Genomic DNA, 61,560 nt, shown 5'->3' with positions numbered 1-61,560 from the left:
TTTACTACATAAATTAATACATATTACAGTAATTTTATTTCCCTAAACATTCGAGCGCTATTAATGTGTGAGAGAAGTGCATTTATAGAAGTAAAATTCATGAAATATGCATGTAAATATTTATGCTTTTGATTCAATAAATATTGAAATATGATGAAAATGTAACAAATGTAAACGTTTTTATGAATAAATTATACTCTTTTGAACTTTCATTTATTAGTTCAAATATTGAGTTGTTTAAATAAGGAAAAACATGTCACATATTTGTATATTAGAGTGAAAGATGAAAACTATTAGTATTTACATTTAGGCATAATAAAATCAAAAAATATTATAGGATTTTTTATAAACGTTATAAACTTATAGAATATATTGAACATTATTCGTTTTTAAACAAAAAATATTTATCAAAAAATTTAAGTATAATATATATTATATATGAGTTGTAAAATTTGTAACTTTGTACTTGAATTGTAAAAATAATTTTAGAGTAAACATTACAGACAATTAATCATACCAATTAGTAAAAACTGAAAATCATCAAATTGACGCGTAAAACGAAGTCAGTCGTAATTCTATTTAATTAAATTATCAACTCAAAATTAAATAATATATTTATTTTAACTTATAAGATCAAATCAACATATTCGGTTAAAACATACTCTTTTTAATTATCATGGCAATCAAAAAAGTGTTGTATTATATATATATCTAAACACGTTACACTTAAATTATTAAATTATTAAATTATTTTGCATATTTTCGAAGATTTAATCATCCCATGAATAAAAATTTTAATTATTAACAAGTCATAAGTAATATTTTTCACGTGTATAATATACAAAATATTATAGGTACATTTTGTTTAAATCTTATGTATCACGAATGTGTTTCGACGAGTTCTTAGAAATGAACATTTTAATAATAAAACTATAATAATGTAATCAGTGCTCGACTTGTGGGGGGGACGCACGGGGACGGAGTACCCCAACAAATTTTCAGAAATTTTAGCTTACCCCTACTATTATTATGTTATAATTATAACGCTTAACATTTTTCGGGGACGCTCTTTTTTTTTTAAAGTAAATAGAGTCCCCCTTCTTTAATTTTTCCAAGCCGAGCACTGAATGTCATACATAAACAGCGTTAAGATTAAAAATACTTAATTTTGTACATAATTTTCATCTAGTATAATAAATATATTTTATTATTTTATAATACCCAACTAAAGATGGCTTTCGAGATTAACAATTATATTATAACGCATTTACATTCACAAATGAAATACGCCAACACAGAAATCACCTTCGGATCATTTGGTAAATTGCATTGCGGCAAACAATAAAATATAATCGAACACTGTATACACACGGATACACGAGTACATTAATTTTGAATTATAAGATAACTCATCAGCAAATGTAGTTTCGCTCGGAGGTGAGATAGTTGATGATAAGTATAAAGACTGACACGGAATAACAACTTGATTATAGTGTAAATCGGTCTTAAAATATTGGTCGGTTAAAAAAAAAACACATAATAATAAGACAAGCGATATACAGTGAAAAACTCTCGGCAGAATAAATCATGTTTTTCACGAAACCGCATCAGTCGCCGTCGTGAGCATCGTACGGTGTAAAATATTTTTAAAATCCTATTTGCCAAAACGAATCGTATACTATTAACGCACACACACACGATTTGTGCATGCATGCATAATATACGATGAATAGTTTACATGATGAGACGCCTACGCAGAATTATAAATCTGAGTAATAAATTCATATTTCACGTGCCGGGCGAGTGAAGAACGTGTAACATACCGCGGTGACACACATATTGATGAGTCAATTTTTTCTCCTATTCCCGTCAAGTTCAAAAACTCCTCGGTGAATTTTTCAAATCGGTAAGCGCGCGACTATACGTAATTCCATAAAACATCTAGTATGTAAGGATAGGCACTCGTTATCTAAAAGATAAATAGTGTATAACTTTTAATCGTGAGGCAGACGGCCGGCAGAGTGGATTTATGTGTTGGGGTATTATTACGCGTACGACTTCGGTTCGGTCCGTCGGTGAATTTCAACTGGTTTCACCGGGTTACTAATCACCCTGGTTGACTAATTAGCGACTTGACAAGTTACTCAGCGTATAGAGGTATATTGCACGACAGAAATAACCGGTTGCGGACCGGCAGCAGCAACGGCGTTCGTATATTTTTATTTTATTTTATTGACTTGTAAAATGAGAAAGTGCAGCGACGGCGAGTATAACCAAGCGACTATCCAAACTCCAGTAGAGTGTTTATATTTTATTTATTCGTTTAGTTTTACGATTCTCCCCCCCCCCCCCCCCCGGAGCGTGTGTGTCGTCAGCACCAGTAACAGTACGCGCTGGTTATGGAGGATTACAAGTGTTTAGGAAATCGCCGTGACCGTATCCAACGGATATTTAGTGCACAATCAAGTAATAATGTCTTCCTCGTTCGGACGTTTTATTCCATCGCAGACCGCTGTGGGCAGACCACCGCGCGAACCGCATACCGCCACACGGTGTTGCAATTTGTCCGTGTTCTCCTTGTCTCGTTAACGCCGCAACGACGCACTTTTCCTAACACTGCAATGCGGTCTCGCCGCGGCATTATATCGTGCATGTACCGCGCGCGGTGGCACTGAACGTGTTCACTTATTTATTTCTTAAAGCCAAAATATCGTTCGAGATCTCGGCGTTTTCGAAAGCGGCTAACTCGCAGACCAAATCGCATATGTATATGTATGAATGAATACTTTCGGACGTACAATCGACACGCAAAAATATAGTTTATTTCGGTGAACACGATGTCTACCGGTTTAACGTTATTTATTATTACCTAATTATTATTAAACGAGAAGCACATGATTACGTACTATAAATACCTATACACATATACATATATTATTTATGTGTTTTATAGTATTATAAAATAAAATGTCTATTTCATTAAACATTTTTTTTCACGTGAGCGTGCAATCGTGATCATATTATTATTATTATTATTATTATTAGTATTGGTATTCTGCCAATCTAACGTATTATTATATAAATTTAATATTTCATATTTATACCTACTACACGCGGGAATTGTCGACGTCAATGATGGCGAACGTATTTTATCTCTCCGATGGACTTAAACGTACCACCTCTTCAAAGAGTATACATATGTTTATTTAATTATAATATCAGTCAGTGATACCGGCCGTCAACTATCAAAATAAATTAAAAATTAAATTTATTTGTTGACACCCGTCAGTTGAAGGCTACGGAATAGTCAGTGACCGTTTCATGTTTACGATGACCGAGTACCGCCGTCAAAACCAACGGTTGGTAAACATACCGGGAATGTCTTCAACAAAGTTCATCAACCGCGGCTGATACAATACAGCTCAGACAGAAATATGTACTTATACTACTTCACGTTTATTACATTTGTTTTATTAATATTTTAATTAAAATTATATTCTTTAAATATTACGGAAATACATTTTTTCCGGTTTCATCACTATAATATGATTACAGCTAGGTTATATTCGTGTATTTACGCAACGCCGATTTGCCAACTTGAAATCCATTGTTTTTATAATTTAATTAAAATACGGCGTGCAATCGTTATTGACTAGTTAACTAAGAGAATATGTTTATAGTACTTTAAATAATACGTAGTGATTAAAATTAAATTAAACATTTCTGAGATGGATTTACGACCCTGATGTGAATTAAAAACTTTATCTCGTAACTTTATCGGCTTCAACAACAAAATTGAATTACGTTTCTGTTATCCTCATAAACTTGTAGTTTTCTGCTTTAAGATATTATCTTACGAAATTAAAAATAAACAAATAATTTCAAAATGGCAGTTTCATAATTGATTAAGTATTATTCAACTGAATGATAAATGTTAATACATATTAATTACTTTTGCACAATTAATAACAAATGAAAAAAAGATTAAACTTTATAATTAAAGTATCCAATGCAACATGTTTCAAAAAAAAAGTATTTCTATTTACAATTATTCATAATATAAAATAATATAATAATATACTAATATTATTGATCGTTTATATCTATACTACAAATGACATCGTGACGCTATTTCTCGTTATGTACACAAACCGATAAGCTTACCCCATAGTGATATAAACAGTTATGCAAATATTTAAATTCTAAGTTGTATACTAAATGTTTACAATTATTCGGACCCTGTGATTTATGAATTTACATATTTGATTAGAATAATCGAAAACCGTAAGTATGTCTAGGTAAATTTTTAACTGCACATTTTTCATTTTAATAATACAAATTATCTTAAAATTTGTTTATAATATTAATGAATTAATGATTAATATTAGAATACATGCACACGTTTTATAAGCAGTATACTAAGAAAATTTATTAAAATAAAAATGTGTATATTTAAATGAAAAATCAAATTTCTATGTAATTAACATCGGGTATTTGAAGACTTGACGAACTATTGTTAAAACAATTAACTTTGCTGAGTATCTCGTGAGTTATAATTTGGTGCAGAACAGTATTGTAATTGTCAAATTCGAGCTATATTTCTAGGACTTGGATTAATAGAATTTTTTACAAGTTGATATTTTTTCTTTCTATAAATTAAATTTCAGTATTTAATTTCAGGTGTCTAATACATATTATGTATACATCCAAACATAAAATATGTTATATGTTCCCGTGCGTAAAAAAAGACAAACAATTTGATTCGATTTAGTGTAGATAATGTAAAAATAATGGCTTTATATCAATTGCGCCGAAAATCGCAGGTAAAGAAAGAAAAATTATGGGATGGAAAACAGATATACATCTATTGTGCCGGTATAAAAAGGGTATAATTTATAAGTACACATCTATTGAGCCGATCGATATTCGAGTTAATACATTTTGCGATTACCTCATTGATACATATATTGATGAAAATGTAACTTTTCCCGTATCTTTGATCATCGTGTAACATATCAGGTGAATGAACAACAAATGCCTGCGAAGCATTTCACTTAGCGTTTGGGAAATATTTTTATTAACCCCATCCAAATATTTTTGTTTTTTATAAAGTTTTAAAAATAATGTAACGCAACAATCATAATACTTGTTCTCTTAGTTATTACAAATAGACCAAACTCTAAATTTATGACAAAAAAATAATTAGTTAAATATATATAACTAATTTTAATATAAGACCTAAGAACTTTTCAACATTTGTTGGATTAGTGTAAATATATATATATATTATATATACTATTAGTGTAAATACCAAATATGTAGAATGATAAGTTTGATTTTAATTTAAATTTTTGTTTTCGGCCATTATAATTTTTACTTGTAATGTATAGTTCAGTGTTTCCCAAACTTTTTATCTTTACCACCCACTTCCAAAAAAAAAAAATCCGATAGACGCCCCCTTTAAAAAAATATTGTTACAAAAGTATTCAATGAAAAATGAAATTTAATATTTATAAATATATATATAATGTATAGGTATAAATGAAAAAAAATATCTTAATGAGATGGATATGGTTGGTGTTTTGCTAGAAATTCGTTGATATTAGGTTTGATTTTCGTAAACAGCATTCTTAAGTACCCATGATTAGTTGTTAGTAACGGTTATCTTTTTTTAGTTAGTAGATTGGTTACTGCACTAAATCCACGTTCAACCAAGTAGAATGATGAAAATGCGATCAAAAATGTTTGTACAGCAGCCCACAATCCAGGATAAAGTATAGGTACTTATCTGCTTTTGTAGCCAGAATACTTGGTAACCTTTCTTGAACTTCAATTTTAACTCCTCATTTGTAATTACTTCTATAAATTGTTCTTATTTTGCAGAATCTATGGTTTCTATATTTGAAAATGGATCTAAAACCCATTTGGGGTAACATTTGGGTATGCTCATTTTAAGAATACCACCTTCTTTTTGTAATGAAATGTCCCCCAATTAAGTTTGTAACTTCCATTGCCCCCCTGGAAAACTCTAACGCTCACTTTGAGAAACACTGGTATAGTTGTTATATCGGCGCGATAGATGTATACATTTTAAATATACCTTTTTTAAACCAACGCAATAGATGTATACTATACAGGTAGTGTCCTAAATTCGGCGCAATTGACGAATACCGAAAATAATGACGAAAAATTAAACATGAATTGACATTTGTGTATATATGAGTTATATGCGTGTTATGTTTTCCTGATATGGTTATTTTATAGTAATCGGTACTTATATTTTATGCATACATAATTCCTAAGATACATCAATGAGGCCACAAGTTACGGGGAAATGTTTTGAATTTGTTGACAATGTATGAGTATATTCGATGACCTTTTGTGTATGCGGTATAGCCGGGTGTGCGTGTATGTTTTTTATTTGTTTTCCTAACATTGTTCAAGTTGTTTTTTCGGTAGAAGACTCGAAGACCATACATTTTAATATTTCCGAAGCCGGTTTTTCATCGCCACTGTCTTCGTTGTATGATCTAACGAGCTCTCCCCATGGATTCGAATTTTATACACAGAGAGACTTGTTTCCACTCATTTTACTTACTTTTTTTTTCCTATATGCGGCTTCAATGAACTGATAAACTAATACACATGAGATTTTGGAGAGCCGGGTATGTCTTGTTTGTACAGTTGAAAAGGTTTCGGAGCGTAAATATATGTAAATATTGGCGGTAAACACAACAAATTCAGCTGTATACATCAGGTGAGTTTCGAATTACCGTCATTTTTCGTCAACTATGAAGAATAATGAGATCGACAAGAAATCATTCACCGATAAAAGAAAAAACCACCGACGGTCGTAGATTTATTTTTTCATCGCGTTATACAAAATCTTTCTTGAATAATTAATTTGATATCAACTGTAGAATACCGACGGTGTTCGGTGTCTTATTATTCCTTCGGAAAAGAATTTTGTTTCATGCGGTCATGTTATATTATTGTGTCCGCTGAACAACTATAAAAATAAAAATAAACTTTTATGTGAATATGGTTATTTCTCCGAATAAACATTACTGTTAATGCTGACAGTGCTATTATGACGATTTCCAACGGATTTTTAAAATTTGACAGCGGACTAATCAAAATCGATCAAACATCATCAATAGACACAATAATAATATAATAATGTAATGTTCACGAGTGAAAAAAATGACATCTATTTTTCGTGTCTTTGTTCCCGGGCGATTCAGTCTGAACAAAACAACAGTTCCCGCGCCCATATAACGCGGCAATACCGCCACACCACCACGCACAACTGCCAGCGGCTATAGTAGTACTTCTCTCTGTATGACTAACTCTGATATATTTTAATTAAATGTCATGGATCCACACACACAAACCCGTCTCTGTCGACTAGCCATAATTATACCTGTCAAAGATATTGTATCAACTGATAGCTAAATTAAAAAACCGTTCGTCGGATTTTTTTTTTTTTACCTTTCCTCTCTGTACAGACATCCATATAATGAACTTGACATGGAGATGTGTATTGGGTGTACATAAATTCGACGCCGCCATTGCACTGAGAGGAACGTGATATTTTCGCCCATGATGATAAGAACCCATTCATTATAATGATTTCCGAACCGTCATTATCCAATCCAGGAGCGGGTCCGGTTTTGAACATGATGGAAAAAAAACTAAGGATGTATCCTGCGTAAACTACGCGGTTACACCTCTTTCCGGCGGCGGCTCTGATTATAACAACTCATTTTGTCGTCGGTGTTAAACGTCTACGGTAATACACAAATCATAAGCTCCTTTGGGCTGTGTCGGCATAACACCATTCTGGTTTTCGGCAAACAAAAAAATTACACCGACGTTATTATATATACGGGACGTGTTAAAAGTGACGTGATTAATGTTTTCCTTTCCCGTTTACCTCTCATGTCCCCTTTCGCTCTACGCGTGGTCTGTGTCAGCGGTTTGTACACGAGTACGCGCTTACACGCGACGAGCGCCCCGCAGTAATCGGGACCCCAAGATATAGTGGTCTGGTTTTCATGCCAAAATCCAGGTTTTCTGCGAAGCTTCACCCGCTGTTGTCTATAATAACACAGTTGATTCCCAAACGTCCGGATCATATGCGTTACACGAGCATAGTGCGTTTGAATTTATGACCCCTACGTCGGCTAACATGCAATTTCCAGAAACAAAAACCAGCGAGCCAAACTGTCTCGAACACGTAGGCTAAGCGTACGGTTCGCGTGTATAAACGTCTGCACGGTACACCGACCTATTAATAATGCACACTAAGAAGCAAAAATTCAAATTATATTGTAACTATATGTATATATATTTTTTTTTAGGTACACGACGTTGTACGTACAGTATATAATAATAATACCTTGGCAGCCATATCAACATCCCATATTTTATTTAATGCTAATGAAAACGAAAATTTATTAAAATATTCTTCCAAATTGAGACTTAAAACGAAAATCAAGTTGTTAATACTTCAAGTAGAATAAGCAGGTTAAATTTGAATATAAAATTAAATATATATATGAAATGATATATACTACATCTGACGAGGTGTTTCCGTCGATATTAATGAACGGTCCAAGATTGAGGTACTCGTATATATATAAGCGGATAATAAATTACTCATTATCACACGAGTAAAGCTAATTTATAATACGGTGTGTTACGTAGCATGAATTTTATTCATTCCAAAGTTTGTAAACGTGTGCCACCTTTAGCTGCTGTAATATAACACCTATATAGGTATAATATTATAAATATATAAATAAAATATGTAGTTATACCATAATATCACGTTATAATCTATTCAGTAATCAGTTATACGTGTTTACAACGCATCTGCAGTTGAAATAATATATAAGAACAAGTGCATGGTATAATATGGTAGGTAGGTAGTTGAATACAAATTACTCGGACGCAACTCCTGGTAGTCCAATACAGTCGATTATAGGAGTCATCAAATGTGAAATGATTTCATTTCGGAAATTTTACGAGTGGGTTCGATTACAAGTATATAATATGTATGTGTTTTTTCAACACGGAAATTAAATTATTTCGATTTTTTTTCTTAATTCTATCCGTGTTGCCGCGGCCCACGCAACATGTACGCGTGTGCGACGAGAAACAATACGTAAAACGTATGCGATGTATGCGTAGGGGAAAACAAACATTTTCCGCGGACAATCTCAACGACTGAGCACGTGCTACCAAGACGATTTTTTCGTCGATTTCTGGACAAATGTTGGTGAGACAAATTAGAATTGGGCGTGTAAACAATCTTCAAGCGCGCGTGTATCGGCAGACGGCGAACAGTGTTATTCAAAAATGAAATCGAACGAATCGAAAACAATTGTTTCCGTGCAGATAATCGGTTCGTACTTGATCTGCCCCGACGAGACGTGCACAAACGTTCAAATCGCGTTTGGACAACCGTTGTAACGTTTTACCGACGACATCATGTTTGTTTTTCACGCATAACGCGCGGTGGCCGCGAGGACCGTGCGAAATGTTGTAACGTAACGTGTACGGGTAAAATCGCTGGCGGTGTACCGCCCGTGGTGCCGGTGACGAATCGTGTCGGTTGCCGATCAGCGGCGGCGGCAGTGCGTCGGGGTACGTGTACAACACGCATGCAACGTTATACCGGTACGCGAACCGAAGTCGACTGGAAAGTCATTAGGCCGGTGATTTGTTGCCATTTTAATGGCACGTGTCGATGGAATGCGAAATCGACCGGGTTTGCACGTAGGTAACTACACGCGCGCGCGCCCGAACAAAAGCACCGTTCAATGAAGCCATTAGCGCGGGCACGGCCGCCGCCTGATTGCGGCCAGTGTTGTTGATCGCACGCCGCCGCCGCCGCCGGGTCACTGGAAATCGTATGCAACCGCGTATATTTATGAATGTATATTAACGTTCATTTCGACGGCAGCCAGTGTCGTCAACGTTGCGCTCCGGTTTGCTTGTAATCCAAAACTCGGTTTTAGTTAACCACCCGTCATCGTACGCGTCGTGTTCACGTTCTCGGGGCAGAGACGCGATGTCGTACGATGTTTATTTCGTTCCCATGCACTTGCAGGTTTGTAAAGCTGTGAAATGTTAACATTGAAATTCGAGTTTTTTTCCCAGTTCATAATTATCTTGTTCGTGGGCATATATATATATATATATATGTACATCAACAATATACATTTGATAATTAAACGTAATATTCATGTAAGGAATTTTTGGTTAAAACAATCTACCGGAATGCAATGCAAGATATAACTCGTACGGAAACGTGTTTAAATCTAATATATAACTAGATTTACAACGTGTAACCAAACTTTACAATTAATTCGTGATACACTAACTCTGAACAATATTGTGAATCCCGAAGTGTTGGAGTATAATAGCTCGATCGTTTATTAAACATACATGCTAATAGCTATGTTTAATCAATGGCTCGATTGAAACAGTAGAAAATACAAATCGCTAGCCGATACCAGTAGTGCGAGGTATCCAAAGCAAACCCATGTATGATCGATTCACATCCAATTAGCTATTTAATGGCTGTCGTTGACTGTGGCGTGGAAATGTTATTATTGTCGTCTAAAAATATCCAATAGCGGTTTCACTTAAGATTGCACCGAGAGGGAAAACATAATGAAAACTTTGGTGAGACGAGCCAATTGTCATCGTTTAATTTATCGGAATTGGATCGCGGCCAACGAGCAATTTCCTGTTGGGCGTATATCCCTTAAACGTATATTTCTGTACGGCTAGGCCCAGCTGAATACTATTTCAGATGCGCTCGACGAGATACAGACGAAGACGGAGAGAGAAGGAAAGACCGCTGGAGACGGAGACAAATAAATAAATAAATAAATAAATAAAACGTTCGTGATTTGGACGTCGTCGTCGTTAAAGAGGTGTTCGCGCCCGCTCTAGTAGTTACCAGTGCGGCGGCCGAATACACGCGTACGTATTATAATTCCTTTACTCGTTCACGTGATGTACGTGTACTGACCCCGTCATGTAATGTCCTCGCGCACGTTGCGTAACGTTGAACGCGAGGCGAAATCTCTATTATTTCGATCGCAATCAAACGCGTGAAAACGAAAATCATTACCGAGCTGTGCACTCGAACGGTTTACGAAATGAACGCCGGGTAACGGGTCGGGGACGGGCAGTTGTCGGCTATACCGACGGCCGAATAGGTGGAGCGGGGCGGAGACACACGAGTGTAGACGCGTATGCCCGGTTAAAACAAAACAAAAGAACGTTAAATAACAATGAGCGGCACAATAGCCGTTTAAACACTCACCGTTGTCAGTGCCGTCTAGAGGTTGTAGGGCCCATGTGCACAGGTCGCAAGTGGTCAGGCCGTCCGGATAAGGGGGCTCCAGGAACGGTGGACGGGGAGGCGGCGGGGGAAACTTCCACAGGTCCTCCTCGGTCCACCACTGATAATCGTCTTCTTCCTACACACGCACAAAATACCAAAACAAAAGGTCAATTTATCATGATTTAAAATAAAAAAATACAAACAAAAAAAAATTAAACGCGCAATGTCCCATTGTTTGCGTTTAACACATTGCGGTTTTGTTTTTGATTTTTTTTTTTTTAGCCTACGCACTTATGTTAAGTCGGCGGATCCTGCGGACTTACAAATAGATATAATGCACTCCGAGTGAGACACCGGAGGGCACATATAAATCGTCGAAATGTCTATTTAGAAAATAAGCAACGCATTTCTTAAATAATAAATTGCATTTAAAACTGTCGTTACTTTACTATGTGTGAGTGCGAAACGCGTCTTCCACCACCTCTACACGGTATACCGCACACACACAAAAATTTATTTATAAGTAAAAGTATAGTAACTTATAGTATTGTACAAATATAAATGAAAAAATATATTACATCGTTACGAGACATTTTTCGTAAACTCGATTCGATGTGTCCATGCAGTATGTATTAAATAGTTTTTTTTTTGTGTCCTTCAAATAACTTACAAATCATACTAGACTCACTGAAGTCGAAGTCACTGTTTTTAATAGAATTTTCTACAACGTTAATTTAAACAATGAAAACTATACAGATAATACCTTCTTTGATATCGAATATTTTAAATACATAATATTATATTATATAAATATTATATTTCGCACGATAATTATAACTCCAGGAAACTCATCTATATTTATATATAGATAATAGATCTATATTTTAATATTCGACGTATTATTTGTAAAAACTTAAATAACTATTATAGTATAATATATTATCAAATATGCTATGTAACATGTGAGCATTGTATGGTATACCTATATATATATAATCGTAATAACTAAGTTTCTAAGAAACTAAGTAAGTTTCTTAGAAGATATTTCCGAGCTTGTTTTCAAATAAAATAAATACTGTAAAATTATAATAAATACAAGTACTTTGTAATTAGAGGGTAAGGAATAATATAATATAGACCTACAACCTAAATAAAAGTAACATATTATACGGGCTTTGTAACTTTATAATTTACGGACACAATTAAAAACATCATTAAAATAAACACTACGAGATTTTTAATCAATTTTGACGTTTTTGTTAATTTATTACCATACATTAAAATTCATTATGTTTTAAACGTGTATTTGCTTAATTATACAGTTAAATTATGCATTCGTATTATTTTTGCGTTTTAAATATCCAAATATCGCGTCCAACAACACTTCAATGGTGCACACGCGTTGGGTTAAGATTCGACCTTAATTTAATACGCTTCGGATTGCGGCGCGTCAAGACGTAGGTAAAAAAAAACAAAATGGCGGTAATCGTAAACACGAACAAACGATTTGATATTATAACATTATGTACGACGAGGAGCCTCGGGCGTCCGGGCCACATAACGCGGCCATTCGCACGTGTTCACGGCGATAATTGAGATTTACAAGCGCATTCAAGATTTCCGTTGGAAAGTTTTCGGAAAAGGGAATCCGAACGAGCGTTTTCACGTACATATACGCAAGCAGTCCGTATGGTTTTCCGATAAAATCATCAAACACGGCCGGAATAGAGCGTTGATTACGGACTGTGTGATTGGTGCGAGCGGGTGCAGGTTATAAGTTACGGGTACGCGATCGAAATACCATTACATATACGGTTTACTCGTGCTACGTATATATGTGTATGATATTTATGGTGCGGAAAGAAATTATCCGGCGAAGATCGAACGATACATAATAACGAAAATAATAACAACAATATTATGATCGCAGCGAGTACTACTATACGTTTGTATATAATCGTAGTGTATAGTATAACGGCTGAATTAACCGACGGTGAAGTTGTCCCGGAAAATACATTTCCGAGAGAACCTTTTTGTAAGACGTAACATCGTGCTCGGAGGATATAATGCCTTTAATTGAGGGTAAAAAACGAAACGAAGAATACGACGAGGCATGGTGCACCGCCGAAACCGCAGCGGGGAACGGACAGCTGCACAGATTGAGCGCGGCTATTCACGCATGGGAAACGCCGCGACGACGACGACGACTTTGCGGTCCATGTCACGTGTAATACACAGAACGCGTATGTTTCGAGTGGACTAACCTTATACGTTATATTATAATATAAGCTGGAACTGCTCTAGAAATGCCGGTAGCATTTTACGTCGACGTTTACCTGTGGGCTGCGGCGGCTATTATGATAAAGACCCCAAACAACAAATACACGGTTAATACTCCATTCGGGGTTACGCTTCCGTAAACACTTCTCGGCGGGTATCAACATGTATCTCTTATAATTCGGCATTCACAGTGTAAATTGTGTATTATATTATTATATTATATATTATTGTGCAGCGCTGCGTAGAGAGAGGAAGAGAGAGAGAGAGAGGATGATGGTGAGCGAGGGAGCGCGCGCGGGGTATAAACACTGCGCACCAAACAAGTAATTATGCCGCCGCCGCAGCCGCAGTTCCTCACAATTTATATTGTGTTTGTGTAATCAACCCGATAAAAACGGATTTTCGGTGCGCGCTTCGCGGTCTGATGGATTTTTAATGTCTTCATCGTTTCTCGGTGCTCCCGCTACGCCACAAGCCGAAGGCGGCCTTTTGTTTGGAGGTACCTCACCTACCACGTACTTACACGCGTAAAAAAAAAAAAATAAAAAAAAAAATGTATACATACAAGCACGCACCCCCCCCCCCCCCCACCACCGCTCATCAACTCTCGCGCCGTCGGTCATGGAGGAGTAGGAAGGTGTATTATAAAATGTGTAGACACACACGCGCGCGCGCGCGCGCACACGAACACACACACATGGACGCACGTACACACGCGTACACGTACGCACACACCGCACGGGGGAGATGAAGAGATCATGAGCGCGCGGTTATATTAAACGAGAAAATTGGTGTTACAACGTTGAAAGAAACACGTATATAGCAATCCGAACGGGCCGGCGGTGGCGGCGGGGCCATTCCGCCACGAATTGTTGCAGCTGCAGAGCACCGGAGGAGAAGAAGAAGACGAAGAAGAAGAATACAGAGTATCGGTTCGGCCCCAAACCGCCTCCTCTACACACACACACACACACACACATATACATATATATATAATTCACGGTACGCCCGAGATACGATATTATTATATTATATTATTCTCGTACAGTCACGATTCGGCGCGCGGTAATGTCATCATTAACTCCGTCGGTCCAGTGGTTCTCATCGCCCCGTCATCGCCGTCCGTACGTCCGCTGCCCGCCGGACAATACTGTACCGCATCGCCGTACCGTGTACGCGCGGTACTGTTATAATGTATGCACGCGCGCGCCGAAGACATGAGATAGTCTTGTGACGCGTACACGTCACCGCGGTTCTCATGCACATAAACGCGCGCGCACGCAGTCATACGAACGCGGACCAATTAACCGTCGTCGAATTACGTTACATAACGTATACGCGCGCGCGCTCGTCACGCCGCCAGAGTCACGGGATGAGAGATCCGCCAATTAAAGAAGGTTTTTTTTTTTTTTTCCCTCAAACAATAATAAATTAAACGAGAGATAATGAAACGCGATTGCGCGAGCAACGACTATCGTACGCGCACTAATATAATGCGTGTGTTATCCGTGCCTGTACATTCGAGGAGTAAAATATCTATGAGGCGTGTACGACGCGGTCGAGGAGTAAATTTCGTGAGATATATATACCTTTCGTGTTACTATTATTTCGTTCAATAAATCACTTGTAATAGAGCTCGCAATCGAACTACACGTACAATACAAACACACGCGCACGCACACACACATATACCTACGTACATAAGACGTAATCAGTGGGCTCCAAAGCACAAGTATAGTGATTTATTCGACCGGTCGTTCTTCTTACGGTGGTAAAAAAAAAAAAATTAAATATAGATAAAAAATAAAACAAAATACAAGCCGTGTAGACAATATTTTCCTGTGAACATTATTATATATACGTGCACTGTCACGCGACCTTGTTTCGCGGTCCTAACCGATTCTTTCCCGTTCTTCAGCAAACAACGTAATGACGTGTGTGTGTGTGTGTGTGTGTGTGTGTGTGTAACTCGGACGGTTTCATATGAAAAGAAAAAAACAAGTTCGATAATTTATATCGCTTGTAACCGGTGCGCACACAGTGGGTCGAAAGAAAAAATAAAATATTTGTATTTTTTATCAATTTTTTTATTATATTACTAACCAAAACAGTTTCTATATTAATAATGTAATATATATACACACACGAATACCTTTAAATTAGGTTTCAATAAAATATTCAACAGGTAAATTATAGTGCATGACAGATTTATAGTTAAAACTTTATCACTCTATTAGTTCGTTCGGTAAAATTAAATGTGTTTAACGACTCCGAGCAAACCTAAATCCGATAGTAAATAGTAAATCCATCGATTTCCTATCCAAATGTGGGAAGTTTAATGGATTTGTTTGGGTCGAGTAAATAATTAGATCGGGGCTTAGTAAGAAAAGAAAATACCGAACAATTTGTTTTAAATTAAAACGCCAAGTAGTAAATTAGAATAATGTAAATGACAACCAGATCGAAAGCTACGCGAATGATATAAAAAACGATCCCAATATAGTATATGTGTGCGTGTTCATGTATATAGGTAATAATATAAACACGCGACCAGTTTAAGAGCGTACCAAAAACGTTTCCACTTACCATAAATATGAGCGTCCATGTGTCGCGTAATAAATTGGATTGCAAACCCGAAAATATATTCAAAACCGATAGAAACAACTGCGGCATCGACGGGGCGACGGATGTTATTAATTTGAATAGGACAAAAAAAAAAAAAAAAATGACCGGCAAGTTGATCCTCCGAACGACGGGGCTACACGCTGCGGCGCAGTCGTTCGTGCAACGACGTGTTATGAGAGTATCGGCAATAAAGTGTTCAGTACGCGACATGGACGTCGTGCACGTATCGGTAACGCGTTGCGAATCCGATCGGAAAAGCGTGGCACGACATTGCCACGGGAACCGAACAGCGATGTGTCGGTTGGACTTAGGCGTGTGACACTCGCGCCGATCGGCCACTGAATGCGCGACCGATCGTCACGCGAAGCTGCTGCAGGTCTCGCGTCGTCCGTGGAGGTGTCGAAGAATAGACGGACGGGACGAGACGAAAGGTACGCACACAAAACGCCCGTGGAACCGCGGGGTACAAGTATTGTACTTATGTGGGGGGTGAGGGGGGTGCAGGGTCATTGTGCGGTTCTTCATCAAGAATCTATCGTCGTGGAATAAATCGGTTGACGGCGGTATGGTATGGCGAGTCGAGCGCGGAAAAATAAAGGCGAAAACCGCCGCGGCTAGTGATTTCGGTCAATAAAACTGCGCGAGCGGGTACGGTCGACGACAATGCGTAATCCGATTTACGATGTGGTACGCTATTATTCACAGGGCGGGCCCAGCAAGAAATCGTGTCCCACAGGCTTTGTGCTGCGGACGGGCAACAGCAGCAGCAGCAGCAGCACCGTGTACCTATGGCCGTGTACCGTCGAAAGACGCCCTGTCGTGACAATCGGCGGCGGCGGCGACAACCGTCGCACACAATGAACCCCTCTCGACGAACGTGGCGGAGACGCGAGCGCGGGGACGTCGCGTACATATTAATACGTGAAAAGGAACACGGCGCAGTGCGTGTGTGTGCCATGTCGTTAAACGTGTACACGCCAAGATCACGCGCACATCCTCTTCACGCGCGCATTGTGTCCCGTCGCACCGCGTCTGTCGCACATGCGTCGTACACGTATAATACGCACCCGCGCGCAGGAAACGTATATAATAATAAAAAATATACGTTATGTAAGGACGCGTGTGTGTACTGCGATATACGTCCCGCGCGAAGGAGCACATTGTCATCCTCCCCGAACATCGCCCCTGCCGACCACCACCGGTTCGAATGATACTCACGGTTGCGTGATTTCTCATAATCGTTCGCAAACGACGTGTCCGCTACACCTATACGGTATATGTACGTGAAAAATTTGTACGTGCATATACGTGTAGGCATGATGTTTCATGCGGAGGCAGAGGGTTGTTGGGACGGGTCGAAAACAATTTCTAATTCGTTACCAAACGTACGTATGACTACGTACTCGAGTAGATATATTATTTAATTCATGAGATTGTAATTTTTTTTTTTTTGTACCTCCTAGTGCATAGTAATAAGCGCGTCGTAAAATACAAGATAATATATCTTGTGGAAATAGACTGCAGCATGCCGAACAACTCAATTATAATAAACACACTCTCGGTTGTGAAAAAAAAAATGTATCCATATAATGGTTAACAACATATTTTATTTTCTTCGCGTATCCAACACCTGCTGTTCACCCCCGTAGTTAGTTATATAGTCAGCAGCAATCGGTATACATTACGTTTCTTATTTGATTCGTTGTCTGCAGCTATATATAGCTGCCGCGACGAACGGTAACATTCGAATCGAATAATATCTTAATAACTTATATACTTCTGTTATCTGTTAGTAATGAAAAAATACACTCAAACTTCACAGTTTCACACGTAAATTCGTGTGCCAAAAACTCGCGAAGCCAAAAGCGAAATGAATGTGTTGAACGTCAAATAACTATAAAAAAATTTTTTTAATCAACTCCGACATATCTATCGTCCCTATACACAGGATATCAATTGTATGTACATGTATATATTACATTGTGTTTAAAAATCATTTTTAGTACACTTGACCAATGGAAACGCATGTAACTTCATTATACCACGACAATAATAACAACAGCAAAAATACGTATTTCGTATAATGTAATATTTATAATACACATCAATTTAAACTAAGCGAAAATCAGTCAGCCCCATTCTGCATTACAAAGTATGACCTACACGCAAACTTTGCTAAGTGTTATACAGTATGAGAGTATTATTCGTCATAGGTTATGACTTAGATTCGGTTGTTTGTAAATAAAGCTAAAAGAGCAATAAAATGATTTAAAATTTGTTGAAAACCACCAAAATACTGGTTTTGATTGTACGAATACAATAATCAATTAATATTACCCCAGTACCTGTAGTAGTACATAATCTACTCGTTAAAAAAAGAAACATATATTTTATAAAGTTTATTTTTTCTAGACACTTTATAATTTACATTTTGGGCACTGCTCCAAATGACCAAAAATTCATTAATTATTTCAATTAAAATATAATTAAAATTCACGATTATGACAGGACACGGCGAAGCTGATTATGATATAAATATCAAAAAAATTTCAATTTATATTTTAACCGTTTTTTTTTAAACCGTACAACTGTCAATCCTATATGACGCGTATATAGAAATGAATTAATCGTACAAGGTATTCCATCAAGTCCGCTTTAGTACCCGTTATACACGTATTATATATACGTATAGGTATATGAATTATGTACACTGCATGGTCAATGCAAACGTCGTTCATACGATCGAAATAAGCGCTTTATCGCTAACACAATGTTTTCGAATCTTTATCCGTTAAGGCGAACCGAGAAGAGTTCAGCAGTGGTGATGGGCGCGGCAGTGGTGGAGATCCAACGATAATTATATCACAACACGGACAAAAGACAATTTGTGCGCGCTAGTAGATCGTGTGCGTAACTCGGGACGGACAAAAATCAAGAAAGCCTGTTAACAACGGTGTCACGAGCTATGCGACTGCAGCGGATTATTTTAATCTCCTCGTTTTGGCCGCCCAGACAACACACACACACACACACGTTTTTATACACATGTACGTCGTCTATTTTCTTTCTTTGTACACAATAAGCTTTATTCTTATATAGTTGTACTTATACTACTACTGTACGCTCCGCAGTAGTTCGTCTCTTTCACCGCTCACCCTCACCCCTATGGTTGACTCGACTTGGCAAGCTGTGCGCGTACATTATATAATATATACGCGTCGGCATGCGGTCGCGTCGCAGTTTAATTAGCGAATGCAAATTTCCGGATTCCGCAGACGACCCAGAAATAGAAGACCCGTGTTATTCGACGTGTATACGCGCGTGCGTATATTATCGTATCGACGACGGGTACCGCCGCTCGTTGGCGAACTCGGACTAATTAACCGGCGAAATCTTTTCCCTTTCATTGTGTGCCCGAAAAGGACATAGACAATAGCCCGTCGTCGACGGCCGACAGGCCGGTTTATAAACGCTATACTTTTTTTCCACCTACCTTTATACGTTTGAAAACTGGTGGAAAAAAAAAACTCAGACACAATAATTGTAACTTTGTCGTCTCCTGGCGAGCATTCGAATATCATTTTTTCGTTTTTCCGCACCTGCCCTGCGCTACTTGAAAACGGCAGCGGTAATTAGTTTGTCGTATAACGTTCAAGTCGCATATACGTATACCTGTGCCCTCTTTTGCTCGCGCCCCGTCGTACGTTAACGTCTGGTATTTTTAACGATCGTAATTTGTACGCGGAATGCCATATAATTAACTTATCGCGCGCGACATCTTCGGTTTCGATTGGCGAGGACAATTGTTCGTTCTCCGTTTTCCCTCCCGCCGACACAACTCTTGCTGCGGCGATGTTTCAATTAAAACAAAAAAAAAAAATAATAATAATAATAATAATAACATTCACGGTATCGCATGCAAGAAAACACACGGCCCTGAACAACCGTCGCCGATTAGAGGTGGTGCGCACGAGTAACCGTCGAGGTGTAATAATAATAATAACGTTTTTACATTATTTTTATTATTATACGGACAGATCTACCCGAACTAGCGGTCCCGGGTTGGCAGCATACACACGCGCGCGCGTACGTTATAACTTATAATAATAATAATAATAATAACAATAATGAACAGGCGCGCGCGCGCGCTCTCGATGGGTGCTGATGAAGACATCACTTGGCGGCGGCTGCTATGACGGCGGCGGTCTGCTGCCCGTCGAAGGTCGGCCTGTTTGCCTCCCAGGTGGCATTCCTAGTACCACCGCCGCCGACGCCGTACAGGGTGCCGCCAGCGTTAAACCACCAACGTTATTGTCTACCTGTCCGCGGTCCAATTTACGACTGACTTCACCACTCTGTAGGTGTGCGCAACTGCGGCATTTTCGGCAGCATCCGCGCGCTCTCCGTCTTATTGTACAGACGTGTACACATATATAACATCCATATATACCATTATAATCGAAGGATAGGCGGGAGAGGGAAGGGAAACAAATGCAACAATAAAATATCGTGATAGTGACAAATAAAACGTGTTTCCGAGATGCTGTAATATAACGCGTACAATCGATTACATCGGGGGTAGAGTACGGAGTAAAAACACCTGACGCGGCCTAATAACGAGTTTCCTACTTGGTTATTCCTTTTTTTTTTTCTACTCTTCCGTGTCCACCCGTACAATAATCCGGTCCGATTTAATTTCAAAATAATCGTCAAAAATTTAAACGCATAAACCTACATATACATTACCTATTTGGAAAGACGTGGGGGGGGAAATCTCAGATTTTTTAAAAAAAAAGACGTCGCGCGTTCGTCAATTATTCACGCTGATGCACGGTTTCTGTGTAGCTCACGACAGAAGTTTTTACTTTTACAGACGCTCATTCGCACGATTTTTTTCATCTACAGTTATTTTTCGTAATGAATTCATGAAGGTTTGACAAAAAATACTCGATTAGTATGAAATAAGCTACAATGGTTATATTTTCCCGTAATATCTTCAACCTACATATTTAATTATTTATTTTATTTTTTCGGCAACTGACGGGTTTTGATCTTGTGTAAATATGCAATACAACGCGATTTATTGAGTAAACTATCCAACTCGTTTTCGTAAACAAATATGTCTTAAAAAAATATACAAGCGCCTATTGAATGTTACAATAGGTAAATCACTAATTATGTCTACGTAGTTCTCAAAGAATCCAATACCTATACAATATTATAATTTAGTCTTGTTATACTCTTGGTCGCCCATCCACGCGTATTTCGTTAGAAATTAATAAAATAAACTAAACTTTACAACAATATATAAGTAATAATTAATGAGCAATAACTAAATTTCAACTCAATTAGCTAAGATTGGCTATTATAACTTTATTCGGAAACTAATGTTTTGTACAACCAAATAGTCCAAATAGTTCAACTTGTAAGAAAAAATGGGTAACTTTATCCTACAATGTTCACGTCGGTCATAAAATAGTTGCATTTACTATACTACCGTTGCTGTATTGTTATATACGATAATTTAGAACCAACTACGCCTATATTTATTATACTTCCGCCGTAGGTACACGCTTGAAGCTAAGTCCGACAGTTATCGCCATAAAGTCATCTCGGTGATGCTTATAACGCCTCAAATTACTTAGCAGTCGCATAAAACATGCAGAAAATATGCGTCTTTTGAAAATTAATTTATTTTAAGTACAACCGAGGTCATTTTAAGCTTCACATTCTACCCCCGCCGGACCTTTGAAACTTTATTGAACATTTTATATATTTTCTTAAAAAAAAGTTAATAATGATATCCATATTCTAACCAAGACATCTCGATAATTCGTGGTCATAAATTTCTTTCAAACGTCTTCCCAGGTTGTTTTTCTCTCTTCTTCGTTCGCGACTCGTACTCCATAGCAGACACTAGACTGCAGTACACAAACCTAACCGTAGTCTTCTCGGGCATTGAAGGTTTTATTTATGACTATATATGCCCGAGCCGAATGCTTCCTGTTCCGTAGAATTTAAAAAGTCTACTGCAGTAAAAGATTTGATCTATCGACCACAAAGAAGAAACGTTTTATAAACTACTTTTATAGTAGTGTTATTTTTTTTTTATTTATATAAATACGTGTATACGGACGACGTCGATATTATACCGCATGTAAAATGTATTATTTCTATACTGCTAAATTTTCACTAGGCGTACCAACCGACGACACGTTGTTTTACCCGGGATAGCATGTGATAAATTGCAGTGTACTCGCGGCGAACCGACACACGTAAACATTATTCATGTATACGAGTAGAAGAACAACGCGGTTCTCAAGAAACGAGCGAAAAATAATACATAAAACGTAATATATTCATGCGAATCGAACGGAATTGATCGTCGAGAGGACGACGCGCGTAGTCATATTCTTCTACGGTTCGATATTCCTGAAGAGCCCGTTACGATACGTATCGTCAGGGCCGTGGAGAGAGAAACCCGGGCCCCGGAGGTATATCTTAATTTTTTCTGCGGTGTTCATTAAATTATTTTCATTAATTGTGTTTAATTTTTAATAACCTGTAGTCCCTAATTTCCGGGCCCGGGGGAATCATCCCTTCCCCTCCATTTTTGTCTGGACTGCCTACCGTTTGAGATCCGGGCTCGATGTCAACTCCCATCGCAGCGTGCATGCCGCTCATACGATATCGCAACGTTCGAAAAACCGCGGACAATAAATGAACGAACGTACACGGCCTGTTCGGGGCGTGCGGATTCTTTTCTCGAGAGTGAAAACGATTCGACCGGAACACGACGTGCGCACAATACGCGTTACGGCGCGCACAATGCCGAACAAACCGAGCCATATACATACATTAAATGCAATACGTATAAATCACGCAGTCGTACTACACACGTTAATAACGTACATAAATTTCTTTTTACGCGCAACACAAAAATACGGTTTTCACGTGTTATCGACGCGCAGCAGCGCATTGTCGTCGGATCACCTGCGCGCGAGTTGGAACGACAACGATAATAATAATAATAATAATATACGTACGTATATATTCGTTGTCGTCGGACGCGGCCGTGTACAATGTAATTATATTCGACGAATATGGAAGAAAATAAATAAATTCTCATCGTTCCCGAGAACGAGACCGAACGTCTTCGGGTACACCGGTGCGCAGTAGTGGAAAGTCTGTATGCGCGCGCTGAAACATTAATAATGTAATAATACACACGCACGCGCACCAACACCCAACGTGTACAATGAATACAAACGACGGCCGACGGGAGCTCTCGCGCGCGCACAAAAGAGTGTCATGTCACGAGATTATGGTAATGTGATGAAAACTCATCGACGGAGACCCGGTCACATTATTAGTGACCGGACGTGTTCGAAGCGGTCGTATAACGATAATAATATTACCGGTCGGCGACGACGCGCATGTGCTATCCGAGCGGATATCTGTAGGTACATCGCGCACGTGTACCTATATGACATATGGACGCGGTCGTGTACTACTACGGGGTCGTCGTGCATAATACGGTTTTCGGTTTTTTTTTTAATCCTCGTGATTAATTAGCGGCCGGGGGAGGGTGTCACGTGTGAATGATGCCTTAATTAACCGGTCGGGCACTTGAGGTGGTCACGCCGAGAAGGGAGGGGGCGCACAAAACATGGCCGCCGCGTTTGCCCCCGGTCGGTTTGAAAAATACTATAATATCGTGTACGACACGCATTGTACGCCTACCGCGCGTGTTATTATTCATATTCTTATTCTTATTCTTATTATTATTATGATTATTTGTACAACAAAATGGAACGCAACACGCACCGTCGCCGATGCCGAGCATTAAATTATCCCGCGGAGACTTGAACGCTCTCCCCGCGCAACTCTCGGGGGTACCGCGGCAACAATAAACATACGTGTACATACGAAAACCGTATACCATACAACATGTACGATGATTACCTATATTATTGTGGGGGGGGGGGGGGGAGAAAAACAAAAATACACACGAAAATTGACTTTTGGAAACGCATACCGAACAACACGGGTTAACGTAATAATCCGTCTCGTATAAATTATACGATAACGTGGCGGCCGTAGCTCATTGGCCTCGCTGCGCGGAGTGTGTGATGCGCGCGCCATGAAACCTAGTGTGCGTACACACGAAGAACTCAGTTGCCGTGTCTATATAATATACGTGTGTTCTACACACGATTTACCTGCAGGACATAGCGGCAGGAAAATTTTGTAATGCCGGACAAAAGAAATAACACGTACACACAAACGTCTGTATACGAGACCCTCGTCGGTATTATTATTATTATCATCACTATTATTTTCTATACGCACATTGCCGCCACCGCTTCGGTTGTTCGATATCGATTGGGATAAAACGTCCGATCACTATAATTCCCCCGAGTGATGTGCGGCCCCATCGGCCCCACTCGAGTGACGCGCTGCGATGAATACAATCACCACGTACGTCGAATTGCAATTCTGTATTATGCCCAGCCAAAACGTTTAACATAATAATAATACTACGCGATGCCGGGGTGCTTACGCACGCGCCCTAGGAGTACACTGGCCGCTGCTCGGTAGTCACAGGTACGTGCGCGTGCAGCAGGTACGTGATCCTAAGGCGAATTTTGTTATAAATACAAACATAACACGAATTTTATGTGTTTAGCGAGCCAATATAAATATAATATCGGAGCCTGCTGCAAGAAACTCGATCGCTTGTGTTGAAATTAAAAAATATATATTTAAAACCGTTTCGCTCGTATTTTTAAGCTTGAAAAAAATATCTTATGCACGTGTATTTTATATACACGGTCATCAACGGACAATTAAACTGTAATTTTTTTGCGAGTAATTAAATGTGTTTAGAAATAACTGGTTGAACCGTATATGTATGCAAATTGAAAATGACTAAAGATTGCACTATGATTGATAGTTATAATGTCTTATTGTAATATAGTATTGAGAAAATATGCCCATAAAAAAAAACAAATTTGTCATTTTAACTATAATGCGACCAGTTTTAAATAAATACAATAACAATATTGCTATTATTATAACTAAGGTTTTTTATTGGCAATATTTTCGTTCCAATCATCTTGGTGGCACTAATCACTATAGTTGCTGTCATATTAAATGGAAACGAAGTATAAAACTACAATAGACTTTTTTATGCATGCTAACAATGTATATAGTTAGAATAACAAACCTAAGGATATGGACTTATAACACTAAATATATTTTAAACCATGAAATAAGTTTAAATCATGGTCACGTCCCCATGGGTGGAGTCCTCGATGTTATTAAATATGAGTAAATTAATTCAAAAAATAAAAATCAAGGCCTACTAAAATAAAATAAATAAAATGTAAAATATGAATTACTCAAGGGCTAATTTTTTCTTTACTGGGTCTTAACAAATATTGTCTTAGTCATAATGTACATTGTTATTATTTGTTAAATTATTATTATTTAACATTGCTCGACGGTATAGAGAACAATGATGAGAAAAAAAATTATTGTTGAGTATAAATAATTTTTCAAGCACTTGTAATTTAATCAAAAGATAACTAGATGGGTTGTAAAGTAAAGATATACCCTACTGGCCGTATAATAATAGGAAAAATTCAATACACAATGGTTCTAAAGATGCATATTTTTATGAATTCATGGTATGGCTACGGTTTGATAGTTACTGACTTCTTTACCTAGCCTATGTAAACCTGTATTGTATCACTGGAAACAAAGATTAGCTTGACAGTATGCCGTACAGACCTCTTGTCTCAAATAAATCCTGTTCCCCTAGTCATGTGTCGCAACAAAATCCAGTGTCTTACACAATAATCATGCAAGGATACATAAGTATTTTTTAATCCCTATTTTGAGCGATTGTAGTGTCATACTACGGGTTAAACGAGCAACGGAATGAAGCTATTATTATTATATGATTAATGATCTTATGGATATCCACTCCAGTGACGATTAACCATACGATGTCGATCTCGCAGAAGAAGTAAATTCGTACGAATGATAATCGAACTATAATCCGACTCTACCTGAACCCAGACCGGGGGCAAGTAATAATTTAAAGGTATCGCATACATAGCACGACGCACGCAGGAGCGACGGCGCCTATAGATACATGGTACTATTATACGAGTATTATTATAAATGTATACATTCGGATTGCGTAACGGAAAAAATGTCGTTTTTATTGTTTTCACCTGGTGCAGATACACGCATATTAGACAACTTCATTATTTTATCACGCAACTAAATACTGCAGGGAGTATCTGTATTACAACGTATGGGACACGCCCTTATTAGTGTCGCATTTAACCTACTTCAGTTTGACATTAGTCCAGCCGTTTAATTAAAACTGTTTCACAAAAACAATATCTTTTTAAAAAGTCGAACGATGTTTTTTAGGCCAACGTTTAAGAATATTCTCAACGTTTCTTCGGTAACTTTGTTTTCAGCTTTAGTGTTAGGCAAAGACATACCAATATTGTCGTTGGAAACCAGCAATAGACAGCTCATTTAATATTCATCACGAAGACAGCGGATTTATATTTATTTAAACGTCTATTCCTAGTACGGTAATGTCTACAAACATGTTTTAATTATTATGACCTTTAAGTTCATTATTTGTGTAAAAACACCTGATTATGTTCTTTATACATTAATTGTCAAGTATAATTTTTCGAAAAGTTAAATAATAATCACCAATAATCAATGTTTAAAACGATTTGTCTTATAAAAAAAACCCCCAGAATAAATCGAAAAAAGTTTTTTTTTTTCCAATAATTCCTTACATCATACTTATTACGATTTATAACTTAATATAATACAAAGCACTAGCTGATACGCATCGTGTGACAGTTATCATAACCACACATCTTCAAAGTAAAATGTTTTCAAGTTACAGGGACAGTAGACGTAATCAAAATATAAAAAACTGTGACTTACCTCCGTTACATAATTTTCATCGGTTAAAACATTTGTTGGCAGAAGCATCAGACGATTTCGATTCCAGTGCCTAAAATGAAAACAAAAATCCGTTAGTATAACATGGCGAAAAAAGATGCCGGAAGACTACGGTACAAGAATCGTGCACAGGAAACTTAATTATGTCCAACATGAGATGACCCAAGGTAAACTGTGTTTGTTAACGCGATTTAGTTGTGTTTACATTATGTTAAGCCCTTCGTCGGGCCCGCGCATGAATTAAAAGATGCGCGCGCGCGTGTACAAAGAAACGGAATATACGTAGCAATCAAGATATTAAGCAGTCGAAGGTTGTAACACAATAATAATAACAAAATACATATATATAAGTATAATGAATTGGAACCCCGCGGACAAGAAAATGAGATATTTTTCTCTATCGGTTTCACTCGTGACAACCGCGCGCGCGCGTTACATTACGTTGTACGCGGCGGGCGTATTTGTACACATACAATGTATATATAACATTGTACATGTACAGTGTACACTGTGTACGCGACGCGCGTGCCACCGCTTTAATCCGTCTCGAGCTAATCGCTAACGGCGCGAATCGACTCATTTGGCCTGCACATGTGATATTTTACAAAATTTCTGCTCTCCGTCAACACTAATCATAATATATTTCATTGCGAAATTTACACAGCGGCGGTGCGAGGGTAGTTTTACGAGTCTTACTTATCTTTTTTTTTTTTTTTTTTTTATTTATTTTTCGTTTTTTTCGGTGGTTGGTAGATAACTGATTTGTAAAAGGTCTTAATTTTCATTATTTCGAGCTTCAGTTGAGCATTATAGTATTAATATACATTATACGAGTAACTGAACGCTTCATTGGTAAAATCTAAATAAATATACTTAATTCATTACGAGAGCTATTTATTATACATTTTTACATTTTATAACATTTTCAAATTATTCATAAGTATTAGTTACAAACTACGGTGATGCGATTTTAGTACGTATACGAATCAGATGATACACGAGAAAAGTAAAAGAACAACAATCGTTTTTGAAAATATCTGTCCAGATTTTACCGGTAAATCGTACGGGCATACACGATAGGAAATTCGAGCAATGTTCCGTCACGTTTGAAAAAAAAAACAAAAATCATTTCAACGAATCTTAAGTGCTGCGCACCAGTTATAAAGTGCACGTAATAAGTAAAATTTGTGACGTAGCTATTATACGTATATATTTACGCAACAACAATATTGCGCAGAATAGCGATTTTCCGGCGTTGAAAAGCCCCATAAATCCGGGCGCCGGTTACGCGTTCGGTTCGCGTGACGGATAAAACGAGAGGCCGAGAGGGGAACGAGAAAACGGTCGCGTGACTCGACAACACGACGCTCGTACTAGGCGGCGGCGGCGGTAATCCCGGCTTACCGTGCGAAGAGGCAATAACTCGGCCCGGATTAACACGCGTCGCTCTCGTTTTCGCCCGACCGGACCCAGTGCGAAACGCCCGGCTACCGGGACGAGAGACGGGACGCCATCCCGCCGCTGCCGTCCTCTTCCCGCGCGGACCGAACAACACGGAATGCGTCGAGCGCGTCAAGGCCTGCGGTGGCGATACGCGCGCGCGATCGCGTTTCGCCAAAACCGTATTTTACACATTGTGCGCATTACGTTTTATGCGTGCAATACGACCAGAACATATTTTAAGCAATTTTCGCCGGGTGGCACTTCAGTCTATTTTGCCCACCAGAGGGACATACAGGGAAAATCGATTCATGTCATTACGGTCGTTACGATAATGTGTTGGCTAGTGGTACGCATCACCCGCCACTGGGTAGCATTCAATTATCACTGGCGCCACGTACTTTGTATGTTAAAATACGCTCAGAGTACGGCAGCAGCCGTGTATCAGACCACGATGACGTGACCGCTGGCGGCCGGAAGTGCGAAGTAAAAATGTGTGAGCGCGAACGGGATTTTCACGCGACGAGAAGATATTTTTCGGAAGTTACAGCGTGCGCGTGTAGGCCCGGACAGTTTTCCATCGCTGACGCTCGTTTATACTATTTTGGCGGCTATACACTGTGCGGAGCGATTGTTTTTACGATCGATTTGTGTTTTATTCCCACGTAATGGACGTTGTTTCCGACCATATCTTGCGACCAGCGTTCGGAAGGATAAAAGACGGGGTATACGTTTGCTAATCGAATTTTTCGCATTACCCTTTCATTACCGCTGTAAGTACTAGTGGCGTAGTCCAACAAAAATGAAAATGGCTGATATTTCCCAATGTACAGCCTAATATTCGTAAAAAGAATCCCTATGTATATACAAGCGTGCTCTTCACCATAGAAATATAACGCTCCAGGTAATATATCTAAGACGATTTTTCGCTATTTTATATTCCGTTTGCAAAGGAGCACGTGATCTTCGATCCTGACTCGTATCCACACGTACATGCACATCCATATATATATATATATATATATATAAGTTTACAGTATTCTAATCAGAAAATTTAATATACATATCATATGTATATATGATAGTAGTGCATAACCACTTATCTCGGTTGGTTAAATATTTATAAGCCAATAGTTGCTAGCTATTTAGGAGGAAAGAGGAAGCGCTGCGATGTATTGCAAAATCGAATTTTTCATATAAAACGTATAGTATGTAATTGTAAACAGAGCGCTATCGAATTTCTGGAAACATAATATCCGACTGCGCCAATAAAGAAATAAAACATTGTTTCATTATTTTATATCAAATATACATATATTATATATATATATCTACATTAACTTTGTTAAACATTTGAATAAATATCAGTTGAAGAGCAATATCACCATTTTACACAAATCATCATTTTTATCGAGTAGAAATGCAAGTGTTTACTACGCCTCGGGGTAGAAGAATGCTAAACTCACTAAATAATGTATAAATAATACTCATATAGAATGTAATAAATGGTTCCTGTTAAATTTTCGAACGAGTTCTTTTTATCTCTTCAATCTGAAACAATAAATCTTTCTGAAATAATAATAAACTTAATTTTATATGTTTTGATACTTAGTGCGACGAGACATTAATAATGCAAGAGGAAACTACTAAGACCACTAAAAACTTACTTTCGTGTTATAATTTAACTTTCCAGAAAAATGTAATTAATTTTGTGTCAACAAAAATTCTTAATCATATTTTATAATGTCTTCATAGTCGCACATTGATGCGTAAAAATATGTTAGACTTATCTTTTACACAATATTGCTGTAATATATAATAATATGTACCGTGTATTGGTATTAAGCAAATAAAAAATGCAAACTTTAACTTTCGTTTTTATTCTTAATTTTGAAACGAGTTCATCATTACAGGTAGCATCGAATAAGCATAATAACTAATAATTTTTCATTCGTACAGGAAAGTGAAAAAAGTCACGTGAAGATTAATTCGATAATAATAGATCTGAATTCGTATATTGTTACCGTCAAAAATGATTTCGAACATTTAACAATTATTACAAACGGACACAGCTATGATTTTGATACAAGTGTATAATAAACACGTGTAAACAGCAATCGAAATAGAGTATATGAGAATCTCAACTTTCCATTGTCGAGTGTAATATGTTTAACTATTCACGACGGCCGCTGTGGCATTCGTATGAAGTCATTAGTACGTAGTGCATCGTCGTCTTCGTTTGCTCAAACTCATTTTCACAGCCACCTTCAGTGCACGTGTAGTAAAAGTACCTACATTATATTCTATAATACTTTCATGTAATAATTCAACCCGTTACGCGTTCTCTTCTACATTCTACGCCTATATATACTCGTATGTGTACAAAATATACGTACACATTTATACACTCGGAAATAAGAGAAGAATCTTTTCTATAGATGTTAGTCCTGATGTGTGTGTGTGTGTGTGTGTGTGTGTGTGTGTGTGAGCGTGCGCGCGCGTTTTAAAACAATATTATATTTATACGCATATGTGCAGTCAACTGCGATACTATCGGACGTGTGTGTGTGTGTGTTGGAAGGGTGTTATATACCTACGCTACATTTGCTGCTGTACCGGGTTACGAGAGTTACCTATAATATTAGATTTATATTATATTAAAAAACAACCGAGAGAGAGAAAGATTTAATCGTCTAACCGTGTCTTTATACGTATATATGATTATAATATAGAGACCCACACACACAATTGCCCTTTGTGACGTTCGAACGCGTATTATAAATATTAACGCTACGCACTTGCGCGCGGTCGAGTCTTAAATCATGACGCCGCCGCGCCGTTGCCGCCACCGACTGTCATCGCGCCAGTTTTTTTTCTCCTGCAAGAGACTATAACTACTCTTCCCTATACACGAAACACAAACAGCACAATGCCCACGGAATAGATTTTATTTATTTATTTTTCCTTTCCAGTCCTTTCTTTCTCCGCGAAACATGTACATCAAAACAGTGATACGCACTGCGAAAAGCAAATTTATATACGTCGGTAACATCAAAAGTATAAAATAATAACAATAATTGTAATCATACGATGGGGTTATTAGTATTACGTTATCTCGGACTAGAGTTCGATTCGCCCGACGAATTAACCATCATTGTGATCATTCCGTATCCCCGGAAATGCCCGGAATCCCCCTAACCTGATGACGAAATACCACGGAAATCGTACGACTCTACAGCTGTGTTAGCATTTTTAAATTTATGTAGGTATGTTTATAAGCTCCGAAAATATTACTTCCCAATGTCCACGCCAAAAGAATTAAAGCAAAACCCCTCGATTGTGTGCTCGAGTTGTAGGTAGGAATATATTCCGTAAGAGTTATAATCTTAAAAACGCGCGTAGGTGCAGGTCGATACTAATGTATAAAGCGTTTGTTTCATTTAACTGATATACATAAATATATAACTGCGACTTACGTGCATTATTATTATTATTTTTGTTCCTAAATTATTTTATTTTTTTTTTTTTACAGTAGATTTCACGAGGGTGCGGTATAAACTAGTATTATAAATTAAATGTAAAACCGAATGCGTTGCTTTACTCTCTTTACGAGCAAACCCCGATTTAAGTGTTTTTTTCCTTAGTTGGAATATTATTTTAAACTCGTGGATTAAATTAAAATAACAATGGTTCTGACAAAAACAAGCGCCGTTAAATTTACCATTGGGAACACAAATCAAAATCAGATTACTTCAAAACAACACTTTACGATGTTGTTTTATTTAGTTTATTCGATAGTAGCGTGTTTTTTAATTACTTATTTACTTATGATGTTAAAATAAACACCAATTTTGTTTGAATCAACTACTGACGATTAAGATGATTTGTTGCAGAGAAATAACAACGGAAAAAATACTTTAATGATGGGTAATCAATAATTATTAATCATATAATATTACGTGTGTAACAACCGTTTACATTTTTATAGGGCACTTCTTACATATTGTACGAGACAAATTCTTAATAGAATTTCGAATAATTTATACGTAAACCGAAAAATTATAATTTCTTGTTCGATAAACGTACATCGTACGGCAATCCAGGTACCTACAGAATAATGATAATTACAGGAAGCTTTAAACGAAATCTTATAGGATTTCCGTTAACCGGTTTAACTATCCAATAACCTAACTAGGTAACTCAGTACACCAAACACGCGACATAGCTATTAAGATTTCGAATAATAATTTACGTGTGAAGAGTACCTAGCTGTCGGCATCGGCATCGACGATACATGTGTTAAATTAGCCACTCGGCTGATATAATACTTATTGTATATTATACACTACGAATACGAAGCTTGGTTACAAAGAGAAATCGCTCTCGCGGTCTCTTGACACGTGTTGATTATTATTAAACATTCATCATGATATAATATTTTAAGTTTAGTTTTTAATTTCCATTCCGTTATTCCACAGCAAATCACTAATAAAAATAATAATTTATGTTCCTAGTTCGTACGGATACGATATACTTGTAATAAATCTGATTAATCTGAGTGTTGTGTGTATTATTACTTGTATTTATTATAATACACTCAAGATATAGACCGATGAACAAAGCAGATTGCACTACAATAAAACACGTTATGCAAATATTATTTTTACCAGTTCAAACATTCATGTCATAGTGTACATCATATTTCTAAACGTCTATAGTGATATTGGTCATTCGACTGTATAACTATGTCGTTACAAACTGCATAGTATAGATTTCAGTTATATTATGTAAATCACAGGAAATTCGATCACCAATCGTTCTTTAGCTTTCAAGAAAAAATAAAAAAAAAAATTCTTTCGTTTCCATATCGTATTTTCAACGATGCCGTGCGTCCAGTTAAAAAAAATTTTCTTAACGACGTATTTAATTTCAATACACATAGGGTTTCAAATATTGTATCTAATATACAAAAAAAGTATCAAAAAAATATTAAGACAAGCAAAATTTAATCTATAACTTATATCGAATTCCTTTAACACTCTAACAAAATATTTTTATTTTTAGTTTATATAGAAAATTAAATAACAACAATAATTTAAAAATTAATATGGATATATTTAATTTTTATAATACTAAAACTTTGAGAATATGCCAGTTTTTTTTCATGAATTTGTATTTTCAGGACCTACATATGTATTATATATAGTTAACAATGTATAGTTCTAACATAAATACATTTTTATGGTAGGTGATATTTTTGATGATAAACGATGTTTTTCCTAGTCCCTAAAGCTATGGAGGAAATATAAATTCTACAAAAGTGATAGTAGTGGTGGATTTGATTATTTTGGATTTTTTCGCCCTGGGACAGTTTTTTTTTGGTGACCTCCACCTTCCATTTAACCACTTTCTATAAAATATTTCAACATTAATTGAACGAACCGCCAAACTTTTGACTTCAGTTGTGTATATGGATACCTTTTTTAAAAAATTATTTTCAAAAAAGACTGTTGGTAACTCTTATTATAAACTACAACAACAATATACATTTATACACAAATATTTTATTATAACCTTAAAATGAGATGCATATTTTTCTGGTTTGTGTTCTAGCAAACTTGTCAATAATTTCATTATATTCGATGGTTTTAACGAACTCTACTTCAATATGTAATACGGTGTAATCATTAAGTAGATTAATCGTTGATTTACTATAGAACTTAATTAGTTTTTAATGCGTTTTAATGCAAAAATTTACCACGTCAGAATAAAACAAAAATTACAGTTTCCAACTTATTTAATGCAAAAAAGTCCTTTTGCTTCATTTTTGGTTATAGCGTTTTCATATGTAGAATTTTTAATGTTGATAAGAGATATAATAACAGGATTCCAATTTTTTAAAAATCCATAACACATATCATATCTAGCGGACCAGCGAGTATCCGATTTTCTTTTAAGTGTACATTTGTTGATGTACGAGACATAAAGTTCTTCCGATGATTTTAGAAGAAGAAAAAATCACAGACATTTTGCATAAGACAAAAAAAATTCTGTGGATTCTTGAGAACTGTCAGCAGCACACTCACCAACCATGTTTAAAGAGTTAGCTGATCAATGTGCATTTCAGCCAATGGAAAAATGTCTTAAATTATTGCTTACAAACCACTGTATTTGTCTGGCATATTAGAGGCATTATTTATTATACAATTGTCCTTTATAATTTTTAATATCTAACCAATATTCATAGATTGCTTTGAGTACTGTGTCAGAAAATACTTTGCTTTTGTATCCAATGTTAAGAATAAAATGTATGAATCTTGCCATAGAAGTTTCATTTAAAACATAGAGAAGGCTTAAATATCGAAGAAAGATTGGGAAAATATCACTGTTTAGTGCTTACGAATGAAGTCTTACTTAAATCACAGTTTTATTTATTTTTATAATAATTAAAAACTAAGCCTCAGTAATTTAGAGGAATAGATAAAATAGATAACAATAAGATTTTGATTTTGATCCATAAAAAAATATTCATTAAACACACGATTAACATACTTGTATTTTATACTATATGTTAATAATAACAGCATAGTATTTTCTAAATGACACAAAAAATTCTGAATAAGAATATATTTAACCAATTCCTTAACCTATTTCAAATACGAGTATATCATTTTCACTATTTTCAATAAAAATAAGTCATACATTTTAGACCTTAATCAAACACATATTTTTATTAAATGTTATTCATAATTTTAACATCTATTATAAAAACCATTTAGCATCATACTAAGATGAAATCCGGTAAAAAATATTATATTCAGCAGCCTATGAAGAGATAAAATAGTGTAGATAAAAACATCAAATTTTCAGTTTTAAACTTTTATTTTGAAATTATAAACGTAATTTGGTAGTATTTTTAAAATTATATTTCACTTTGACATTGACGTTTAATTAATAATTGCATGATAATTATATCAATTATTTTTGATAAATACTTAACACACTTATCAACGCCAAGTGGGGATTAAATGTAAAGAATAACATAATGCTATAAAATACATTTATAAAAAAAAAAATATACCCACCCTGTTGAACTCGTGTAGCTTTTGTAGACTGCCATAACTGATGCTTCGATCATTTTTTTTGTTATTTAAAATCAAAAAAAAAAAATTCTACTCTAAAGAATTACATGTGTTAACTATGAAAACCTCCCCAGTCCCCATTGAATTGTCGACAATTGATCAGAAACATCATTGTTAGATTAATGAGTGGCTGTATTATAACGTACCTATGTACATTTTTTGAACAGTTACGGCTTACAATAAAAGAAAAAAGATTTTCCCTTTGACAGTTAAAATGTTTAACCTGCATGGCCAACCCACTACGATTACTATTGTAAAACGTTTAACCGACAATCGTTTTTTTTTTTCAGCGGTAGCTACATGATTTTATTCCATTCAGATGGAAAAGTGATTTTTCGAATTTGGGTGACATTTTTACATTATAATGCTAACCACCGCATGGGTCGGACACATGGCAAATTACGAAATATCCGATTCCACATTATTATTTCACACAAAACCCAAGCGGGTTCACCAAATGTACGTTTACGACTATACATATTCGAACGTCTGATAAATAATGGTACATGGTCACGTAGAGTGTAGACGGTAGACGTCTTAAAACGCATTGAAAACCGCCCGTCGCGATGGATAATGTTGTCAAAATGATTCGATTTTCACCACAATTAGTTTTAGTGTTAGCAACGTATTCACATTCGAATTCCGTTAAGTACTTATAAGTATTATGTCGCTAATCTTTCAAATAAAACTAGACGTGAATTTATAATGGTTTAAAATTTTTTAATATACTTCTATAACGTTACTTTATTGTTAGGTAAATCGTTTTTTTCCTAATTGCTATATTGCGGCCAATACGCATAATATATTATCAACGTGCTGAAACCAGATTTATTCTTTATTGGTTTTTAATGTCCAACGCGCGATAAATGACAAAAACAGGATTTCGATACGAGACAGCAGTTGCAGTTAATATAAGACGGTTATATTGGATATTAATTCTATACACAAAAAGCAAAATTACTGTTTGAAAAAAATACGGTACATTAACACTTTTTATATTATTATGTATTTTTATTTAATGTATTTTCTACTATTTACATCTAAATTAAATAGACATATAAATAATAGATATGTGTGCATATTTATCACCCATAATATATACACCATATTCAGCTACCCATTCAACAAATTACAAGATCATTTTTGGTGAAATATTTAAATAAAAAATTTAAATTTTTTCGATTTACAAACGTAACGTATGCTAAATTAGCCTCACCAGTAAAACATAAAAAAATTAAAATGTAAAGTTCAGAAAAACAAGAATCCAATAATTATAAATATTAAGTATAAACTGAATAATCTTTGTGATATTCCAAGCAAAAATTAGTATGTAACTAAACTTCAAAAATAATATCATAACCAATTAATAAACTTTTTAAATTTAATAAAGTACAGATCTAATATTAAACTCAGAATTTATATAAAAATATCATTTAAAAATTAAATGATAAAAATAAAGTATTCATTTCTATAGAATCTTCATAATATCAATTAAAAAAATTAGATACATGAACTTTATTTATTATAAAATGAAAACATTTTAAATACACTCAAAGGAACGAAAAATGATTAAAATAAAGAATTAATACATCACTTAATTAATCTACACTAGGTGTAGACTATAACGAGTAGGCAGATATGAAACAATTGAGGGGTTGCAAACTACCGGGTCTGAGTAAACTGGTTTTTTTTCGTATAAATAATGGCTTTATTGTTTTTAATGACTTTATTTAGAACAAAACCGGAATGGCGGGACGGCGCAGTAGTTGTATACAACAAACCAAAAAAAATATGATAATATAGTTTGTATATTTTGAAAAATTAAAAGGTCTCTAAATACTAACATATTTGCAAATTAACGTAAGTTTATTCTGATAATATTTCCATTTGGTGCCCGGCGTATGCAACGAAATTTGGATTTGTCGTACACGGGCTGTATAATTATCTACCATTAAAGTAAAACGACACTTTTATTATAAATAAATTATTATAAATACAATGTAAATAGTATATCTAACCGAAAACGTGCATAAGACTGAAATGATTATTAATTATTAGTTATATCTACTCAACTAAAACTAAAAATCAAATTTAAAATGTATGATTATATTCATTGACACCTGTCAAATAATAATACAAATAATTTTGCATGCTTTGTGATGACGAGTAAAAAATACCAATCCTTCATAAATACCCAAATAAAAAAACTTAACTCAAAAACTATTTTGACGTATAATTTATATAATAGGACGTATCCATTATAAAGTTATAATTCCATATTATATATATCGCATCGGATTATGATTTTGTAAAATGTACGCTGCTGATTTTATAATATATTTTAAACTCAAACTTTTGCTTAAAAACGTGTAGGCGCAACTGCAATCCAGCCGGAGGTATTATAGAGTATATTTAATACTACGGTAAATTATCTATATCGAGGTAAGGCATCATAGAGGGGACAGGTAAAAGTGTATTCCATAAATACTAAAAGGTATAGTGCATATTAATACTTCAGGCTAAACATTTATTAATTTATTCATTTCTATGTATAAACTATTTGTCTATTCATTTATATATTACTAAAAAATAAATGAGATATTTTAATATAAGAAAAGACTCTCACAAGTACCACTAATTAAACTATTTATATATATATATATATATATATATATATAGATAGACTTAATGTTAATTGAATGTTTCTTAGTACTGCAAAAATAATTTAAGTGAGATCCGTGTATATATATATCACTTATACGCTTTTAATGTTAAGTTAATTTAAAATCTTGCGATTCCTTTTAAAGTCGGAATACTTTATTAACATAATATTTTAGCTCGTTGAATTGAAATATACTATAAAGGATATAAAATAATGATCATAATTCATAACTATAAGCTATCAGTGTCTGACGCCTTATATTTCGAGAACTGTGTCTAACTAATACTTAAACATTTTAATATTTTTATTTATATAGAAAGAATGCAGCTGGAAGAAATTTGAACGGCCTACGGCCTATTATTGATTTAAACAAAGTTATTGAACCACAAAATTATTTTAATGTTAGGATAAAAATCTCAAACTTAAAATTCACATTAATCGAAATCACATACAACACGTGGTTTAAATTATTATTATAACTACTTTTTTAATAACGGAAAAAATCATTACAAAACAATCACAGTATACATTAAATTTGTTGTAAATAAAATTAATAATATAAATTATTGAACAGCATGACTATTATAGCCATATCGATTATTTTACAGTCGAACTTCTTTAGCTCGCACCAAATCGAATTTTATTCCAAATACCAATCTACTAATTATGTTATTAACACTCCGTTATCTAGAATGATGTGCATTATAAATATTTATAAAATTTTATTTTTCTATTATACTAGATACTTATTTTTGCTTTTAAAAATCATGTTAATATTAATCTAGTAATAATAGTAATACCTAATAATTGGCGTACCTGTGAAACATTTTTATTTTATTTTTTTTTTTTGGGGGGGGGGTATAAATTAATAGCACAATTTTTTATGGTTATAATATAATCTGAAACTTTATTATAAATTATTACTAAATACTTAAAACTCATGTTGATCACTTGATATCAATGATAACCACATTATAAAATAGTGACTATATGTGACCATCACTCCTAATCCCATATCGGTCGAATATTGATATTTTATTGAAAAGTGATATCAAAAACTTTTGATATCAAACACGATTAAAATTAGTGAAAATTAAAACTATTTATAATTTACCTTATTTACGCTGAACAATTAATTTGCATTATGGCATCAAAAAACTTCTTGGGAGGAATTAATTTCATATGCTTATACCTACATATTTTATACCTATTGTTCAGTATACTTTGAACATTATATACAAGTTATACCTAATATATGTATGTAATTACTAATTAGGGTCAGATCCGTTTTATTCCCAAAAAATAAATTTAAGCTATCAATATTAAAACCAAAATCTCATTATTTAAAAAATTATTTTAAGATACACTGATATTATTCTAAACAGTTAAATATGTGAAAACTAATCAATGTTTTTAAAATATGCTTGAAAATCTCACTTAATATCCATCCATCAGCTTTATAACTCAAAGATATATACAATATTTATAAAGCAATAATATAAAATTAGTTAATTCATAAAACCTTTATACCAATAGAAAAAATGTGTATAAAATAACAAAAATAACAAACTACTGCACATAAGTACTTTTCAAGACATCGAACAGTGAGATATATACGACTTGCAGTCAAAATCAAGGGGGTTACATTTTTATTTTATTTCTAAAATACTAAAAGTACATTATATTATGCGGAAAATGATACTTGCACAATAATGATGTACTGAAAAATTACCTTCATTCCCAAGTGATATGACATTTAAAACGCACCTCGAAGTACCGTGCACGGCCGAGTAGTCAGCCACGAAAATGTCAAATTACTTATCTACGAAGGCGTACAGTATAATGTAGATAATGGATTGGTACCTAGCGTTATAAAAAAAGAAAAACTCAACCGTCATACACATGTCTAAGTGACAATTATTCCCGAGGGGATACTGCATATTGTAGACAACTGAAACAGCGTGAAAGATCAAAACTCTACAAGATGTAGAAAATCGATTACGAGATCTGTGTGAAACGACAGTACTATAATGGAGGTACGTGATCGATGCGTGTGCAATTGTTGACAACACGCGTCGTCGGTGCTGGTACGTCCGTAGTTGTACACATGTAGGTATCCTAAAACTAGTACACGACCAGTCCCAGCGATGGATTTAACTGCGTTTTCACTGGTTCAAGACACGTCCAGACCAAAGCAACTGCACGGGCAGTTCTGATGTAAATACAATTCGGGCAATGTTCCTAACAAAGCTGTCAGTAACGTTAAAAAATGTATACGTCCATATCAAAGTATGGTCGAAATTTGTTCTTGATGATCGTACGACGCAAGTATGCAGTTAATTAGTGCACAAGTTTTAATATCGAAATGAGGGGCAACCACAGCCACACAATAGACGAGCAAAACCGGTAAAAGAACCGATTCCAAGCGCTTATCGCGAGCACTAGGTATATGATGGGACAGAAAGCGCGACAGCGTTTACCTTAGAACGAGTGTCCCGGCGGGATCGTTCTCAGTCGAGTATGTCCGACGATGACTGCGACAGCACTACCGGGAAGTTGATGTGGTAAACGGTTCACAAACATTTAACACAAAAAACACGCGGCGGCAGTAGCGATAGCGGCCTAACCTGGTCCGATGTGCGGCGGAAGCGGTGGCAAGAGATGGAGCGAGAACGAGAAAGAAAGGACGGCGGGGAACCGCTATCCGGACGATAAAACAGAGACGATAGCGACGGTGGCGGTGTTCGGCATTTTCGGGAAGGGATGTCGGCACGGGAACAACTGTCGCGGGCACGGCAGAGCGTAAGATGCGAAAAATGGAAATAAATACTACGATAACGCCGGACGTGACGGTCGACCGCGAGATGTGTGTCGTTCGGTGCGGTTAGCGGCGTACTGACTGACTACGGCACCGAGTGCGGAGCGAGAACGCGGCGGCGGCGGCGGCGGCGGCGGTCATGCATCTACGCGGCACACGGCGGCGGGACGAACGTGCACGATGACTACGCGCGCGGACCACTCTATACGGATGTATCGGCGACGGCCGCCCGGGATTAAACCGGTTTCTTCGCGGTGGTCACACGGACTGGTGCACGGGCTACCTCCCAAGCCGCGGCGTGTTGTAAAGGCGCCTCCGAGACACAACCGCCGCCGCGGTCTCTCGGACTCGCCCAACACACACAAGCACACGCTCGGGTTCGCATCTTCATCTCACGGACGGCCACCAACACTATGTATATAGGTGTACACGAGCAGACACGCACAACACAACGACGACAGCTGTAGGTAAACGTACACCGCGCGATCGAATCGTACGCGTTCCGTCGTCTTACCCGCTCCCGAGGGATATCATAATCGAAACGTTTCGTCGCCGGCAGTCGGAAAACTTTTCTTTTTTTATGAAAATCCGTTATTTGTTTTTTTTTTCTTGCGCGCGCTTCGATTAACAGAGACACGAACACAACGTGCTCGTCCGCGCACAGCGTTTCGTCCCAGTTCCGGTGGCCGGAAGTGCGTGCAGAACTCGCGAGCACGCAGTGCACACCGTCCACACTCGCAATATTACGTATGCCCGTAGACCTGTACCGGCAGCGTCACCACTGCGACGTATATCTGTGTGGTGGCCGGCTTCCAGTTCGGCGACGGTGGCGTCGTAGAAATCGTCAGTTCGGCGGTAGGTAGGCAGCCAGGTAGGTACGCGCAAGCGGTCACCGCCACCGCCGTCGCGAAACCGAACGCGTCGTGCGTGGTAACGATTTTTTACTAGAATAAAATACCATTTTTTCCGATTGAAAACCGGCTGTCGAACACCGGAGGTTAGCGTACGTGCACGCACCGGCCTCGGGGTCCGGATCCACGTGACTATACGAGAGAAATTTCTTCCGGGGCCGGTACCCAAACAACAACCCCGGGAAAAACTGTACTTGTCGACGAGCACAATTAGAATTCAAAGTACAGCAGCACTACTATACTAATAGGCAGGGACGCCCACAGAAATGTAGCTCAGGGGGGGGGGGCAAAAAAATTGTAAGTACCTAAATATTTATAGGAAGATTTACTGCTACATATTTCACTACTCATATTTTGTATTACTATCATTAATAATTTTTCAAAAATCAAAACTCATTTAAGTTTATATAAAATTACATTATTAGTTATTAGTTTTAATATTTATAAGAAAAAATATAATAAAGTTTAAACAAAAAACAACTTTATTTGATTGAATTCGCATCATATTTTATTATTTTATTCAAAAAGTAATGACAATCTCCTTTTGTTTGAAGCAAATAAATTAATTGAATCATCATTTGTTGATTAAAAAAATGTTAGATACTTGTTAGATACAAGGATTTTCGAATAGTCACTGAATACCCAAGATCAGCTTTATGTAAAATAACTTCCAATTTTTAAGTGACGCGAAAATCTCAGGGGGGGCAATACCCCCCCCCCCATCCGGGCGTCCCTGCTAATAGGTAACTCGAATGAAAGAACAATATTACGCGTTCATTACATTATGTTTTATTACTACTAACATCACGAACCGAAGAAAAATATTGTACAAACATAAAATTATTGATCCACTAGTGTCGATACTATATTTATCTTATTGATCTGATTATTGCTTACATGTTTTATCAATTATTTTCAGTTACCGTATCCAGGGCCGCGCTAACCAGGTGCGTGAAGTGTAAACAATGGCGGTCGAAAATTTAGGGCAGCTTTGTAAATCAAATCTCAAAAAATGTAATCAAAATAATACAATAATAATAATATAACATTATCATAGTAATTATACTTGTATAATAATCATTTATTGTAAACTATATTATTAATATAAAGCATGTATTAAACAATAACTAAAGTAATTTTAATTACATTTTTGAACTTTAACATATTTCTGGACTGTGCTAAGATTTGTGTGGAGGGCGGCAAATTTGTTTGTATAACAAGTTGGCCAAATAGTTCAGAGCGGGCCTTACTGTATCGTACTAATATTTTTATTATATTTACTATATGTCAGTCCATGTGATTTATTTACTTTGAGATGTAAACTATCGAAATTAAATCTAAAAAGAAACAACAAACCATTGATTGCCGATTGTTATTATCATGTCATTAAGAAAATCATTTAAATTTGTTTTCATGGTCAAATTTATAAAACACCATTGGAATCTTTGACTAAAATTGAAAAAATATAATTACATTATCATAATTCTCAAAAACGGAATCCAATTATAACAAAAATATTTAAAAAATAATAATACTAAACTAAAATCATATCACTTACACAACAAATTAATTTAATGATTAATGAAAAACCAACAATTTTGTCCTGGTAAAACTAGGTAAGTGACAACTTTTACATTTTCAATAAAAATTTTTTTAGAAAAAAAATGTATAGTTATCAATATTTTTTCAACACTTTTATTTTAATTTTTAACTAAATTATATCAATCAGTTTGGTTAATATAATACATAGTATTCAACTTATTGGATAATTCATATTAATTAATTTTAAATGTATACTTAGTTAAGTAAGTATACATTTAAAAATTATTATTTTTTTGTTTTCAACTACTCATTTAATTAGCAAATAGTAATTGAACAGGTATAATTTTAAATTAATAATATGTTTAAGTTAAAAAATATAATTATGTAATAGTGTAATTATTGTATCGTATGAAAGCGCCAAAATTCTTTTTTGTTTGGCTTTTATTTCGTGCACCGAAGTATCCGATGCTTTTGCAGATTTAATATCCATTACACCCGAAGAACAAACAATTAACAAATAGACCAATTACATTTTAGATACATACATTGATAGTATATTTTCTTCAAAAGTGTGGGCTAAAATTCCGGATATAGATATAAATACCAGATTATATGGATTACAAATGCAACTGAATCATATTATCGATATTTTAAATTTTATGTGGTTCAGTTATGTTCATATTGTAATTGATGATTTATTAAAGTAATAAAGCAAAACATATTTACTTATGAACTCTACTCCTAACAAAAAATTAAGGATATCTCACGAAGACATAATTGTACAATGAAAAAGATACTAGTATGATGGAATAAGTCGTTTAAAATATGTGAAAAAAGTTTAATTAAAATATCAACCAATGTATTAAAATTCTATTAATTTAAATTTATTTTTATGTAATTATAATATATTTTATTGATTTTTCGACAATTTTAAATGTTTTTAAATACTTATATAAAATAATAATTTTCGTTTAAATGATACGTCACTTTTACACCTTTGGCGCTGTATAGTTTGCATATACAGATTTATATTTTGACATTAATTATTATTATACACAATACTAATTAAAAAATATTATTCAATAATTTACACCAATTACAATATTTAAAAATTATTGACTACTTTATTTATTCAATCAAATTTTGAATGAAGAAGATATGATTAAAAAATAAATTATGATATTTAACTTCGATTATTACTATTCAAGTACTTTTCCATTAGGTATAATGTTAAATTTTTATCGTTGATATTTTTAAATGCTCGATTATATTATACTCATGGAAGTATAAATATATATCTTAAGTTTTTAGTCTATCTCATAATGCAAAAAAAAAGATTTAACTTTAATATCACTATTGATTGAAATTTAATGTAATAAATTATAAGGTCGATAAAAATTTGAAATTCTAAGTCCAACATTTTTCCTGACAGTAAATTCTTATAAGCTCACCATTTACTGGAATGTTTTTATTGTGGGTATATCATTTCTTAGTTATTAGGAGCGGACTTATATTGCATTGTTACAGTTATAACCGGTTTAACTTTGTGTAAAGGCGGAAACAGCTATAACGAATTTAAAAATATAAAGATGGATTTCACATCATGTATATACTATACATAAGAAATTAAAAACCATGTATATATTAGATTATAGAAATATACCAATAATTTATGTTTAAGTTATCAGTCAGACGACATAAAATTAAAATTATGACACTTAAATGGTATAGATATTAGGTAATGATAAATTAAACATATATTGGTCTGCTGGTTTTTCATCTACTTGTTAATACATACTTATGTACTTAAAAAAATAAAAAGCCACATGGTAAAAAGGTATTATTGAATTTAATTGAATTATTGAATTGAGAGAATTTCGCAGAAAAAAATGTCCCATCAGAAAATAAAGCGTCCAATAGAAAATATCTTAAATATAAATTGTATTACTACTATAACATTGCATAATTATAAATAATAATAATAAATATTAAAATTTAATTGTAATTTATACTTAATTTTATTTAATTGTTTTTATTTACCGAACAAATATTCTATCATATTATTTAAGTTCCTATTTAGGTTCATGCATTTCAAAAGAAAAATTAATATGTAATTATAAAATAACAAAAAAAAATTTACATAATGGTCGAATATTTAAAAACGCATTAACTCATTAAACCATATCGTATAGAAACGACCGGGGTATATTATATTGCTTTGAATTTTCTATTTCACGCTACCGGTATACATAATATAATAGGGCTTAATGACGGGGAAACCTCTAAATTCATTGTATACACGCGTATTATGCATTGCATTAAAAAGTTTACGCAGAACGAAATAACACAAAAAATATCCAGTTCAAGGGGTTACGTTGTCCTATTTTTAATAGAGATATCTCAGTTTTAATTAGTAATTATTACCAGCACATGTTTAACTGTCACGAGCTATTAATAATAACTGAAGGCGTCGGGACGGAAGCCAACTTTTATTTTAGAAAGGAAGAGAGTGAGAGACAGAAAAAATCCGCCTATTTTTTCGGATCTAAACGATGGGTCAATTATTAATATGAAACCTGAGGTACGTATAATAATCTACGGATTAAAAATTAATACTTGTTCCTGTCGGCCGACCGACCAATCGTGTACCTGACTATTTTTGATACGCCAGGTGTTCGATGAAAAAAAAAAACAACACCATTGCCATAGACACACATACACATACACATACACATGTATATATAATAAATATGTGTAAGTAATAAAACCATTTGTTTCTATACTCATGCGTTCGATCCGACGGGCAAAATACTCTCCGGGCGCTATAATAATTAAGGATCGAACGTTTTTAACGAGCACCCTTGTGGGGGTCGTGGTATCAGAACCATCTGGGTAGTACGCCCCAATTTATATATATATATATATATATAATATATATTATTTCGAAAGTCCGTCACGGTGCCTTGTATATACTGGCGTAGCGTGTCGACAGCGAGTTTATATTTTCGATTAAATCCAAATTAAACAAACGAACAGCTCTATTAGAGCATACGGCGCAGACTAAAATGTATACCTACATAACGTATAAACAGCTGCAGTTATAAATGTAATATAAACCACAAAAACTTCTAAAAAAATATGTTTTTTATAAATATTTAATAAACAAAGAGCGTTAAAAAAAAATTCTAAAAATGCTGAAATTTAAACTACAGTTGTTTTTAAACAACCTTGATATTTTTAAGTTAAAACTTTTGGGACACCGTGTGTTTACACCATGTGTTTACAACGCTTGTTTTATACTCGTAATAAAATCTTACCAAAATTGCTAGAATACTACTGCAGGAAAAATGTTTGAATTTAACAAAGCCAAGTTATTATTATTATTATATTTTCCCACAGTACCATGTCTACAACGTTATATAACATAGAGCAGTGATCAAGAAAGTTCTTAATAAATTTTTAGTGATCCGCGAGAAAATGAAAGTTGCGAAAAATGTTGAACATAATTTGAAATTGTATTAACGTTTGATTTTTCTTTCGACGACGATGAGGGTAATGTAGTCAGCTCCAATATTATATAATAATGTCATAATCAACAATGCAATAAAAAAAAAACATAAAAAAAGAATACTTATTATTATTATTAATTAACAAATGTATTTTTTTATTTCATGGAATAATTATCAGCGAGACGGAATTTATTAAAAAAAAGCTGTAAATTAAAAATTTGTGAATAAAACCTAAGATCTTGTATTATAAACACTATAAACTTTAACTTTATAGTGGTCCGTAGAATTTAGAGTTATTGATATAGTGGTCTGTGAGGCCTAATAGGTTGGCGACCATTGGGATAGAATAAAGATTTCTAACCTGGGTGCCGCGAACTTAAATTTAAGATGCCTCGAAATTATTTGAAATATATATTTATTTTTTAAACGCCTTTATGAAAAATATAGCACTATGAATAATAAAACAGATTTCGTATAATTAATTAGGTACATACAATATAAATTAATGTATTAATTATATAACACATATAATTTTTACCCAGTAATACTGCGATGTTCAATCTATTTTAATTTTCATACTGGTTCGATTTCTATCGATTTAATGTGAACTGTTTTAAAGTTATTTACAGTGAAATACTTGTGACTTTATCTTATCTTTATTGTTTGCTAATTGCTAAATAAAACCGAAGTTACAAAATTAAAATTTAAGTATACAATATATTACTATTGTGTATTTAGAATAAACTATAGAATATAGGGCATAGGCTATAGGGTGCCTCCAAATTTTTAGAAAATAATAAAGGGTGCAGTGGGTCAAAAAAGGTTGGGAACCTAAAAATTTCCAATTGGAACGTAAAAAGACATGGTTTTGTGTCAGAGGTACAGCTTTCTAACTCATACATGACTTTTTCAAAACTAATATGCTTAATAAAGAGGAACTGAGAAAAATTTGTTTAAAAATAATATATTATTTAAATATAATACACAGACATTAAATGTCTAATTAATACTCTGTGTGATTTACGATTAATTTTAAGCAATTTTCTATTATGTTATATTCCATATATTATTTTTTATTATATATATAATATTAACATTTTATTATTTATAAAGAATTAAATATGTAATTTTTTATACCTACTACTAAATTCGAGTAAGTATATATTATATCACTATAGGCTATATTGTTGAACGGGCAGTCCATTTTGTATTTTTTCGAAGTAAAAATTGTTCGCTCTCCTTAATTTTACGACTATAAATTTATAGCTAAAATACATTATTTTTTATGTTGTAAAACATGGCTACTTTGTTAAGATTAAACAAGTTTAATGTATCAAATTTTATGTTATTATTACGTATTTGTGTTTTTTACATTTATATTTTTAAAAATGTAGTACACAAAATAAACAAATTTCAATCTTTTTGGGTTTTACACATTACATTTGTAACATGAAAATTATTAAATTAAAGAGATATATTTTTGAATTCCCTTGACTTTTGTTAATCTTGTTTAGCAATTGGATTAACTAATTTATCCTAATCGTAGAATATACAAATATAAATGTATATAAAATCTGTTGATTGAGTATAATAATTAAATTGATCACTGTCGAATGAGATCGGGAGCAATATATGCTGTCACCTAGGATGCTGAGGTATACACTTAGTATCAGTGGCACACACAGGGGGGGTCAAGGGTGTCGACTGACACCCCTCAGAGAATTGGTGGATTACTAGTTCTGTGTGAACTTGTATAAATATTTGTTTAATTTAATACTAACTAATTTTTCAGCTATCCAAATCAACATAATAATCAACTAGAATAAGCTTCACATGAGAATAAGTAGTAGGGCTCAATCCCAAAAATTATGCTATACAAACTTATAAATTAATACCCAGAAAATTAAAAAATAATTAATATTAGGTTTATCTAAAAAAAATTTAGTTTTAGTACCTTGTTAGAAAGAAAAAACCAAAAACACCTAAAATTAAGAGTTATACTATGCCTAAGCTCAGATTTTACTGGTGGGGGTAGATGAGTACCTTGAAATATATATTTTCGATACTCTTGTTAAAAATCCAATGTGCGTCACTGCTTAGCATACATATATAGAACAGTGTACATTAATATAATTTATTTATAACATTTTAGTATTGGTTACAACATTTAAAATATCTATATATTTTAGTTAACACAGAATATATATTTTACTCAATTCTTCACCCTAAGTCGTTTCCCGAACGCGATGATATATAATCACTTAAATAGCACAATATTACGATAAACACAACAAAAGAACTCTGAATCAACATCCATAATTTTTTATCAATATTTTAAATAATTATTAATTATAATTTTAAGACCTTGATGTCTTCTTAATACATTATTAGATATAATAAAAACACTATACCACAAATGACATGATATAAATAAATAAAATATAATTAAATATATTTAATAATATTTTATTAAATACTTAAAATTAATAATTATTGACACAACAAAAACCTTCTATATTTTTTTGAATATAGTCAAATTGCTTAATGATTTGATTATATGATCTATATAATAAAATATAAAAAGTTAAATTAACTTGCTTTAAATTTTCAATTAAAAACTTGTCAAATATAGTAAAAATTTATAAAACTCATTTATTCACTATTTTTACCATATTACGAGTATATGATATTAAACCATAAATGCTTGGATGGTTTTATTGTATGTTTTATGATTTTATGAGCAAATTATTATACATATCACTCAAACACAAAATGTGAATTATTTATATTTTTTTATGAGTTGTATTTCTATGTATCTTACATTCGTATTTTAATAGTTATTTTAATATGTTATAATATAACATACTACTTATAACTTTATATACTTTTAATACTTTATTATATGATAATTAACTACTAATAAACTACAGAAATATTTTCTACTTAATGGAATATATACTAAAATTAGTCACGTTATTTGATTTTATTACACAATAATTTTGTACACAAATAGTTGATAAATTAATAAATAGTTACAATATTACCGGTAAACTGAAATCATGATTTTTTTTTATTATAAAAATATTTATTATTTAATTATGTGTTATTTTGTAAAAACTTTAAAATCAATTAAAACATTATTAGGTGATACTCAATTTTTATTGAATTTTCACTTATATCCCCAGTTCAGTTAATACTTAAAAAATTGGATCATATAATTTTACAACATGCTTATTATAAAAATGAATTTAAACTAATCATACTTAATAATAAAAAAGAAATTATAAATAATTTATTTGGGTGTGGTTATAAAATGAATAAACTGTATTGTCTACATGTTACATTTATAATAAAATATTTAATTCTCTTGGTCAGAATAATTTATTAGTATTCTATGTACAATTTATTTACATACATGTTTTTATATTTCAACGAACAAATAAATAACCACATGCTCATTTCGTTACATATGGGTTACATGTGTTTATGCTAACTACTACAGTGTTAAATTTTATCCGACCAATTATGCAATTGTTATGTTTAACACTATACGCATTTACATCACGTTGATTCAATTAAAAAGGAAAACAATCCGTATTAATACAATGTCTCATCATAAACATGTATATTTTTATCTTAATATTATTAACCGTTACTATTTAAGTGAGACGTTTTTATGGCACCTCTTCTAAGCATTAAATATTTAAATCTCATAGACCTCAACACATCAACAAGACCAACATGCCCATGTTTTAATGGGCCTATTTTAAACATGTAATACATTTTAAACATATGATTTAAGCATATCTTTGATTTATTGATTATTTTAAAAAACATCAAAAAATAATAAATAATACTAGAGCAGCTGGCAACCACATAAGATTTTGATAGTAAATGTATTTTTTTAATAATCAGGATGCATTTGAAACTTATACATTATATTAACCGAATGAAAGCGTTTGGTTACACCGACTGTCAACAGTCATTAACTTAGGATAGTCAACATCCATTTTTCTTTTTCCATAACAGATTTTTTTTTATTATTATTTATAGTACAAAAATATACTCCCCTAGAAATATGAGTATTATTCCTAACCGTCTAACAATGAGGATTTTGTGGTTTTAATAGAAGCATAAAATAGAGGGGTGTCTTAGGTGTCAAAACACCCCAACACCTTTCTTCTCAAAAAAGTTGATGGTGGTAAAATTTGTCAACCCCTCTTTGTGAAACTCCCAGTATAGGGTATCTTTGTTTTCTGTACGTCCATTGGTGCGCATGAATGCTCTAAGTATACGTTGTTTTAAATAATGAAATTTAATTAAAACATGGTTCTCTAATTTATGGATTCTCTATTTCATTTATAGATATTCATTTGTTAATTGTTTTCTTTTTTAGTAAAAAATGCAAACAGTTTTTATACAGATCATAAAATCGATAACATATTTTATACCTACATTATTTATATTGATACCATTTTAATATAAAAGGTATTGTAGATATATTATCCACAAAGATTTTATTAATATATTATTATTTGTTTAATTTTCTACGTTCAACAATCGACAATCGGTAAAATAATGAAAACGTACATCAATGTATAATAAAAATCTTAAACTTTTTATATAATATACGAAATAATAAAATACGCTGCTCTAATTATACTTAAGAAAAAATAAAAATACTTTAGGTTCAAACCAAAATATGTTCAAACCTACATAAACATGGATTGAAATGTTTAGAACCCACTCAATTCAAAATATATACACATGTGTGTACTAACATGATGTTTTAAATACTATAACTCGAAATAACTCATTATAATGAATCATTGCACCACAATAAATTCATAGTTAACTATTAGCTTATCAAGATTGAAATATAGACACGGTACCAAGTACACGTAGGATGTTAAGAACCTCACAAATCGTGCTTTAGGCATAACTCTCATGGTATGTTTCTTGTAACTGATAATTTTTAGACTTATCAGTTGATCACAAACAACAAACCAGGATGGTGTACTTGTTTTAACTAAGTTTAATTCAGTTTTTTCCTTGCATTTGAATAATAAATATTAATTTGTAAAAACTCGTCTTAGTTATTTTAAGAATATTTTGATTATTAAAATTATTAGCACTTGGTACTCAGTAGTGTCTACAAATTAATGTAATATTAATTAGCGTTATTTAGGTAATACATTTTGTTTATTTAGAAATTTGGTAAAATAATTTACAACAAAAATGTTACTAAATTAAAATGTTGAAAAATAAATAAATTATATTACTTTATAAATGCACTATTAAAAATAAATTTATAAGTTTATCTAAACCATTAAACTTAAATGAAATAATAAAAATATGCATATGTTTTCTCCATACAACAATACAATGCATCTATTAATAAGATTATGTATTTAAATGAAAAACTCCGATTTTTAATGTAATTTTAATCACTTTTAAATTATCGAAATATCAAATACCATTTAATGTTCACATTCACAATAATTACGTGAAAAATCACTAACAACTTTCAAACGTATGATATGTTATAATATGTGATATTTAAAAGAATATAGTATGTTAAAATAATAATACTTACTGATAACCAGTAAAATCATGTAAAACCAACCGCAGTTATTATACTTATATTCTCTATCTCACTTTTTTAAGCCAACACATGCCTGACAGACTTATCTTGGCACCCTTCGCATTCAGAAGAAATCCCGACAGCTCTGACGTTAATTAGGGTTGTATGTTATGTCAACACGAAAAAGCCTTAAATAATAAATGGATCTCAAATTTCAATGATGGATTACGAATAGTGTAAAACAGCTAGACTTAGGATAGGTGTCAAAAATAATGGCGCTGAAAGGAAATTAATGAGAAATGGTAATTATTTAAGAAATAAAACTAACTTTTGTGTTCTCGAAAAACATAATTTAATTTTTAGTTTGTATAAATTAATCCAAAATAAATTATAACTTATATAAAACTAATAATGAGTATAAATTCATTCTTTATTACAGTATTTTATTATTAAATATGTTTATAAATTGTAATAATTTAAATAACTGAAATATGGTACTCAAATTGAATTTAGTTTGAGCATTATAATTAAGGCTCGGATATTTATGAAATTGCATATTTTTTCTATTCATCCAATTTAATGCAGACCTGGTACAAATATTATTCATATTTTACTGAATGAAATAATACTATTTTTACTTTGTATATTTTATGGTTCTATATTTTAAATGCATATTTTTGAAATTTTAAGAATATTTATGCATATTTCAGTACATTTTCGAACTTTTTTATAAACATTTCAATTCAACGGATAGATAAATGATAAATAATTGACCAGTATAATTGTATTTCTGACAAATAATATTAGACACAAGCTTGACAAAATAGAAAAAAACATTGTACTCGTATCAGTGTGTAACGCTCGTTTTGTAACTTAGTAAATATTATTAAAAATAAATAAAATATAAAAATAACAACTAATAAATAAAACATTAAACACTTATAAGTTATAAAATGTTTTTCATTTTTAATACTAACAGTGAAATATATTTTATTCTACATATTTTATGGGTTATTTTTTTAGCTGAAATGCATATTTTATGTTTCTTTGTGTATATTTGATAATTCTTCAATACACAAATGCATACATATTACAGTAATTTTAAATGAATAAACATCCGAGACATAATTATAACTATAAATTACTTTTTACTATACTTATTCGATACAGTTAGATATTTTTAATTTGATAAAATTAAGAATCAAACCTTATAACATTTAAACGACTTTTTTTTAATAATTGTATTCCAAATGTAAAATGTAAATATGAATATGTTTATAATTATTATCGATGAATAATCAAATAAATTATATTACAAGATTTATATAAATATATATTTATTTATAATATAATATACTACTACCTATAAATACGAGTAATACATTCACCTCAATGAGTATTAACTACTAATAAATGCGCATTATCCATAAATCATTAATATTTTTAAAAACATTTAATAAAAAGTATATATTCCCCTTCAGTAGTTAGTACTACCCTTGTATTGATTATTTAATAACGACAGTACTCGCAGTTATTCTTCACAAAGATGTTTTACCACGACATATTTTTACTTATAAAATATGATAGAGTTTTAATTTAATTTTATTGTAATCGCAGCAGATATAAATCAATTTCGTTTCAAATTAAACGATCGACTTCACATGATAATGCATTATTAATATTTAAAATTTCGATTAAGCTTATATATTACCCTTTCGCTTATTTTTTGTCACATGATAAGTTTAAATTACGGAATCTCATAATCTTTTCCATTATACTTAAATGTACATTATTAAATATGTTATAAATTATTAACAATAATAAATTGAATGAGTGTAGGTAAATTACATGATTGTTTTAATTAAATATGCAAATTTAAGTATACTTTATAAGTATTATCTACTATATACTTATGTTACAATACTTAGGACCTGTGCATAAAAGTGCGCACGGGGGATTCCGTGTGTGCTCGGGCACCTCCGAAATGCTTTGAATGAGGTTCAATAATTTTAGTCAAAGAGTAAGGACCCATAGTTTAACTAATGTTGCTCAAATTAAATGTAATAAAACTTGAAATATTTGGTTATTGTATAAAATAATGTAATTTTACCAGTTAAAAAAAAATTAATATATAAATAAATAAACAAATAGTGTATAAATAAAAATAAATAAAATCTTAGCTTAGAGTGTTTTTATACTTGTCAAATACGACCGATTTCGAATTTAAAATTCATCATCAGGTATAAAAATGAAGTCACAACACATTTTTTCATATTCAGTCGCAATTCTTATTAACTTAGTATATACCTGATGATGAATTTTTAATTTGTAACTGGTCGTACTTTATAATTATAATAATACTTTAAGTCAAGCTTTAATTACTTAATTTATCTATTTCTAATATATACTATTTGTATATTTATTTATTTATATTCATTTACGAGTAATAACCATTAAATAATTTTTAATTTTAATTTTATTTTTTATTATTAAAAAAATAACAATCAGTAGTGACACAGTCCTTACCCTTATATACATTTTTATATATGACTAAAATGCGTTTTAAATTATTTTGCCATAGCACCATTTATCAGTATAATTATATTCAAACAAAATTTTAACACTTCCAAAGTAATACAATTATGTAAAGCACATCGAACACCAAGATATTTTTGATATAATTATTTCGAACTAACATAATATAAGTATTGCCGATAGTTATGCTAAAGATTGATTTTTATTTTTAAACTATTCGTACAATAATATAAATAGATATAACAGTAAACGTGTTACACAAGGATTAACAAATCAACTAATATTTCCGCAATGTTACACAACTCTAAATAATCACTTTAGCTACCGGTTATCTGTACTGCTCGATGAATACTAAATTATAAGGACATTATAATAAATAGGCGGTAACTCTTGTTGACTAATGCCTGCTCATATCCGAATCACGTCAGCCAATTCCAAACACAATGGAATACATTTTGTTTACATTTTTGTAGATTGACATTCAACAGCGTTAATAATAATAATGATAATAATACCAAACCATTTTCTACATGAAATCGTGTGTACCGACCATGGCACAGACAGAGATTTATACTCTGTTGGAAATGAAAAATTCATAGCAATATAGCTATAGAATAACGTCTATAATAGTGTTTACACGCTAATTCTACCGACATCTTCACTCAAGTCACAGAAACAATTAGTTTGAATGACATCAGCAATTACCACGCTGTAAAGAAGCGGCAATTACACGTAACGGCGATACGAGATGTATAGACGAGAAAATTATACACGTGCTACGAATGTATATAATATAATATGAACGACTGGGTTTCCAATTTGAATTCCGACAGCGCACGATGCAGACGGCTAAATTTATATTCGATTTTTATCCGTGGTTATTTTTTGTTTTCTGAGAAGGGTTTTTAATAAGATTACTATCGAAAAACCAGCAAAGACCCTGCTCTGCGTGTGCATTATACGACGGGCATGCCCCACGTAAAATGTGATTTACGATTTAGGGTATACTATCCTGCGGTGGCGACCTGCTGCAGAACAGATTATTATCAACTGTCCTTCTTTGGCACCCTCTGTCTATTGTTATATTATTATTATTATACCTACACCCTACTACAATATAATCACCTGTAATTCCTGCATTTCGGCGTTTTTATGCATTATGTACAATACACAATGTAACATCTCAATCATATTATATCAAATCTATACGTATAAAGGGTTTAAGTATTCTCCAACATATTATTGAATGGATTTACACAATTTATCACAATAGAAAGCAAATTTGACTTTTATCAAAAATATTCTAAATTTGCTATGCGTTCAAAAACAAAATGCAGGTGGTTAGATTTTTCACTTTAATGTACTACACAAAGACACTAGCTGTTAAAAGTTATGTAGAATCAACTTTTCTTAAAATATGTTTTCCTCAATTTGGCTATTTTCTAGAAAGGCGTGTATTTATGGTCGACAAATATTTTTAAAAACATTATTTATAAATAAATTCAAGTACCAACTGAGTTAACAATAATTTAATCTTAAAATTGTTTTAAGTGACCTAAGTTCAATAGTTTATAGATACATTTATATTGTAATATTATCCAGTATTTCAAACATTTATACTAAGATAAAGTACTTTACTTAAATGACTACCCTCAATCAAGGATGTACTTATTTTGATTTAATCATATTTAAAATAACTCTTTTAGTTAAATAATTAAATAATATATTCAATTTTAATAAATCAATAATAGGTTCCTTTTCTTTTGTTCGTTTGATTTAAAATATGTTAATTTATTTACCATTCTTTTAATTTTATTTGTAATTAATCAATTCGTTTATAATAAGTAAAAGCAACAATAACATAATAAAATGTATTTGTGTGTAATAAGTACTTGACCATAATTTATTTTAAAAATAATATAAAAAAAAGTCAAAAATATTAAAAGGGTAGGTATATGAATAGAGTAAAACGAATATACGTATAGATGGTAAATTAATTTTAATTGAAAACCATATTTGTTTATGCCTTTAAGGAGGTGCCTATGAAAATAAACTTATACTAAATATATTGTTTAAGTACCATTACACATCTTGGATATTAGTTATCAATTTTAATAAAAATTTTAATCGAATACATTAGATATTATAAAATAGATATATACGATAATAAAAACATACATTCAGTGCGTTTAATTTACGATAATTATATTCATAACATTTAACACGTATACGATAACTAATACAAAATTATATCTCAATGTCAAACAAATCGCATTACACGAACCGTATGTATTTAAATATCTAATATCATAGCCTATAAATCGCATAAAATACCATCAATAAGATCTGTAGACTATGTGTTGTACAAACGAAACGTTTGACGTATCCATTTTCCGTTGGATCGAAAAATTAATTTGTAAACAAATAACCGTCAATGCGAAACTTCTAAAACCTATACACACGTATGAGTGCCCCGCTCTACGAGTGGAAAATCCTAATAAAATATTCATTATCAAATAGTACAGCGGTAACGATGCAGGTCTCATTCTAAGGATTTTTAACTACTGCCCAAACCCGCTGAAAAATTTGTTTTATGAAATTTATTTGGATTATAATACTTACCTCTTCCCCAAATAAATTGTACATTGATATCTTAGAAATTTGACCATCACGTGGTAAAATATTTAAAAAAAAAAAAACGGATCTTTTTCGTCATCCATACACCACGATTTAAATTCCATAGATTAATCAAGCGGCAAAGATTGTAAACTTACATAATTATTACTCATTAGGCACTAGGTTGGGTTTATGAACTACACAAATTTCAAGTACTCAATAGAAATTCAATCATTCTATATGGAAAAATATATTTTTGTAAGCGGCCCATATTCATAGTCAACTCTGCCCTTTAGATTTTTCCTACTACCCAATTTGGGTCGCGCTGGCCGTTAGAATAAGACCTGTGACGATGTACCGCAGTATACGCGCGCGTCTGGCAACACGCACAACAAGTACGTACAGCGGACAATATTGACACGTTATCACCGTTGGCCGTTAATGATTCGATAAAATACAAATTCGATGGCACCTACCTCGTGTACATGTTATCACGCATGATAGGCACAGCGTAAGCGTACGCGTACGCACATCACTCGCGTCCGTGTTGCGCACTATCGGTGGACTGCGCTGAACGTAAGACCGGCGTCGCAGGACCGACTGGATGAGCGATAATAATAATAATAATAATAATAATAATAATAATAATAACAATAATAACGCGTACGCCGCAGAGGGACGAAGACGGTCGTGGTGCGGTGCGCCCGTGCGCTCCGCGCGCGTCTAGGCGCGCAGGATTACAATACATGACGCGCGATGCGAGCAAAGGCGGACGGTGCGAGGGCGGAGCGGTCGTGTCTGCGAGCAAAAGGTCAATCGCGACTTTTTTTGTTTTTTGATTTTTTTTTTTTTTTCTCCGTTATAATCGTTCATATTTTCCGAGCGGGCCCTCGTGCGTGTTGCGCGCGTGTGTACACGCCGTCCGTGTGTACGCAGGCCGAACGCGCGGGAGGGGAAAGTTCGCGAGACGGATCGATCCGAAAGTCAACTGCTACGTGCGCCGGCCGCCCGCCTACAGGATCGCCCTCGCCCCCGCACTCCACCGTCACAACACTTAACCCCCAACACCACCCAAATCGGTGTACACATTGCGTACGTGTCCGCATGCGCACCGGTTACAGACAATACTATATTACCGCACGAACCGTTAACAATATAAATATACGCAATGATAGTAATTGACGAACGTGTATTGCACTGTACAATCGACCGAGATCTTAAACAATTATAAGCAAATAATTCTGTTCGGACACATTCTTAAATCATTGTACCTACATATATATATATATATATATATATATATATATATATAGGTATATAATACAGTTATTATCAGTGACGGTTCTTATCAAATATGGGCTCATCCGTAAGTGGAAAATAAGGGCTCTTTCATCTTTTAATATCTTTTAATTCTGAACAATACAAATATATGAACATCAATTCAAATTTAAATTAAGTATTTTTATTCCAAAATAATAAAATCTTATACGAATAAGTAGCTACTATTTTATATTTTTATTGAAATTTAAATCACATGCGAAATAAGATGGTATACGAATAACTTATTAATAAAATTATTAAAATATCTAATTTAATTGAAATTTCGTTTAGGTGCTTTTTTTTTCTACACATTTGTTAATTATTTTTGTTAATTTAACTGAGATGCTCGATCGCTTTTAATAGATAGAATTCCAAATGCAATTTCTTTATACATTGCGCGATTTTAATTTGAAAAATTAACGTTACACTTTAGCAAATGTAAAAGGGAGGGTCAAAAAAAGCATACCTTGGCCATATTTTAGAAAATCATATTAATGTGGGGTTCTCCATAACAATTAATTTAGTAAATGCATTTACCGATGTTATTTTTTGTAATTTCTTCTTTAAATCAAGATCTGAACAAGAAAATTTGACCAACTAGAACATTAGATCAGAATCATAATATTTTATCAAATTATTAGCGAAATTATTAATTTGTTCGTTAATGACTTTAATCAACAAATTCAGTTGAATAACTTCAAATATATTTAATATGTAATTTAAACTGGTAAAAGTTATTTTAATAATATTATTCAATGTTGAATATAACATATTTATTTTAAAATGTTCTGCTGAAGTAAAACAATAATCTTGGAGGATTTCATTATAAAATTGTTTTATTATTCGGTTTCTTTTTTCTTAACATTTTTGTAATACACTGCATTTTTTTGTAATCTACCGCTATTACAAAAAATCACTGTAATTTGACCTATATTCTTGAATGGATGAGTCCGTTTTTAACCAAAACCGTACCCTTCCCTATTCGACCAATTCACTTTCCGACCAAATTTAAAATTGGTCGATTAATTTTTCGACCCAATTTAAAATATGCCTATTCCCTTTTCGACCAAAACAAAAATTTATATAATAAATTTAAAATAATAAAAAAAATGATACGAGTATACAATGTTTGATTATGATGGAAACTACTATAATATATTTATGACGATTGAGAGTTTTACTCGCGTAGCAAGGTTTTAGGTTCACATACAGAGTATAATCCCATTTGCAACAGTATCAAGATTTGTACAAAAACTAGGTTAGACTTAGACTACAATTCCCCTTGGGGTGAAGCCTCATCTCCCTAAAAGTGCCACGCGGTGGCACTCGAGTTTATGAGTGGAGCCGGAAAGCGTAACGAGAAGTCCTAACATTTTTAAAATTAAAGTTCACATTTTTCGAAAAAAAAATGCAAGCAATTTTCATTACGATTAGAGATCAAAACTAGATACAAAATATCGTTCCTTTTATATTAATATTTTAATAATTATTGACAAGAATTGTACATCATTAATTATTTTAAATTTATTATATACATTTTTGTTTTGGTCGAAAAGTGAATCGACCGAAAAGATAAGGGTACGATTTTGGTCGAAAAGTGAATCGGCCGAAAAGGAAAGGGTACGTTTTTGGTCGAAAACGGCCATGCCCTCTTAAATATTTATCAACGCAAAATTAAGCGAAACAACTGCTGTGCAATTTTTATGTATGAGGTTGAAAATCTTTTTCTATAATATTTACAGTTTCCAGAATTTTACCTATAAAAATTACACTTAGTATAAATTTAAAATCTTTGAGTTTTTAAATTATTTGCTTCGAATTTTTCATCATTATTTTTGCTTCTAAGAATTATTTGCAATAAACATTTTAAAATATTAACATAATGATGTCGAACAAATATTAAAGAATCATAATTTGATGACCAACGGGTTATAAATAATCTTTTGAATGTAATTGAAATATCCGATGACGGTGAAGATAAAAGTAATGGCCTACGTTCAGGAATGCATTTGAAGGAGCGAGGGGACAACATCGCCCCGGGCGGCAAATTTTTTTGTAATTAAGGGGTGGTAGCATTTTTTCGTAACCATAATCCATCATCCATTTCCATTCGTCATTCCAAAAACATTTTAATATTTTAAGATTTTGTTTAGCGACCACACAACAATTTTTATTTTCATAATAATATTATCAAAAGTTGACCG

At 33.4% G+C, this 61,560-nt stretch overlaps 1 protein-coding gene and 1 long non-coding RNA gene across 9 annotated transcripts; both read right to left on the bottom strand.

Moving 5' to 3' along the window:
• Window positions 1–5,529: 5,529 nt before the first annotated feature.
• Window positions 5,530–58,892, bottom strand: LOC112693061. Of its 8 annotated transcripts, none has more exons than XM_025567956.1 (4): window positions 58,513–58,892; window positions 27,260–27,329; window positions 11,345–11,501; window positions 8,131–8,290 (listed from the first exon to the last, which is right to left on the bottom strand). In XM_025567956.1, exons 1-4 carry the CDS (start codon window positions 58,533–58,535, stop codon window positions 8,187–8,189), a joined length of 354 nt encoding a protein of 117 aa, XP_025423741.1. In that variant the 5' UTR covers window positions 58,536–58,892; the 3' UTR covers window positions 8,131–8,186. The 8 variants fall into 8 exon arrangements, with proteins under 8 accessions (XP_025423740.1, XP_025423735.1, XP_025423741.1 ...); XM_025567957.1 differs by lacking the exon at window positions 58,513–58,892 and adding an exon at window positions 41,002–41,429 and having other exon boundaries at window positions 8,142–8,290; XM_025567955.1 differs by lacking the exons at window positions 8,131–8,290; window positions 27,260–27,329; window positions 58,513–58,892 and adding exons at window positions 5,530–7,009; window positions 16,232–16,626.
• On the bottom strand, window positions 7,020–8,090 carry LOC112693063. Its single transcript, XR_003149449.1, has 3 exons — window positions 7,937–8,090; window positions 7,492–7,842; window positions 7,020–7,423 (listed from the first exon to the last, which is right to left on the bottom strand). It is a non-coding gene; the product is annotated as an uncharacterized LOC112693063 (long non-coding RNA).
• Window positions 58,893–61,560: the final 2,668 nt, after the last annotated feature.

Source organism: Sipha flava, unplaced genomic scaffold (genome assembly GCF_003268045.1).
Source record: "Sipha flava isolate LNK unplaced genomic scaffold, YSA_version1 80_pilon_pilon, whole genome shotgun sequence".
Lineage (NCBI taxonomy): Eukaryota > Metazoa > Arthropoda > Insecta > Hemiptera > Aphididae > Sipha > Sipha flava.
The sequence above is the reverse complement of the archived record's forward strand: the minus strand, read 5'-3'. Positions and strand labels throughout refer to the sequence as shown.

Coding starts and splice junctions, on each gene's coding strand:
- LOC112693061 (XM_025567950.1), bottom strand. CDS start 16,480: ATGTCGCGTACTGAACACTTTATTGCCGATACTCTCATAACACGTCGT. Junction 11,502..16,231: donor CATGGACGCTCATATTTATG/GTAAGTGGAAAC, acceptor GTGCGTGTGTAG/GAAGAAGACGATTATCAGTG. Junction 8,291..11,344: donor TCTAGACGGCACTGACAACG/GTGAGTGTTTAA, acceptor CATTATTAATAG/GTCGGTGTACCGTGCAGACG.